Source organism: Oncorhynchus kisutch, unplaced genomic scaffold (assembly GCF_002021735.2).
Source record: "Oncorhynchus kisutch isolate 150728-3 unplaced genomic scaffold, Okis_V2 scaffold606, whole genome shotgun sequence".
NCBI lineage: Eukaryota > Metazoa > Chordata > Actinopteri > Salmoniformes > Salmonidae > Oncorhynchus > Oncorhynchus kisutch.
The window spans coordinates 48,198-120,286 of NW_022262551.1; the positions used below are offsets into that span (position 1 = coordinate 48,198).

General features: G+C 45.8%; 1 protein-coding gene across 2 annotated transcripts; it reads right to left on the minus strand.

Annotated features, from left to right (window-relative positions):
- Nucleotides 1-1,764: 1,764 nt before the first annotated feature.
- On the minus strand, nt 1,765-57,124 carry LOC109885220 (chloride intracellular channel protein 5). Of its 2 annotated transcripts, none has more exons than XM_031815767.1 (6): nt 56,449-57,124; nt 9,979-10,088; nt 6,564-6,689; nt 6,073-6,179; nt 2,667-2,848; nt 1,765-2,549 (listed from the first exon to the last, which is right to left on the minus strand). In XM_031815767.1, exons 1-6 carry the CDS (start codon nt 57,025-57,027, stop codon nt 2,385-2,387), a joined length of 1,269 nt encoding a protein of 422 aa, XP_031671627.1. In that variant the 5' UTR covers nt 57,028-57,124; the 3' UTR covers nt 1,765-2,384. The 2 variants fall into 2 exon arrangements, with proteins under 2 accessions (XP_031671627.1, XP_031671628.1); XM_031815768.1 differs by lacking the exon at nt 56,449-57,124 and adding an exon at nt 25,244-25,662.
- Nucleotides 57,125-72,089: the final 14,965 nt, after the last annotated feature.

Consider the following 72,089-nt stretch of genomic DNA (forward strand, 5'->3'; position numbering starts at 1 on the left):
CCCTATAGTCACCCTGTTCCCTATAGTAACCCTGTTCCCTATAGTCACCCTGTTCCCTATAATAACCCTGTTCCCTATATATAACCCTGTTCCCTATAGTCACCCTGTTCCCTATAATAACCCTGTTCCCTATATATAACCCTGTTCCCTATAGTCACCCTGTTCCCTATAGTAACCCTGTTCCCTATAGTCACCCTGTTCCCTATAGTCACCCTGTTCCCTATAGTAACCCTGTTCCCTATAGTCACCCTGTTCCCTATAGTAACCCTGTTCCCTATAGTCACCCTGTTCCCTATAATAACCCTGTTCCCTATAGTCACCCTGTTCCCTATAGTAACCCTGTTCCCTATAGTAACCCTGTCCCCTATAATAACCCTGTTCCCTATAGTAACCCTGTTCCCTATAGTAACCCTGTTCCCTATAGTAACCCTGTTCCCTATAGTAACCCTGTTCCCTATAATAACCCTGTTCCCTATAGTAACCCTGTTCCCTATAGTAACCCTGTTCCCTAGAGTTCCCTATAATAACCCTGTTCCCTATAGTAACCCTGTTCCCTATAGTCACCCTGTTCCCTATAGTAACCCTGTTCCCTATAATAACCCTGTTCCCTATAGTAACCCTGTTCCCTATAGTAACCCTGTTCCCTATAGTAACCCTGTTCCCTATAGTAACCCTGTTCCCTATAGTAACCCTGTTCCCTATAATAACCCTGTTCCCTATAGTAACCCTGTTCCCTATAGTAACCCTGTTCCCTAGAGTTCCCTATAATAACCCTGTTCCCTATAGTAACCCTGTTCCCTATAGTCACCCTGTTCCCTATAGTAACCCTGTTCCCTATAATAACCCTGTTCCCTATAGTAACCCTGTTCCCTATAGTAACCCTGTTCCCTATAGTAACCCTGTTCCCTATAGTAACCCTGTTCCCTATAGTAACCCTGTTCCCTAGAGTTCCCTATAATAACCCTGTTCCCTATAGTAACCCTGTTCCCTATAGTTCCCTATAGTAACCCTGTTCCCTATAATAACCCTGTTCCCTGTAGTCACCCTGTTCCCTATAATAACCCTGTTCCCTATAGTAACCCTGTTCCCTATAGTAACCCTGTTCCCTATAGTAACCCTGTTCCCTATAGTAACCCTGTTCCCTATAGTCACCCTGTTCCCTATAGTCACCCTGTTCCCTATAGAGCACCCTGTTCCCTATAGAGCACCCTGTTCCCTATAGTCACCCTGTTCCCTATAGTCACCCTGTTCCCTATAGAGCACCCTGTTCCCTATAGTCACCCTGTTCCCTATAGAGCACCCTGTTCCCTATAGTCACCCTGTTCCCTATAGTCACCCTGTTCCCTATAATAACCCTGTTCCCTATAGGCACCCTGTTCCCTATAGTCACCCTGTTCCCTATAGAGCACCCTGTTCCCTATAGAGCACCCTGTTCCCTATAGTCACCCTGTTCCCTATAGTCACCCTGTTCCCTATAGAGCACCCTGTTCCCTATAGAGCACCCTGTTCCCTATAGTCACCCTGTTCCCTATAGTCACCCTGTTCCCTATAGTCACCCTGTTCCCTATAGAGCAATAGGGCCCTGGAATACACCCATAGTAATGTTCTCTTAATACACAACGCCGTTTCTCCTTGTTTGTTCAAAAGTTTTGAAAATACATTAAAATTTGTTAACAAATTATCAAATCAACTTCTCAACATAAGATCTGTCTCAAATAGAGAGACTACAGCAAAACGATATGAAAATCAACCAAGTGAAGCTCGTGATTGTAATGGACCTTTATCAATTACAGATCAATACATCAATCAATATATTAGTATAATCAGTAGCCAGATGTTGATGGTGGAGGCAGACTACAGCAGGGGAAATTATGAATAAATACAACCAGCTGGTCACTGTGGACTGGCTTCATGGTAACTGCTGATATGGGTTGGGATTAGGAGTCAAGGGGTTAAAAATCACACTTGTAGGTTAGAGGTCAAGGGTTAGAGATCAGGGGTTAGAGATCAGGGATTAGAGGTCAGGGGTTAGAGGTCGGGGTTTAGAGGTCAGGGATTAGGTTTCAAGGGGTTAAAAATCACGCTTGTAGGTTAGAGGTCAGGGGTTAGAGGTCAGGGGTTAGAGATCAGGGGTTAGAGGTCAGGGGTTAGAGGTCAGGGGTTAGAGGTCAGGGGTTAGAGGTCAGGGGTTAGGTTTCAAGGGGTTAAAAATCAGGTTTGTAGGTTAGAGGACAGGGGTTAGAGGTCAGGGGTTAGAGGTCAGGGATTAGGTGTCAGGGGGTTATAAATCAGGCTTGTAGTTTAGAGGACAGGGGTTAGAGGTCAGGGGTTAGAGGCCAGGGGTTAAAAATCATGGTTGTAGGTTAGAGGTTAGGGGTTAAATGTCACTTCTCCAGTCTCTTGGCCACATCCAGGTAAGCCATCTCTATCTCGTTGTCGGCAGCGCAGGTGTTGGTGAACTCGTCTCGTGTGTAGGCATTCTTCAGATAGCGCCACACCCCACCCAGCTCAGACGGAATCTCATAGTTACGATACTTCTTAGCAACCACCTGGTAACAAAACACAGAGAGAACACACCTCACACTCAGGTAATAGAACGTCTGTGAGCCTGTGTCTGTGTGTGTGTGTGTGTGTGTGTGTGTCTGCCTGTGTGTGTGTGTGTGTACCTTGACTATATGTAGTTTGGGCAGTAGGTTGCAGTCAGCCAGGGTGAGGTCATCTCCATCCAGGAAGCGTCTGGTGGACCCCCTCTCCTCCTCCATGCTGTCTGCATCGATCTCCTCTGGGAGGGGACCAGCCAGGTAGTCATCTAACTTCTTCAGTGCCTTCAGCAGACCCTTCTCCAGGACTAGAAGGGAGGGGGAGAGAGAGATTTTAGTCCATTGTCATATAAAGAGAAATCAGGAAAAGGGAGCACATCTCCATCATATCCACCAGGTGGCAGTACAGGACAGTACAGTCATCTCCATCATCTCCACCAGGTGGCAGTACAGGACAGTACAGTCATATCCACCAGGTGGCAGTACAGGACAGTACAGTCATCTCCATCATATCCACCAGGTGGCAGTACGGGACAGTACAGTCATCTCCATCATATCCACCAGGTGGCAGTACAGGACAGTACAGTCATCTCCATCATATCCACCAGGTGGCAGTACAGGACAGTACAGTCATCTCCATCATATCCACCAGGTGGCAGTACAGGACAGTACAGTCATCTCCATCATATCCACCAAGTGGCAGTACAGGACAGTACAGTCATCTCCATCATATCCACCAGGTGGCAGTACAGGACAGTACAGTCATCTCCATCATATTCACCAGGTGGCAGTACAGGACAGTACACAGCCACAGCAGGCCAAAGCCAGGTTCCTTCTGTGCAGCAGATTGATTCTGCTACCATTTAGTGGCAGCTAACAGTTGGACATGTCTGATATTGCTTCTGATATTCACACTAGTTTAAAAAGTAAATCTCAATGAGACTAAACCTGCAAAATGTAAGTATGAGACACAATAATAACGTATAGCAACCTACGGCCCTTCCACAAAGTTCAATGATATAGTGACAGAGGTTTTTTTATTTCACCTTTATTTAACCAGGTAGGCTAGTTGAGAACACCTTTATTTAACCAGGTAGGCTAGTTGAGAACACCTTTATTTAACCAGGTAGGCTAGTTGAGAACACCTTTATTTAACCAGGTAGGCTAGTTGAGAACACCTTTATTTAACCAGGTAGGCTTGTTGAGAACACCTTTATTTAACCAGGTAGGCCAGTTGAGAACACCTTTATTTAACCAGGTAGGCTAGTTGAGAACACCTTTATTTAACCAGGTAGGCTAGTTGAGAACACCTTTATTTAACCAGGTAGGCTAGTTGAGAACAGCTTTATTTAACCAGGTAGGCTAGTTGAGAACACCTTTATTTAACCAGGTAGGCTTGTTGAGAACACCTTTATTTAACCAGGTAGGCCAGTTGAGAACACCTTTATTTAACCAGGTAGGCTAGTTGAGAACACCTTTATTTAACCAGGTAGGCTAGTTGAGAACACCTTTATTTAACCAGGTAGGCTAGTTGAGAACACCTTTATTTAACCAGGTAGGCTAGTTGAGAACACCTTTATTTAACCAGGTAGGCTAGTTGAGAACACCTTTATTTAACCAGGTAGGCTAGTTGAGAACACCTTTATTTAACCAGGTAGGCTAGTTGAGAACACCTTTATTTAACCAGGTAGGCTAGTTGAGAACACCTTTATTTAACCAGGTAGGCTAGTTGAGAACACCTTTATTTAACCAGGTAGGCTAGTTGAGAACACCTTTATATAACCAGGTAGGCTAGTTGAGAACACCTTTATTTAACCAGGTAGGCTAGTTGAGAACACCTTTATTTAACCAGGTAGGCTAGTTGAGAACACCTTTATTTAACCAGGTAGGCTAGTTGAGAACACCTTTATTTAACCAGGTAGACTAGTTGAGAACACCTTTATTTAACCAGGTAGGCTAGTTGAGAACACCTTTATTTAACCAGGTAGGCTAGTTGAGAACACCTTTATTTAACCAGGTAGGCTAGTTGAGAACACCTTTATTTAACCAGGTAGGCTAGTTGAGAACACCTTTATTTAACCAGGTAGGCTAGTTGAGAACACCTTTATTTAACCAGGTAGGCTAGTTGAGAACACCTTTATTTAACCAGGTAGGCTAGTTGAGAACACCTTTATTTAACCAGGTAGGCTAGTTGAGAACACCTTTATTTAACCAGGTAGGCTAGTTGAGAACACCTTTATTTAACCAGGTAGGCTAGTTGAGAACACCTTTATATAACCAGGTAGGCTAGTTGAGAACACCTTTATTTAACCAGGTAGGCTAGTTGAGAACACCTTTATTTAACCAGGTAGGCTAGTTGAGAACACCTTTATTTAACCAGGTAGGCTAGTTGAGAACACCTTTATTTAACCAGGTAGGCTAGTTGAGAACACCTTTATTTAACCAGGTAGGCTAGTTGAGAACACCTTTATTTAACCAGGTAGGCTAGTTGAGAACACCTTTATTTAACCAGGTAGGCTAGTTGAGAACACCTTTATTTAACCAGGTAGGCTAGTTGAGAACACCTTTATTTAACCAGGTAGGCTAGTTGAGAACACCTTTATTTAACCAGGTAGGCTAGTTGAGAACACCTTTATTTAACCAGGTAGGCTAGTTGAGAACACCTTTATTTAACCAGGTAGGCTAGTTGAGAACACCTTTATTTAACCAGGTAGGCTAGTTGAGAACAAGTTCTCATTTGCAACTGCGACCTGGCCAAGATAAAGCATAGCAGTGTGAACAGACAACACAGAGTTACACATGGAGTAAACAATTAACAAGTCAATAACACAGTAGAAAAAAAAGGGGCAGTCTATATACATTGTGTGCAAAAGGCATGAGGAGGTAGGCGAGTAATTACAATTTTGCAGATTAACACTGGAGTGATAAATGATCAGATGGTCATGTACAGGTAGAGATATTGGTGTGCAAAAGAGCAGAAAAGTAAATAAATAAAAACAGTATGGGGATGAGGTAGGTGAAAATGGGTGGGCTATTTACCAATAGACTATGTACAGCTGCAGCGATTGGTTAGCTGCTCACATAGCTGATGTTTGAAGTTGGTGCAGAGGGATAGAGGTTAGGCCATAGGAATCAGAATACTAGAATGGACATGAACCTTCTTATGATGGGATAAAGGTCAGCCATGATGGTCAGGGAGTTGGTCAACCATGGTTTGCCAGTGCTGTGATAAGATAGTGTAAAATAATTAATTTGAAGAATGTATCTGTACTGTGTGTTTGTTAGCTAGCTAGCTAGACAGTTTTAGACTTCCTCACTACTTGTTATTTGTGAGAAGTTGATATGTTGAAAGCACGGAGCTATCTGTTTAAACTACAGCTCAGACACCCATGCATACTCCACAAGACATGTTCTAGGGGTTAGGGTTAAGGGTAGGGGTCAGGGGTTAGGCTATGTGTCCTACCTCCATTAGCTTGGTGTTCTAAGTGTTAGGGTTAAGGGTAGGGGTCAAGGGTTAGACTATGTGTCCTACCTCCATTAGCTTCAGGCTTGGTGTTCTTGATGTACGCTGAGAACTTGGCAAAGATGTTGTTTCCAGCTGTGTTGGACTCTCTCTGCTTGGCTGCCAACTTAGGGTACCTGCAAGAGGAAGACACAGAGATACAGTCAGATACAGGAATATAGATACAGTCAGATACAGAGATACAGTCAGATACAGGAATACTGAGATAATAAGACACAGTCAGACACAGAGACAGTGGAAAACATCTGGGTCACAGTATCATCTATTGAGCTGTATTCAGTGTATATAATCGAGCGAGCTGGATCAGGACTTGCACGGACACTACTTTGGGTGATGGCATATGAAGCCGAACGGTACAGAGGATTTCTGTGTGATACACATTATGGTTGGAGAGCTGCCTGTGTACAAGTTGACAGTGTTATCTGTAGAGAGGACGTACTCCTAGGAAGATGTGTGACGTTGTGGTGTTGTATTCATACAGTGTGTTACTGTATCCTTACTTGGGTGGAGCCAGTACATCCTCCAGGAACTCTTCTATCTTGTTGATGTCTGTCTTCACCTCTCCATTAAATGTCAGGAAGGGAGGATGGGTCCCTGGGGCTAGGTTATGGAGGTCAGCAGGCTTCCTATTGGACAACAGATAGATAGAGTTACTTCTAATTGGAGCAGAGAGGGTAAGGGTTTCTTCCTATTAAAGCAGAGAGAGACAGGGTTACTTCCTATTAAAGCAGAGAGAGACAGGGTTACTTCCTATTAAAGCAGGGAGAGACAGGGTTACTTCCTATTAAAGCAGAGAGAGACAGGGTTACTTCCTTTTAAAGCAGAGAGAGACAGGGTTACTTCCTTTTAAAGCAGAGAGAGACAGGGTTACTTCCTTTTAAAGCAGAGAGAGACAGGGTTACTTCCTATTCAAGCAGAGAGAGACAGGGTTACTTCCCATTAAAGCACAGAGAGACAGGGTTACTTCCTATTAAAGCAGAGAGAGACAGGGTTACTTCCTTTTAAAGCAGAGAGAGACAGGGTTACTTCCTATTAAAGCAGAGAGAGACAGGGTTACTTCCTATTAAACAGAGAGACAGGGTTTCTTCCTATTCAAGCAGAGAGAGACAGGGTTGCTTCCTTTTAAAGCAGAGAGAGACAGGGTTACTTCCTATTAAAGCAGAGAGAGACAGGGTTACTTCCTATTAAACAGAGAGAGACAGGGTTACTTCCCATTAAAGCAGAGAGAGACAGGGTTACTTCCTATTAAAGCAGAGAGGGGCCGGGTTACTTCCCATTAAAGCAGAGAGAGACAGGGTTACTTCCTATTAAAGCAGAGAGAGACAGGGTTACTTCCTATTAAACAGAGAGAGACAGGGTTACTTCCCATTAAAGCAGAGAGAGACAGGGTTACTTCCTATTAAAGCAGAGAGGGACAGGGTTACTTCCCATTAAAGCAGAGAGAGACAGGGTTACTTCCTATTAAAGCAGAGAGAGACAGGGTTACTTCCTATTAAAGCAGAGAGAGACAGGGTTATTTCCTATTAAAGCAGAGAGAGACAGGGTTTCTTCCTATTAAAGCAGAGAGAGACATGGTTTATTCCTATTAAAGCAGAGAGACAGAGTTACTTCCTATTAAAGCAGAGAGAGACAGGGTTTCTTCCTATTAAAGCAGAGAGAGACAGGGTTACTTCCCATTAAAGCAGAGAGAGACAGGGTTACTTCCTATTAAAGCAGAGAGGGACAGGGTTACTTCCTATTAAAGCAGAGAGACAGGGTTACTTCCTATTAAAGCAGAGAGAGTAGAGTTACTTCCTATTAAAGCAGAGAGAGACAGGGTTACTTCCTATTAAAGTAGAGAGACAGGGTTACTTCCTATTAAAGCAGAGAGAGACAGGGTTTCTTCCTGTTAAAGCAGAGAGAGACATGGTTTATTCCTATTAAAGCAGAGAGACAGAGTTACTTCCTATTAAAGCAGAGAGAGACAGGGTTACTTCCTATTAAAGCAGAGAGAGACAGGGTTTCTTCCTATTAAAGCAGAGAGAGACAGGGTTACTTCCCATTAAAGCAGAGAGAGACAGGGTTACTTCCTATTAAAGCAGAGAGGGACAGGGTTACTTCCTATTAAAGCAGAGAGACAGGGTTACTTCCTATTAAAGCAGAGAGAGTAGAGTTACTTCCTATTAAAGCAGAGAGAGACAGGGTTACTTCCTATTAAAGCAGAGAGACAGGGTTACTTCTTATTAAAGCAGAGAGAGACAGGGTTTCTTCCTATTAAAGCAGAGAGAGACAGGGTTACTTCCGATTAAACAGAGAGACGGGGTTATTTCCTATTAAAGCAGAGAGACAGGGTTACTTCCTATTAAAGCAGAGAGAGACAGGGTTACTTCCTATTAAAGCAGAGAGACAGGGTTACTTCCTATTAAAGCAGAGAGAGACAGGGTTATTTCCTATTAAAGCAGAGAGAGACAGGGTTATTTCCTATTAAAGCAGAGAGAGACAGGGTTTCTTCCTATTAAAGCAGAGAGAGACAGGGTTTATTCCTATTAAAGCAGAGAGACAGAGTTACTTCCTATTAAAGCAGAGAGAGACAGGGTTTCTTCCTATTAAAGCAGAGAGAGACAGGGTTACTTCCTATTAAAGCAGAGAGAGACAGGGTTACTTCCTATTAAAGCATAGAGACAGGGTTACTTCCTATTAAAGCAGAGAGAGACAGGGTTACTTCCTATTAAAGCAGAGAGAGACAGGGTTACTTCCTATTAAAGCAGAGAGAGACAGGTGAGTGTTTGTAAACTTCTAACATCATCAAGAGTCTAAATGGAAAATCCCAACTTGTGACATAAATCTGAGCTGATGTAGCATGACCTCTACTACTGAGTCACCTGGTTGTCATGTCTGACCATTTCCTCAGTGGATCAGACACCTGGGAGTGTTACCAAGGTGATACTGACCCTTTCCTCAGTGGATCAGACACCTGGGAGTGTTACCAAGGTGATACTGTCCCTTTCCTCAGTGGATCAGACACCTGGGAGTGTTACCAAGGTGATACTGTCCCTTTCCTCAGTGGATCAGACACCTGTGAGTGTTACCAAGGTGATACTGTCCCTTTCCTCTGTGGTGTGTCCTCTGTCCCTTTCCTCAGTGGTGTGTCCTCTGTGGTGTGTCCTCTGTCCCTGTCCTCTGTGGTGTGTCCTCTGTCCCTGTCCTCTGTGGTGTGTCCTCTGTCCCACATACCTCTTTAGCCCCTGTCCCTTAACCCCTAACCCCTGGCATACCTCTTTAGCCCCTGTCCCTTAACCCCTAACCCCTGGCATACCTCTTTAGGCCCTGTCCCTTAACCACTAACCCCAAGGCGTACCTCTTTAGCCCCTGTCCCTTAACCCCTAATCCCTGGCATACCTCTTTAGCCCCTGTCCCTTAACCCCTGGCACACCTCTTTAGCCCCTGTCCCTTAACCCCTAACCCCGAGGCGTACCTCTTTAGCCCCTGTCCCTTAACCCCTAACCCAAAGGCATACCTCTTTAGCCCCTGTCCCTTAACCCCTAACCCCAAGGCGTACCTCTTTAGCCCCTGTCCCTTAACCCCTAATCCCTGGCATACCTCTTTAGCCCCTGTCCCTTAACCCCTGGCACACCTCTTTAGCCCCTGTCCCTTAACCCCTAACCCCGAGGCGTACCTCTTTAGCCCCTGTCGCTTAACCCCTAACCCCTGGCATACCTCTTTAGCCCCTGTCCCCTGGCGTACCTCTTTAGCCCCTGTCCCTTAACCCCTAACCCCTGGCATACCTCTTTAGCCCCTGTCCCTTAACCCCTAACCCCTGGCATACCTCTTTAGCCCCTGTCCCTTAACCCCTGGCATACCTCTTTAGCCCTTGTCCCTTAACCCCAAGACATACCTCTTTAGCCCCTGTCCCTTAACCCCTAACCCTTGGCGTACCTCTTGAGGTCGACGGTGGTGACATTGAAGACCACTCCCTTTAGCCACAGGATCATGAAGAGACGCTGGGAGAACGGACAGTTCCCGATACTCTCTCCATCGCTACCCGCCTAGAGAGAGAGAGCATTATCATTAGCAGCTGACTCGTACATTTCCTCAGTGAAAACAATGTACTGAGCAAATGTCAAATAGGCTTTTTTACCAAATTACCGTACGACAGACCACGTATTCACCCAGCACACCCTAATTGACAAACAAACCAAAACAAGGGAAATTTGCCTCGAAGGTCTGCTATATAAATTGATGGAAAGTGTTGTTGGGGGAAAACGTATGACATTATAAAATCCATGTACGCAAACAACCAGTGTGTGGTTAAAATTGGCAAATAATACACACATTTCTTTCCACAGGGCCGTGGGGTGAGACAGGGATGCAGCTTAAGCCCCACCCTCTTCAACATATATTTTAACAAATTGGCGCGGGCACTAGAACAGTCTGCAGCACCCGGCCTCACCCTACTAGAATCTGAAGTCAAATGTCTACTGTTTGCTGATGATCTGGTGTTTCTGTCCCGAACCAATGAGGGCCTACAGCAGCACCTAGATCTTCTGCACAGATTCTGTCAGACCTGGGCACTGACAGTAAATCTAATTAAGACCAAAATAATGGTGTTCCAAAAAAGGTCCAGTCGCCAGGACCACAAATACAAATTCCATCTAGACACTGATGCCCCAGAGCACACAAAAAACTATACATACCTTGGCATAAACATCAGGGCCATAGGTAACTTCCACAAAGCTGTGAACAATCTGAGAGACAAGGCAAGAAGGGCCTTCTTTGTCATCAAAAGGAACATCAAATCAACATACCAATTAGGATCTGGCTAAAAATACTTGAATCAGTTATAGATCCCATTGCCCTTCATGGTTGTGAGGTCTGGGGCCCGTTCACCAACCAAGAATTCACTAAATGGGACAAACACCAAATTGAGTCTCTGCATATAGAATTCTGCCAAAATATTTTCTGTATACAACATAAAACACCAAATAATGCAGAGCAGAATTAGGCCGATACCCACTAATGATCAAAATCCAGAATAGAGACATTCAATACTACAACCACCTAAAAGGAAGTGATTCCCAAACCTTCCATAACAAAGCCATCACCTACAAAGAGATGAACCTGGAGAAGAGTCCCCTAAGCAATCTGGTCCTGGGGCTCTGTTCACAAACACAAACACACCCTACAGAGCCTCAGGACAGCAGCACAATTAGACCCAACCAAATGAAGAGAAAACAAAAAGGTAATTACTTGACACATTGGAAAGAATTTACCAAAAACTAAACTAGAAAGCTATTTGTCCCTAAACAGAGAGTACATAGTGCCAGAATACCCGACCACTGTGACTGACCCAAACTTAAGGAAAGCTTTGACTATGTACAGACTTAGTGAGCATAGATGTGCTATTGAAAAAGGCTGCCGTAGGCAGACCTGGCTCTCAAGAGAAGACAGGCTATGTGCTCACTGCCCACAAAATGAGGTGGAAACTGAGCTGCACTTCCTAACATCCTGCCAAATGTATGACCATATTAGAGACACATATTTCCCTCAGATTACGCAGACCCACAAAGAATTCAAAAACAAATACAATTTTGATTAAGTCCCATATCTACTGGGTGAAATACCACAGTGTTCCATCACAGCAGCAAGGTTTGTGACCTGTTGAAAAGAAAAGGTCAACTAGTGAAAAAAAAACACCATTGTAAATACAACCCATATTTATGCTTATTTATTTTCCCTTTTGTACTTTAACTATTTGCACATCATTACAACACTGTATATAGACATAATATGACATTTGAAATATCTTTATTCTCCCGAGCGGCGCAGAGGTCTAAGGCACTGCATCTCAGTGCTATAAGCGTCATTACAGACCCTGGGTCGATATCAGGCTGTATCACAACCGGCTGTGATTGGGAGTCCCATAGGGAGGTGCATAATTGGCCCAGCGTCGCCCAGGCTTAGCCGGGGCAGGCCGTCATTGTAAATAATAATTTGTTCTTAACTGACTTGCCTAGTTAAATAAAACACTTTTGTGAGTGTAATGTTTACTCTTCATTTTGTTTGTTTATTTAAATTGGATTTATTATTACTTTCACTTGCTTTGGCAATGTAAACATATGTTTCCCATGCCAATAAAGCCCTTAAATTGAAATGGAAATGAATTGAGAGAGAGAGAGATAGGGGGTGAAGGGGGGAGAGAGAGAAAGAGGGGAAGGGAGAGAGAGAGATAGGGGAGAGAGCAAAAAGGAGGGGGGAGCGAGAGAGAACAGGGGAGAGAGAGAAGGGGGGGAGAGAGAGAAGGGGGGGAGAGAAGGAGGGGGAGAGAGAGAAGGGGGGAGAGATCAGGTATCTAACTCTATGTGTGTGTGTGTGTGTGTGTGTGTGTGTGTGTGTGTAGTTTCCATAGCGGTGGAAACTAACCCAGTCACCTGACACCATGGACTGGACTGAATTATGAATACTGATTCCATTACCTGCTTCATCGACGACAGAGATACCTTTACATAGCAATGGGCTGGGTATGGAGCTAGGGGTCCACAGGGCTGGGTATGGAGCTAGGGGTCTACAGGGCTGGGTATGGAGCTAGGGGTCTACAGGGCTGGGTATGGAGCTAGGGGTCTACAGGGCTGGGTGTGGAGCTAGGATCTACAGGGCTGGGTATGGAGCTAGGGGTCCACAGGGCTGGGTATGGAGCTAGGAGTCTACAGGGCTGGGTATGGAGCTAGGGGTCCACAGGGCTGGGTATGGAGCTAGGGGTCTACAGGGCTGGGTATGGAGCTAGGATCTACAGGGCTGGGTATGGAGCTAGGGGTCCACAGGGCTGGGTATGGAGCTAGGAGTCTACAGGCCTGGGTATGGAGCTAGGGGTCCACAGGGCTGGGTATGGAGCTAGGGGTCTACAGGGCTGGGTATGGAGCTAGGGGTCTACAGGGCTGGGTGTGGAGCTAGGATCTACAGGGCTGGGTATGGAGCTAGGGGTCCACAGGGCTGGGTATGGAGCTAGGAGTCTACAGGGCTGGGTATGGAGCTAGGGGTCCACAGGGCTGGGTATGGAGCTAGGGGTCTACAGGGCTGGGTATGGAGCTAGGGGTCTACAGGGCTGGGTATGGAGCTAGGATCCACAGGGCTGGGTGTGGATCCTAGCTCCATGACACTTGTGGGTATTGTAGAGCAGTGACAGTTGTGAGGGTCTGGGTATGGAAGGGAGAGAGAGAGATAGGGGAGAGAGCGAAAAGGAGGGGGGAGCGAGAGAGAACAGGGGAGAGAGAGAGAGAGGAGGGGGGAGAGAGAGAAGGAGGGGGAGAGAGAGAAGGGGGGAGAGATCAGGTATCTCACTCTATGTGTGTGTGTGCGTGTGTGTGTGTGTGTAGTTTCCATAGCGGTGGAAACTTCACCACCGCTAACTAGCTAGCCATTTCACATCGGTTACACATGATCCACATATATATATACCATGGTGAAAATTATGCCATATCATGGTAATATTTAATGGCAGTACCATCATACTTCAAGGCTAAACCATGGTACATTTCTATGATTGAGACTATACCATGGTATAAGTGAAAGTACCATATTAGTACCATAGTATAAGTGAAGTACCATATTAGTACCATGGTATGAATGAAAGTACCATATTAGTACCATGGTATGAATGAAAGTACCATATTAGTACCATGGTATGAATGAAAGTACCATATTAGTACCATGGTATGAATGAAAGTACCATAGTAGTACCATGGTATAAGTGAAAGTACCATATTAGTACCATGGTATGAATGAAAGTACCATATTAGTACCATGGTATAAGTGAAAGTACCAAATTAGTACCATGGTATGAATGAAAGTACCATATTAGTACCATGGTATAAGTTAAATGTACCAAATTAGTACCATGGTATGAATGAAAGTACCATATTAGTACCATGGTATGAATTAAAGTACCGTATTAGTACCATGGTATGAATGAAAGTACCATATTAGTACCATGGTATGAATGAAAGTACCATATTAGTACCATGGTATGAATGAAAGTACCATATTAGTACCATGGTATGAATGAAAGTACCATGGTAGAACCACGGTTAATTGCTGTAAGGGTAGCTAGTATAGTATGGGGTGAGGCTAGCTAGCCTGTGTAATATGGGGTGTGGAGGTCAGGCTAGCTAGCATGTGTAATATGAGGTGTGGAGGTCAGGCTAGCTAGCGTGTGTAATATGGGGTGTGGAGGTCTGGCTAGCTAGCGTGTGTAATATGGGGTGTGGAGGTCAGGCTAGCTAGCATGTGTAATATGGGGTGTGGAGGTCTGGCTAGCTAGCGTGTGTAATATGGGGTGTGGAGGTCAGGCTAGCTAGCATGTGTAATATGGGGTGTGGAGGTCAGGCTAGCTAGCATGTGTAATATGGGTGTGGAGGTCAGGCTAGCTAGCGTGTGTAATATGGGGCAGGGAGGTCAGGATACCTAGTGTAGTATGATGGACCACTGTATCTGATGAGCCACTGTCTCTCTGTACCATGCTGACTAGACTGTATGCCAATGTCCCCCCCTGTAGTGAAGCTTCGGTCTGTGTGTGTGTGTGTGTGTGTGTGTGTGTGTGTGTGTGTGTGTGTGTGTGTGTGTGTGTGTGTGTGTGTGTGTGTGTGTGTGTGTGTGTGTGTGTGTGTGTGTGCGCGCGCGTGCGTGTGTGCGTGCGTGTGTGCGTGTGTGTGTTTGTGTGTGCGCGTGCGTGCGTGTGTTGAAGCTTCTACAAGTGTATTGTTGTTGCTGAGCTGAGTTCTATGGGTTCTGTGGTAACACAATACACTGCTGATCATAATAGATAGTCAACATCTAGAACACTGAGGACAATAGAACACGCTATAGAGGGACAGCAGGGCAGAGGACTGACCCTAATACACTGACCTGTACTATGCAAACACTTAATTTGCTCACTGCGTCAATTTTTTAACATTTAGTGTACTTGAGGTTTAAAAGGCTTCCATAGTTTGTAATTTCCACTTTTAAATTTCAGACTTTATTTTTCTTTTACTAAAAATGTATCCACCGCTACAAATGTATAATCCAAATGAATTATTCACGTTTCCTGTTGCTGCAGGATTATTTTCCTGCTGTAGGAGACTAGCTCAGATTAAGATCCTACATCTGTAGGGCGTTCCTTGACTAAACTGACCAATACAAAAGCAGGATCAAGGAGTTAGGAGCTAACTTGTCTAAATATTCAGAAAAACTTTTTTTTTAAATCAACCAAAAACACAAATGAAAAGTGAGCCTTCTTATGAACCAGAAAAGGAGTTTTGAGTTATTGATCCTATTCTGTATATGGAACAAAAATATAAACGCAACACGCAACAATTTCAAAGATTTTACTGAGTTACAGTTCATATGAGGAAATCAGTCCATTGAAAGTTATTCATTAGACCCTAATCTATGGGTTTAACTGGGGATACAGATGGATATACAGTGTACTTGGAAAGTATTCAGACCCCTTGACATTTTCTACATTTTGTTACATTACAGCCTTGATTTTTCCCCCCTCCTCATCCATGAGAATGAAAAGCAAAAACAGGTTTTTAGACATTTTTGCAAATGTATTTCAATAAAAAAACAAGAAATACCTTATTAGTTTCTATGAGACTCGGAATGGAGCTCAGGTGCATCCTGTTTCCATTGATGTTTCTACAGCTTGATTTTCTACAACTTGATTGGAGTCCACCTGTGGTATATTCAATTGATTGAACATGATTTGGAAAGGCACACACCTGTCTATATAAGGTCCCACAGTTGAGAGTGAATGTCAGACCAAAAACCAAGCCAAGGAATTGTCTGTAGAGCAGAGACAGGATTGTGTTGAGGCACAGATCTGGGGAAGGGTACCAAAACATTTCTGCAGCATTGAAGGTCCCCAAGAACACAGTGGTCTCTATCATTCTTAAATGGAAGAAGTTTAGAACCACTAAGACTCTTCCTAGAGCTGGCCGAACGGCCAAACTGAGCAAACGTGGGAAAAGAGCCTTGGTCAGGGAGGTGACAAAGAACCAGACGGTCACTCTGACAGAGCTCCAGAGTTCCTCTGTGGAGAAGGGAGAACCTTCCAGAAGGACAACCATCCCTGCAGCACTCAACCAATCAGGCCTTATGGTAGAGTGGCCAGACGGAAGCCACTCATCAGTGAAGGGCACATGACAACCCTCTTGGAGTTTGCCAAAAGGCACCTAAAGGACTCAGACTTCATCTCCGGTCTGATGAAACCAAGATTGAACTCTTTGTGTGTCACGTGTCACGCCTGGAGGAAACCTGGCACTATCCCTACTGTCAAGCATGATGGTGGCAGCATAATGCCGTGGGGATGTTTTTCAGCGGCAGGGACTGGGAGACTAGTCAGGATCGAGGGAAAGATGAAGTGGAGCAAAGTACAGAGATCCTTGATGAAAACCTGCTCCAGAGCGCTCAGGACCTCAGACTGGGGCGAAGGTTCACCTTCCAACAGAACAACAACTCTAAGCACACAGCCAAGACAATGCAGGAGGCTCTGAATGTCCTTTAGTGGCCCATCCAGAGCCCAGACTTGAACCCGATCGAACATCTCTGGCGGGACCTGAAGATAGCTGTGCAGCGACTCTCTTCATCCAACCTGACAGGGCTTGAAAGGATATGCCGAGAAGAATGGGAGAAACTCCCCAAATGTAGGTGTGCCAAGCTTGTAGCATCATATCCAAGAAGACTGGAGGCTGTAATCACTGCCAAAGGTGCTTCAACAAAATACTGAGTAAAGGGTCTGAATACTTATGGAAATGTGATATTTACTTTGTCATTATGGGGTATTGTGATGTCATTATGGGGTATTGTGATGTCATTATGGGGTATTGTGATGTCATTATGGGGTATTGTGTAGATATATATATGGGGGGGGGGAACATTTAATCAATTTTTTAAATAAGGCTGTAACGTAACAAAATGTGGAAAAAGTCAAGGGGTCTGAGTACTTTCTGAATGCACTGTATGTTGGCCACAAACACCTTTAATAACAATTGACCTCACAATGGGTCTCAGAAGCATTTTGCTACACTCCAAATAAAATGTGATAGCCATGTGTATGTGACCAATAACATTTGATTTGATCAAGGTATTTCTGTGCATTCAAATTGCAATCAATAAAATGCTATTGTGTTCACTGTCTGTAGTTTATGCCTGCCAATACCATAATCCCACCGCCACCATGGGGCACTCAGTTCACAACATTGACATCAACAAACTGCTCGTCTACATGACGCCATACATGTGGTCTACAGTTGTGAGGCCAGTTGGACAAATTCTCTAAAATGGCATTGGATGCGGTTTACGGTAGAGAAATTAATGTTCTCTGGCAACAACTCTGGTGGATGGTCCTGCAGTCAGCATGCCAAATGCACACTCCCTCAACTTGAGACTGTGGCATTGTGTTGTGTGACAAAACTGTATATTTTAGATTGGCCTTTTATTGTCCTCAGAACAAGGTGCACCTGTGTAATGATCATGCTGTATAATCAGCTTCTGTTTATGCCACACCTGTCATTTGGATGGATTATATTGACAAAGGATCAAATGCTCACTAACAGGGATGTAAACAAATTTAAGATAAATTATATTTTTGTGCGTATGGAACATTTCTGGGAACTTTTATTTCAGCTCATGGTTTTGTTGTTCAGTATAGACAGAAAGACTGACCTGAGGAAGGCTGAAGACAGACTGACCTGAGGAAGGACTGACCAGATGAAGGGCTGACGACAGACTGACCTGAGGAAGGACTGACCTGAGGAAGGGCTGACAACAGACTGACCTGAGGAAGGACTGACAACAGACTGACCTGAGGAAGGACTGACAACAGACTGACCTGAGGAAGGACTGACCTGAGGAAGGACTGACAACAGACTGACCTGAGGAAGGACTGACCAGATGAAGGGCTGACAACAGACTTACCTGAGGAAGGACTGACGACAGACTGACCTGAGGAAGGGCTGACCTGAGGAGGGACTGACCTGAGGAAGGGCTGACCTGAGGAAGGACTGACCAGAGGAAGGGCTGACCTGAGGAAGGACTGACCAGAGGAAGGACTGACCAGATGAAGGGCTGACAACAGACTGACCTGAGGAAGGACTGACGACAGACTGACCTGAGGAAGGACTGACGACAGACTGACCTGAGGAAGGACTGACAACAGACTGACCTGAGGAAGGACTGACAACAGACTGACCTGAGGAAGGACTGACAACAGACTGACCTGAGGAAGGACTGACAACAGACTGACCTGAGGAAGGACTGACAACAGACTGACCAGAGGAAGGACTGACCAGATGAAGGGCTGACAACAGACTGACCTGAGGAAGGACTGACGACAGACTGACCTGAGGAAGGGCTGACCTGAGGAAGGACTGACCTGAGGAAGGACTGACCTGAGGAAGGGCTGACCTGAGGAAGGACTGACCTGAGGAAGGGCTGACCTGAGGAAGGACTGACCTGAGGAAGGGCTGACCTGAGGAAGGACTGACCTAACAGACTGACCTGAGGAAGGGCTGACCTGAGGAAGGGCTGACCTGAGGAAGGACTGACCTGAGGAAGGACTGACCAGATGAAGAGCTGACCTGAGGAAGGACTGACCTGAGGAAGGACTGACCTAATGGACTGACCTGAGGGGCTGACAAGACTGACCTAACAGACTGACCCGAGGAGGGGCTGACGACGGACTGACCTGAGGATGGACTGACCTAACGGACTGACCTGAGGAAGGGCTGACGACAGACTGACCTGAGGAAGGACTGACAACAGACTGACCCGAGGAAGGACTGACAACAGACTGACCTGAGGAAGGACTGACGACAGACTGACCTGAGGAAGGACTGACAACAGACTGACCTGAGGAAGGACTGACAACAGACTGACCTGAGGAAGGACTGACAACAGACTGACCTGAGGAAGGACTGACAACAGACTGACCTGAGGAAGGACTGGCAACAGACTGACCTGAGGAAGGACTGACCTGAGGAAGGACTGACCAGAGGAAGGACTGATTAGATGAAGGGCTGACAACAGACTGACCTGAGGAAGGACTGACGACAGTCTGACCTGAGGAAGGGCTGACCTGAGGAAGGACTGACCTGAGGAAGAACTGACCTGAGGAAGGGCTGACCTGAGGAAGGGCTGACCTGAGGAAGGACTGACCTGAGGAAGGGCTGACCTGAGGAAGGACTGACCTGAGGAAGGACTGACCTGAGGAAGGGCTGACCTGAGGAAGGACTGACCTAACAGACTGACCTGAGGAAGGGCTGACCTGAGGAAGGACTGACCTGAGGAAGGACTGACCAGAGGAAGGACTGACCTAACAGACTGACCTGAGGAAGGACTGACCTGAGGAAGGGCTGACCTGAGGAAGGACTGACCTGAGGAAGGGCTGACCTGAGGAAGGACTGACCTGAGGAAGGGCTGACCTGAGGAAGGACTGACCTAACAGACTGACCTGAGGAAGGGCTGACCTGAGGAAGGACTGACCTGAGGAAGGACTGACCTGAGGAAGGGCTGACCTGAGGAAGGACTGACCAGAGGAAGGGCTGACCTAACAGACTGACCTGAGGAAGGACTGACCTGAGGAAGGGCTGACCTGAGGAAGGACTGACCTGAGGAAGGACTGACCAGATGAAGAGCTGACCTGAGGAAGGACTGACCTGAGGAAGGACTGACCTAATGGACTGACCTGAGGGGCTGACAAGACTGACCTAACAGACTGACCCGAGGAGGGGCTGACGACGGACTGACCTGAGGATGGACTGACCTAACGGACTGACCTGAGGAAGGACTGACAACAGACTGACCCGAGGAAGGACTGACAACAGACTGACCTGAGGAAGGACTGACGACAGACTGACCTGAGGAAGGACTGACAACAGACTGACCTGAGGAAGGACTGACAACAGACTGACCTGAGGAAGGACTGACAACAGACTGACCTGAGGAAGGACTGACAACAGACTGACCTGAGGAAGGACTGACCTGAGGAAGGACTGACCAGAGGAAGGACTGATTAGATGAAGGGCTGACAACAGACTGACCTGAGGAAGGACTGACGACAGTCTGACCTGAGGAAGGGCTGACCTGAGGAAGGACTGACCTGAGGAAGAACTGACCTGAGGAAGGGCTGACCTGAGGAAGGGCTGACCTGAGGAAGGACTGTCCTGAGGAAGGGCTGACCTGAGGAAGGACTGACCTGAGGAAGGACTGACCTGAGGAAGGGCTGACCTGAGGAAGGACTGACCTAACAGACTGACCTGAGGAAGGGCTGACCTGAGGAAGGACTGACCTGAGGAAGGACTGACCAGAGGAAGGACTGACCTAACAGACTGACCTGAGGAAGGACTGACCTGAGGAAGGACTGACCTAACAGACTGACCTGAGGAAGGGCTGACCTGAGGAAGGACTGACCTGAGGAAGGACTGACCAGAGGAAGGACTGACCTAACAGACTGACCTGAGGAAGGACTGACCTGAGGAAGGACTGACCTAACAGACTGACCTGAGGAAGGACTGACCTGAGGAAGGACTGACCAGATGAAGGGCTGACCTGAGGAAGGACTGACCTGAGGAAGGACTGACCAGATGAAGGACTGACCTAACGGACTGACCTGAGGGGCTGACAAGACTGACCTAACAGACTGACCTGAGGGGCTGACAAGACTGACCTAACAGACTGACCCGAGGAGGGGCTGACGACGGACTGACCTGAGGATGGACTGACCTAACGGACTGACCTGAGGATGGACTGACCTAACGGACTGACCTGAGGAAGGACTGACCAGAGGGGCTGACCTAACGGACTGACCTGAGGGGCTGACAAGACTGACCTAACAGACTGACCCGAGGAGGGGCTGATAAGACTGACCTGAGGAGGGGCTGATAAGACTGACCTGAGGATGGACTGACCTAACGGACTGACCTGAGGAAGGACTGACCAGAGGGGCTGACCTAACGGACTGACCTGAGGGGCTGACGACGGACTGACCTGAGGAGGGGCTGATAAGACTGACCTGAGGATGGGTTGACAAGACTGAGGATGATGGACTGACAACAGACAAACAGGGTGCAAAGCACAGGATTAAACTCAACTGGAATGACCTGAGGAAGGGCTGACCTGAGGAAGGGCTGACCTGAGGAAGGGCTGACCTGAGGAAGGGCTGACCTGAGGAAGGAATGACCTGAGGAAGGAATGACCTGAGGAAGGGCTGACCTGAGGAAGGAATGACCTGAGGTTCATTGGAGAGATGACAGTTTGTTCAAATCCAAAACATTTACAATCAAATAAGAGGAAGTTGCCCAGGTTTGTTATGGTGCGTGTCCACTACCCATAGTCCCTTGGGGTGAATAAACTCCAGGCTAGTCATGGATTCTCAGAGCAGTGGTTCAGCAGATCTGATAGACTGACCTGCACCAACCTGATATTAGGGCACTGGACTGAACTGACCTGCTACACGGACCTGATACATTGACCTGATGAACCTACTACAACTCTCATCTCCTCTTACCAAAGACACCAGGATGTTTACCATGAGGGTGCCATGGTTTGTTTTGATAGTACCCACTGTCCACAGTACGCTGGGGTGATTAAATTCCAGGTCAATCCCCTTGTCTCAGAAGAGAGATTTAGTTGAGTCTAAAGCACTGTGAGCTGTCTAATGTTAAGTAGTATCAGAATCTCTTCAAATCAATAGTCCTCTTCCTGACCTTAATGTGTGAGCCTCCTCTTCCTGACCTTAATGTGTGAACCTCCTCTTCCTGACCTTAATGTGTGAACCTCCTCTTCCTGACCTTAATGTGTGAGCCTCCTCTTCCTGACCTTAATGTGTGAACCTCCTCTTCCTGACCTTAATGTGTGAACCTCCTCTTCCAGACCTTAATGTGTGAGCCTCCTCTTCCTGACCTTAATATGTGAACCCCCTCTTCCTGATCTTAATATGTGGGTCCTTTAACATGTGTGATGTGAGTTCGCTTGGATCCTATGAGATGCAGCGCTGGTCCATGTGATGTCTGTCACTCCCTCTATATAGGGCAGGTCCCCCAGGGCAGCATGGGGAACAGATGCAACATGTCTGGTTCTCAGCCTTGGACTCTCTGTTTTTTACCTTCAGGTCCTAGTTCTTAAAACAAGGATCGTGTACAGTGGAGAATAGTCAGTGATGTGTCTGTTGTCCCCTGAGACCACGTCAGCTGTGTCAGTGATGTGTCTGTTGTCCCCTGAGACCACGTCAGCTGTGTCAGTGATGTGTCGGTTGTCCCCTGAGACCATGTCAGCTGATTTTCGGGCTACATGGCTGGCTGCACACTGATTCTTAACCTTTGTCTAGTCCTCCAGGTACCCACACCTGCTTCTCTCTGTCTCCCCTTTGCTCTAGTCCTCCAGGTACCCACACCTGCTTCTCTCTGTCTCCCCTTTGCTCTAGTCCTCCAGGTACCCACACCTGCTTCTCTCTGTCTCCCTTTTGCTCTAGTCCTCCAGGTACCCACACCTGCTTCTCTCTGCCTCCCCTTTGCTCTGGTCCTTCAGGTACCCACACCTGCTTCTCTCTGTCTCCCCTTTGCTCTAGTCCTCCAGGTACCCACACCTGCTTCTCTCTGCCTCCCCTTTGCTCTAGTCCTCCAGGTACCCACCCCTGCTGTAACCCTCGGGGGGGGGAGGGGGCTGTGGAGAACTCAACAGCAGATATCATGTAGCTGATATCAGGACCTGTATTCACTTAGTATCTCAGTTACTGATCCAGGATCAGCCCCCCTCCCCTCTTAATCATTATGATTTAAAAGCCAAACTGATCCTGGATACTTTGTGCATACGGTCCAGAACCAGGAAGGATACAGTTGGACGTCAGTGTGTACCGAGGATATACAGTAGATAAGGTAGGATAGTGTGTATGAGGATAGACAGTAGATAAGGTAGGATAGTGTGTATGAGGATAGACAGTAGATAAGGTAGGATAGTGTGTATGAGGATATACAGTAGATAAGGTGGGGTAGTGTGTATTAGTGTGTACCGCTATAGCCATAGGGCAGGTCGGAGAAGGCTGTGTTACTCTAGAGTATTGGTGTCTCCTGGGTCGACCTCAGCAGAACCTGTCGCTACTGTAACTCTAACCCTACTATTACAACACACACTGTCCACTACAGAACACACACACACACACACTGTCCACTACTACACTACAGAACACACACACACACACTGTCCACTACTACACTACAGAACACACACACACTGTCCACTACTACGATACAGAACACACACACACTGTCCACTACTACACTACAGAACACACACACTGTCCACTACTACACTACAGAACACACACACACACTCTCCACTACTACACTACAGAACACACACACACTGTCCACTACTACGATACAGAACACACACACACTGTCCACTACTACGATACAGAACACACACACACTGTCCACTACTACACTACAGAACACACACACACACACTGTCCACTACTACACTACAGAACACACACACACTGTCCACTATTACACTACAGAACACACACACACACACTGTCCACTACTACACTACAGAACACACACACACTGTCCACTACTACACTACAGAACACACACACACACTGTCCACTACTACACTACAGAACACACACACACTGTCCACTACTACGATACAGAACACACACACACTGTCCACTACTACAATACAGAACACACACACACTGTCCACTACTACACTACAGAACACACACACACTGTCCACTACTACGATACAGAACACACACACACTGTCCACTACTATGATACAGAACACACACACACTGTCCACTACTACACTACAGAACACACACACACACTCTCCACTACTATGATACAGAACACACACACACTGTCCACTACTACACTACAGAACACACACACACACACTCTCCACTACTACACTACAGAACACACACACACACTCTCCACTACTACACTACAGAACACACACACACTGTCCACTACTACGATACAGAACACACACACACTGTCCACTACTACACTACAGAACACACACACACACTGTCCACTACTCCACTACAGAACACACACACACTGTCCACTATTACACTACAGAACACACACACACACACTGTCCACTACTACGATACAGAACACACACACACTGTCCACTACTACGATACAGAACACACACACACTGTCCACTACTACACTACAGAACACACACTGTCCACTACTATGATACAGAACACACACTGTCCACTACTATGATACAGAACACACACTGTCCACTACTACACTACAGAACACACACTGTCCACTACTATGATACAGAACACACACTGTCCACTACTATGATACAGAACACACACTGTCCACTACTACACTACAGAACACACACTGTCCACTACTATGATACAGAACACACACTGTCCACTACTACGATACAGAACACACACTGTCCACTACTATGATACAGAACACACACTGTCCACTACTATGATACAGAACACACACTGTCCACTACTACACTACAGAACACACACTGTCCACTACTATGATACAGAACACACACTGTCCACTACTATGATACAGAACACACACTGTCCACTACTACACTACAGAACACACACTGTCCACTACTATGATACAGAACACACACTGTCCACTACTATGATACAGAACACACACTGTCCACTACTACACTACAGAACACACACTGTCCACTACTATGATACAGAACACACACTGTCCACTACTACGATACAGAACACACACTGTCCACTACTATGATACAGAACACACATGTAACATTTACTTTCCACTAAACAACACTGACGGTGCAAAACAACTCTGACCCTAAATCAGAAATCTTACATTTGCTAAAAATAATTGATATATATATAGTTTAAAAAACTTATATCATGTTGTCTCTAAAACTGAATCGTGTGCGTGAAACATGGACCAAACACACACACCTGTCACACACTGTCCACTACTACACACACACACCTGTCACACACTGCCCACTACTACACACACACACCTGTCACACACTGTCCACTACTACACACACACACCTGTCACACACTGTCCACTACTACACACACCTGTCACACACTGTCCACTGCTACACACACCTGTCACACACTGTCCACTACTACACACACCTGTCACACACATCTTACCTTGACAAAAAGCTCTATCTCAGGGTCTCTGTCTTCTCCGTTTGGTGAGGTCATGTCTGTCTTTCTGACAGGCTGTCTGTCCGTCCTTCGAGTTTACTGTCCCCTTACGTTGCAGTAAGAGCCAAATCTGCAAAATCAAGTCCCATCCACAGTCCTGAAGCCTACATCCTCCTGTCTGTTCTGATGACAGAGCTCATTGTGACTACTCTCCTGGTCCTGGCTCAGTCCTTAGGCTGCTTTGTTCTGTACTGCTCCGCAGCTCTCCTTTCCTCCTGTTTCCTCCAGGCTCCAACAATGTTGTCAGGAAGGATGTGAAACAGGTAACAGGTAGTAACAGCTGTAGACCAGGTGTGACTCTGATTTGGCCCTAGCTACAGCTGAGTGATGAGAAGCAGATAGCTCTGACTGACACACACAGAGAGAGAGGGAGGGGAACAGAACAGGTGGCAGACTATAGCAAGGGGGCGGAGCTCTGTACCCCTCACTCAGTCCATCTCTCTCTCTCTCTCTCTCTCTCTCCATCTCACTTCACCAACTCTCTCCCTCACCTCTTGCACCCTCCTCTCTTTCTCTCCCCCTCCCTCCCCCTCTCCCCTCTCGTCTCCCTTCCTCCATCTCTCTCTCTCCCCCTCAGCATCACTGAAAACTCACTACTTTCGTCAGTGAAATCAGGTCAGGTACAGCGCCTCCTCTCTGAAGGCTGTGGTCACTTGTTCAATGATTTTTGCATGACATTCTAGTCACAAACATAAACAGGTGTTAGATACGGAAATAAGCTGCATCTCTTGCTCTTTTGATTGAGTCCGTACTATAGAAGTATTAAATCTGCTCGGACTTCTATAAATCTGAAATCATAAACTTCAACCTAGTCGGAAATCACACCCTTCAACCTAGTCTGAAATCATACCCTTCAACCTAGTCTGAAATCACACCCTTCAACCTAGTCTGAAATCACACCCTTCAACCTAGTCTGAAATCATACCCTTCAACCTAGTCTGAAATCACACCCTTCAACCTAGTCTGAAATCATACCCTTCAACCTAGTCTGAAATCACACCCTTCAACCTAGTCTGAAATCACACCCTTCAACCTAGTCTGAAATCATACCCTTCAACCTAGTCTGAAATCACACCCTTCAACCTAGTCTGAAATCACACCCTTCAACCTAGTCTGAAATCACACCCTTCAACCTAGTCTGAAATCACACCCTTCAACCTAGTCTGAAATCACACCCTTCAACCTAGTCTGAAATCATACCCTTCAACCTAGTCTGAAATCATACCCTTCAACCTAGTCTGAAATCACACCCTTAAACCTAGTCTGAAATCATACCCTTCAACTTTGTCTGAAATCATACCCTTCAACCTAGTCGGAAATCACACCCTTCAACCTAGTCTGAAATCATACCCTTCAACCTAGTCTGAAATCACACCCTTCAACCTCCAAATCCTAGAATTCTAAATAAATTAACCCCTTAGAGTAACTATAATCTTGTAGATACAGGTGAACACTTCCCCCAGCAGCAGAGAGAGAGAGAGAGAGAGAGAGAGAGAGAGAGAGGGAGAGAGAGAGAGAATCATGTATATTTAATGTGTGTTCACAGTTCTGCCTGGCAGGCTAACTAGCACAGCTTATATCTGATCTGACAGAGAGAGGAATCCTGTTACATTATTCATGCTTGGATTTGGTTTTATCTGCTGGGGACTCTAACCCAGGGGCCTCGGTTTCTGCTGCATGGGGACTCTAACCCAGGGGCCTCGGTTTCTGCTGCATGGGGTCTCTATCCCAGGGGCCTCAATATTTTTACTGCATGGGGACTCTAACCCAGGGGCCTCGGTTTCTACTGCATGGGGACTCTAACCCTGGGGCCTCAAGGTGTCTGCTGGTGAGGACTCTAACCCTGGGGCCTCAAGGTGTCTGCTGGTGAGGACTCTAACCCTGGGGCCTCAAGGTGTCTGCTGGTGAGGACTCTAACCCTGGGGCCTCAAGGTGTCTGCTGGTGAGGACTCTAACCCTGGGGCCTCAAGGTGTCTGCTGGTGAGGACTCTAACCCTGGGGCCTCAAGGTGTCTGCTGGTGAGGACTCTAACCCTGGGGCCTCAAGGTGTCTGCTGGTGAGGACTCTAACCCTGGGGCCTCAAGGTTTCTGCTGCATGGGGACTAACCCTGGGGCCTCAAGGTGTCTGCTGGTGAGGACTCTAACCCTGGGGCCTCAAGGTTTCTGCTGGTGAGGACTCTAACCCTGGGGCCTCAAGGTGTCTGCTGCATGGGTACTAACCCTGGGGCCTCAAGGTGTCTGCTGGTGAGGACTCTAACCCTTGGGCCTCAAGGTGTCTGCTGGTGAGGACTCTAACCCTGGGGCCTCAAGGTGTCTGCTGGTGAGGACTCTAACCCTGGGGCCTCAAGGTGTCTGCTGGTGAGGACTCGAACCCTGGGGCCTCAAGGTTTCTGCTGCATGGGGACTAACCCTGGGGCCTCAAGGTGTCTGCTGCATGGGGACTAACCCTGGGGCCTCAAGGTGTCTGCTGGTGAGGACTCTAACCCTGGGGCCTCAAGTTGTCTGCTGCATAGGGACTAACCCTGGGGCCTCAAGGTGTCTGCTGGTGAGGATTCTAACCCTGGGGCCTCAATTTGTCTGCTGGTGAGGACTCTAACCCTGGGGCCTCAAGGTGTCTGCTGGTGAGGACTCTAACCCTGGGGCCTCAAGGTGTCTGCTGGTGAGGACTCTAACCCTGGGGCCTCAAGGTTTCTGCTGCATGGGGACTAACCCTGGGGCCTCAAGGTGTCTGCTGGTGAGGACTCTATTCCTGGGGCCTCAAGGTTTCTGCTGCATAGGTACTAACCCTGGGGCCTCAAGGTGTCTGCTGGTGAGGACTCTATCCCTGGGGCCTCAAGGTTTCTGCTGCATGGGGACTAACCCTGGGGCCTCAAGGTGTCTGCTGGTGAGGACTCTAACCCTGGGGCCTCAAGGTGTCTGCTGCATGGGGACTAAACCTGGGGCCTTAAGGTGTCTGCTGGTGAGGACTCTATCCCTGGGGCCTCAAGGTTTCTGCTGCATAGGGACTAACCCTGGGGCCTCAAGGTGTCTGCTGCATAGGGACTAACCCTGGGGCCTCAAGGTTTCTGTAAATGACCAATATAGGTAGAAAGATCTAGAGTATATGAACAACAACAACTGCTCTGAGTGTAAGGGATGATAATGTCCTCTACATAAGTACCTCCCACCCTATTACCGCTTCATCCCTGAATATATGAAATATTTATTCACAGGTATAATTACTACCTTTCATCACACAGGTCTCTATACTGATGGAAGGCTCGGTTGGATTAACCCTGGAGAGAGAGACAACACCCCCCTCTAGTGGTCGACTGACACACTGCTCTTCAGAGTGAACAAGGGCACATGCCTCAGAGTGAGATTGTCGCTACATTGCATAGCAGCGGTTTTATGAGCTCCTGATTAATTATGCATTTTTTAAATATCAGAACTTTTTTCTACATAGAGCTTTTCTTTGGAGAAGGAAGTCTGCCCCACCGTTTCTACCTAACCAGATCAACCCAATTCTACCTACCTAGCCAGATCAACCCCATTCTACCTACCTAGCCAGATCAACCCAATTCTACCTACCTAGCCAGATCAACCCAATTCTACCTACCTAGCCAGATCAACCCAATTCTACCTACCTAGCCAGATCAACCCAATTCTACCTACCTAGCCAGATCAACCCAATTCTACCTACCTAGCCAGATCAACCCAATTCTACCAAGCTAGTCAGATCAGCCCAATTCTACCAAGCTAGTCAGATCAGCTGTATTCTACCTACCTAGTCAGATCAACCCAATTCTACCTACCTAGCCAGATCAACCCAATTCTACCTACCTAGCCAGATCAACCCCATTCTACCTACCTAGCCAGATCAACCCAATTCTACCTACCTAGCCAGATCAACCCAATTCCACCTACCTAGTCAGATCAACCAAATTCCACCTACCTAGCCAGATCAACCCAATTCCACCTACCTAGTCAGATCAACCCAATTCTACCTACCTAGCCAGATCAACCCAATTCTACCTACCTAGTCAGATCAGCTGTATTCTACCTACCTAGCCAGATCAGCCCAATTCTACCAAGCTAGTCAGATCAGCTGTATTCTACCTACCTAGTCAGATCAACCCCATTCTACCTACCTAGCCAGATCAACCCCATTCTACCTACCTAGTCAGATCAACTGTATTCTACCTACCTAGTCAGATCAACCCAATTCTACCTACCTAGCCAGATCAACTGTATTCTACCTACCTAGTCAGATCAACCCAATTCTACCTACCTAGTCAGATCAACCCAATTCTACCTACCTAGTCAGATCAGCTGTATTCTACCTACCTAGTCAGATCAACCCAATTCTACCTACCTAGCCAGATCAACCCCATTCTACCAAGCTTGTCAGATCAGCTGTATTCTACCAAGCTAGCCAGATCTCTCTCTCACACACACACACACACACACCCCTAACCCCAACTCCCTACCTCCCAGTCAGAGTGAAACCATGGTGAGAAGGTGTGGCAGATTTCACAACAGCTTTTATGAAGGTCCTAGCTGGTCCTAGCTGTGTCATAAAACAGACAGGAACAGTAATCACGTTGAAGTCTAGAGACTGCCGAAGGTGTGTCCCAAATAGCACCCTATTCCCAAGAGTCTCTATTGTAAAGCAGTGCACTATTTAGGGAATAGGGACCCATTTGGGACATAGCTAGACGGAATGGGCTTTCAGAATAGATCACCACTGGGAGACAAAGAGGCTAGGATACACTGGGAGACAGGGGGCTAGGATACACTGAGAGACAGGGGGCTAGGATACACTGAGAGACAGGGAGCTAGGATACACTGGGAGACGGGGGGCTAGGATACACTGTAACACTGAGAGACAGGGGGCTAGGATACACTGAGAGACAGGGGGCTAGGATACACTGAGAGACAGGGGCTAGGATACACTGGGAGACAGGGGGCTAGGATACACTGGGAGACAGGGGGCTAGGATACACTGGGAGACAGGGGGCTAGGATACACTGGGAGACAGGGGGCTACGATACACTGGGAGACAGGGGGCTAGGATACACTGGGAGACAGGGGGCTAGGATACACAGGGAGACAGGGGGCTAGGATACACTGGGAGACAGGGGGCTAGGATACACTGAGAGAGGGGGCTAGGATACACTGAGAGACAGGGGGCTAGGATACACTGAGAGACAGGGGGCTAGGATACACTGGGAGACAGGGGGCTAGGATACACTGGGAGACAGGGGGCTAGGATACACTGGGAGACAGGGGGCTAGGATACACTGGGAGACAGGGGGCTAGGATACACTGAGAGACAGGGGGCCAGCATACACTGGGAGACAGGGGGCTAGGATACACTGGGAGACAGGGGGCTAGGATACACTGTAACACTGAGAGACAGGGAGCTAGGATACACTGAGAGACAGGGGGCTAGGATACACTGGGAGACAGGGGGCTAGGATACACTGAGAGAGGGGGCTAGGATACACTGAGAGACAGGGGGCTAGGATACACTGGGAGACAGGGGGCTAGGATACACTGAGAGACAGGGGGCTAGGATACACTGGGAGACAGGGGGCTAGGATACACTGAGACACAGGGGACTAGGATACACTGTAACACTGAGAGACAGGGAGCTAGGATACACTGAGAGACAGGGGGCTAGGATACACTGAGAGACAGGGGGCTAGGATACACTGTAACACTGAGATACAGGGGGCTAGGATGCACTGTAACACCGAGAGACAGGGGGGTAGGATACACTGGGAGACAGGGGGCTAGGATATACTGAGAGACAGGGGGCTAGGATACACTGTAACACTGGGAGACAGGGAGCTAGGATACACTGGGAGACAGGGGGATAGGATACACTGGGATACAGGGGGCTAGGATACACTGTAACACTGGGAGACAGGGAGCTAGGATACACTGGGAGACAGGGGGCTAGGATACACTGGGAGACAGGGGGCTATGATACACTGGGTGACAGGGGGCTAGGATACACTGGGAGACAGGGGGCTAGGATACACTGGGAGACAGGGGGCTAGGATACACTGGGAGACAGGGGGCTAGGATACACTGAGAGACAGGGGGCCAGCATACACTGGGAGACAGGGGGCTAGGATACACTGGGAGACAAGGGGCTAGGATACACTGGGAGACAGGGGGCTAGGATACACTGTAACACTGAGAGACAGGGAGCTAGGATACACTGAGAGACAGGGGGCTAGGATACACTGGGAGACAGGGGGCTAGGATACACTGAGAGACAGGGGGCTAGGATACACTGAGAGACAGGGGGCTAGGATTCACTGGGAGACAGGGGGCTAGGATACACTGGGAGACAGGGGGCTAGGATACATTGGGAGACAGGGGGCTAGGATACACTGAGAGACGGCGGGCTAGGATACACTGGGAGACAGGGGGCTAGGATACACTGGGAGACAGGGGGCTAGGATACACTGAGAGACAGGGGGCTAGGATACACTGGGAGACAGGGGGCTAGGATACACTAACACTGAGAGACAGTTAGCTAGGATACACTGGGAGACAGGGGGCTAGGATACACTGAGACACAGGGGGCTAGGATACACTGTAACACTGAGAGACAGGGAGCTAGGATACACTGAGAGACAGGGGGCTAGGATACACTGAGAGACAGGGGGCTAGGATAAACTGTAACACTGAGAGACAGGGGGCTATGATACACTGTAACACTGAGAGACAGGGGGCTAGGAAACACTGGGAGACAGGGGGCTAGGATATACTGAGAGACAGGGGGCTAGGATACACTGTAACACTGGGAGACAGGGAGCTAGGATACACTGGGAGACAGGGGGCTAGGAAACACTGGGAGACAGGGGGCTATGATACACTGGGAGACAGGGGGCTAGGATACACTGGGAGACAGGGGGCTAGGATACACTGGGAGACAGGGGGCTAGGATACACTGGGAGACAGGGGGCTAGGATACACTGAGAGACAGGGGGCTAGGATACACTGAGAGACAGGGGGCTAGGATACACTGGGAGACAGGGGGCTAGGATACACTGGGAGACAGGGGGCTAGGATACATTGGGAGACAGGGGGCTAGGATACACTGAGAGACAGGGGGCCAGCATACACTGGGAGACAGGGGGCTAGGATACACTGGGAGGCGGCGGGCTAGGATACACTGGGAGACAGGGGGCTAGGATACACTGGGAGACAGGGGGCTAGGATACACTGTAACACTGAGAGACAGGGGGCTAGGATACACTGGGAGACAGGGGGCTAGGATACACTGAGAGACAGGGGGCTAGGATACACTGGGAGACAGGGGGCTAGGATACACTAACACTGAGAGACAGTTAGCTAGGATACACTGGGAGACAGGGGGCTAGGATACACTGAGACACAGGGGACTAGGATACACTGTAACACTGAGAGACAGGGAGCTAGGATACACTGAGAGACAGGGGGCTAGGATACACTGAGAGACAGGGGGCTAGGATACACTGTAACACTGAGAGACAGGGGGCTAGGATACACTGTAACACTGAGAGACAGGGGGCTAGGATACACTGGGAGACAGGGGGCTAGGATATACTGAGAGACAGGGGGCTAGGATACACTGTAACACTGGGAGACAGGGAGCTAGGATACACTGGGAGACAGGGGGCTAGGATACACTGGGAGACAGGGGGCTATGATACACTGGGAGACAGGGGGCTAGGATACACTGGGAGACAGGGGGCTAGGATACACTGGGAGACAGGGGGCTAGGATACACTGGGAGACAGGGGGCTAGGATACACTGAGAGACAGGGGGCCAGCATACACTGGGAGACAGGGGGCTAGGATACACTGGGAGACAGGGGGCTAGGATACACTGGGAGACAGGGGGCTAGGATACACTGGGAGACAGGGGGCTAGGATACACTGGGAGACAGGGGGCTAGGATACACTGTAACACTGAGAGACAGGGAGCTAGGATACACTGAGAGACAGGGGGCTAGGATACACTGGGAGACAGGGGGCTAGGATACACTGAGAGACAGGGGGCTAGGATACACTGAGAGACAGGGGGCTAGGATACACTGGGAGACAGGGGGCTAGGATACACTGGGAGACAGGGGGCTAGGATACATTGGGAGACAGGGGGCTAGGATACACTGAGAGACAGGGGGCCAGCATACACTGGGAGACAGGGGGCTAGGATACACTGGGAGGCGGCGGGCTAGGATACACTGGGAGACAGGGGGCTAGGATACACTGGGAGACAGGGGGCTAGGATACACTGAGAGACAGGGGGCTAGGATACACTGAGAGACAGGGGGCTAGGATACACTGGGAGACAGGGGGCTAGGATACACTGGGAGACAGGGGGCTAGGATACATTGGGAGACAGGGGGCTAGGATACACTGAGAGACAGGGGGCCAGCATACACTGGGAGACAGGGGGCTAGGATACACTGGGAGGCGGCGGGCTAGGATACACTGGGAGACAGGGGGCTAGGATACACTGGGAGACAGGGGGCTAGGATACACTGTAACACTGAGAGACAGGGGGCTAGGATACACTGGGAGACAGGGGGCTAGGATACACTGAGAGACAGGGGGCTAGGATACACTGGGAGACAGGGGGCTAGGATACACTAACACTGAGAGACAGTTAGCTAGGATACACTGGGAGACAGGGGGCTAGGATACACTGAGACACAGGGGACTAGGATACACTGTAACACTGAGAGACAGGGAGCTAGGATACACTGAGAGACAGGGGGCTAGGATACACTGAGAGACAGGGGGCTAGGATACACTGTAACACTGAGAGACAGGGGGCTAGGATACACTGTAACACTGAGAGACAGGGGGCTAGGATACACTGGGAGACAGGGGGCTAGGATATACTGAGAGACAGGGGGCTAGGATACACTGTAACACTGGGAGACAGGGAGCTAGGATACACTGGGAGACAGGGGGCTAGGATACACTGGGAGACAGGGGGCTATGATACACTGGGAGACAGGGGGCTAGGATACACTGGGAGACAGGGGGCTAGGATACACTGGGAGACAGGGGGCTAGGATACACTGGGAGACAGGGGGCTAGGATACACTGAGAGACAGGGGGCCAGCATACACTGGGAGACAGGGGGCTAGGATACACTGGGAGACAGGGGGCTAGGATACACTGGGAGACAGGGGGCTAGGATACACTGGGAGACAGGGGGCTAGGATACACTGGGAGACAGGGGGCTAGGATACACTGTAACACTGAGAGACAGGGAGCTAGGATACACTGAGAGACAGGGGGCTAGGATACACTGGGAGACAGGGGGCTAGGATACACTGAGAGACAGGGGGCTAGGATACACTGAGAGACAGGGGGCTAGGATACACTGGGAGACAGGGGGCTAGGATACACTGGGAGACAGGGGGCTAGGATACATTGGGAGACAGGGGGCTAGGATACACTGAGAGACAGGGGGCCAGCATACACTGGGAGACAGGGGGCTAGGATACACTGGGAGACGGCGGCCTAGGATACACTGGGAGACAGGGGGCTAGGATACACTGGGAGACAGGGGGCTAGGATACACTGTAACACTGAGAGACAGGGGGCTAGGATACACTGGGAGACAGGGGGCTAGGATACACTGAGAGACAGGGGGCTAGGATACACTGGGAGACAGGGGGCTAGGATACACTAACACTGAGAGACAGTTAGCTAGGATACACTGGGAGACAGGGGGCTAGGATACACTGAGACACAGGGGACTAGGATACACTGTAACACTGAGAGACAGGGAGCTAGGATACACTGAGAGACAGGGGGCTAGGATACACTGAGAGACAGGGGGCTAGGATACACTGTAACACTGAGAGACAGGGGGCTAGGATACACTGTAACACTGAGAGACAGGGGGCTAGGATACACTGGGAGACAGGGGGCTAGGATATACTGAGAGACAGGGGGCTAGGATACACTGTAACACTGGGAGACAGGGAGCTAGGATACACTGGGAGACAGGGGGCTAGGATACACTGGGAGACAGGGGGCTATGATACACTGGGAGACAGGGGGCTAGGATACACTGGGAGACAGGGGGCTAGGATACACTGGGAGACAGGGGGCTAGGATACACTGGGAGACAGGGGGCTAGGATACACTGAGAGACAGGGGGCCAGCATACACTGGGAGACAGGGGGCTAGGATACACTGGGAGACAGGGGGCTAGGATACACTGGGAGACAGGGGGCTAGGATACACTGGGAGACAGGGGGCTAGGATACACTGGGAGACAGGGGGCTACGATACACTGTAACACTGAGAGACAGGGAGCTAGGATACACTGAGAGACAGGGGGCTAGGATACACTGAGAGACAGGGGGCTAGGATACACTGGGAGACAGGGGGCTAGGATACACTGGGAGATAGGGGGCTAGGATACACTGGGAGACAGGGGGCTAGGATACACTGAGAGTCAGGGGGCTAGGATACACTGAGAGACAGGGGGCTAGGATACACTGGGAGAGAGGGGGCTAGGATACACTAACACTGAGAGACAGGGGGCTAGGATACACTGAGAGACAGGGGGCTAGGATACACTGAGACACAGGGGGCTAGGATACACTGTAACACTGAGAGACAGTGAGCTAGGATACACTGAGAGACAGGGGGCTAGGATACACTGAGAGACAGGGTGCTAGGATACACTGTAACACTGAGAGACAGGGGGCTAGGATACACTGTAACACTGAGAGACAGGGGGCTAGGATACACTGGGAGACAGTGGGCTAGGATACACTGGGAGACAGGGGGCTAGGCTACACTGGGAGACAGGGGGCTAGGATACACTGTAACACTGAGAGACAGGGAGCTAGGATACACTGAGAGACAGGGGGCTAGGATACACTGGGAGACAGGGGGCTAGGATTCACTGAGAGAGGGGGCTAGGATACACTGGGAGACAGGGGGCTAGGATACACTGGGAGACAGGGGGCTAGGATACACTGGTAGACAGGGGGCTAGGATACACTGGGAGACAGGGGGCTAGGATACACTGGGAGACAGGGGGCTAGGATACACTGAGAGACAGGGGGCTAGGATACACTGAGAGACAGGGGGCTAGGATACACTGGGATACAGGGGGCTAGGATACACTAACACTGAGAGACAGGGGGCTAGGATACACTGGGAGACAGGGGGCTAGGATACACTGAGACACAGGGGGCTAGGATACACTGTAACACTGAGAGACAGGGAGCTAGGATACACTGAGAGACAGGGGGCTAGGATACACTGAGAGACAGGGGGCTAGGATACACTGTAACACTGAGAGACAGGGGGCTAGGATACACTGTAACACTGAGAGACAGGGGGCTAGGATACACTGGGAGACAGGGGGCTAGGATATACTGAGAGACAGGGGGCTAGGATACACTGTAACACTGGGAGACAGGGAGCTAGGATACACTGGGAGACAGGGGGCTAGGATACACTGGGATACAGGGGGCTAGGATACACTGTAACACTGGGAGACAGGGAGCTAGGATACACTGGGAGACAGGGGGCTAGGATACACTGGGAGACAGGGGGCTATGATACACTGAGAGACAGGGGGCTAGGATACACTGGGAGACAGGGGGCTAGGATACACTGGGAGACAGGGGGCTAGGATACACTGAGAGACAGGGGGCTAGGATACACTGTAACACTGAGAGACAGGGAGCTAGGATACACTGAGAGACAGGGGGCTAGGATACACTGGGAGACAGGGGGCTAGGATACACTGGGAGACAGGGGGCTAGGATACACTGGGAGACAGGGGGCTAGGATACACTGGGAGACAGGGGGCTAGGATACACTGAGAGACAGGGGGCTAGGATACACTGGGAGACAGGGGGCTAGGATATACTGGGAGACAGGGGTTAGGATACACTGGGAGACAGGGGGCTAGGATACACTGTGAGACAGGGGGCTAGTATACACTGAGAGACAGGGGGCTAGTATACACTGAGAGACAGGGGGCTAGGATACACTGAGAGACAGGGGGCTAGGATACACTGGGATACAGGGGGCTAGGATACACTAACACTGAGAGACAGGGGGCTAGGATACACTGGGAGACAGGGGGCTAGGATACACTGAGACACAGGGGGCTAGGATACACTGTAACACTGAGAGACAGGGAGCTAGGATACACTGAGAGACAGGGGGCTAGGATACACTGAGAGACAGGGGGCTAGGATACACTGTAACACTGAGAGACAGGGGGCTAGGATACACTGTAACACTGAGAGACAGGGGGCTAGGATACACTGGGAGACAGGGGGCTAGGATATACTGAGAGACAGGGGGCTAGGATACACTGTAACACTGGGAGACAGGGAGCTAGGATACACTGGGAGACAGGGGGCTAGGATACACTGGGATACAGGGGGCTAGGATACACTGTAACACTGGGAGACAGGGAGCTAGGATACACTGGGAGACAGGGGGCTAGGATACACTGGGAGACAGGGGGCTATGATACACTGAGAGACAGGGGGCTAGGATACACTGGGAGACAGGGGGCTAGGATACACTGGGAGACAGGGGGCTAGGATACACTGAGAGACAGGGGGCTAGGATACACTGTAACACTGAGAGACAGGGAGCTAGGATACACTGAGAGACAGGGGGCTAGGATACACTGGGAGACAGGGGGCTAGGATACACTGGGAGACAGGGGGCTAGGATACACTGGGAGACAGGGGGCTAGGATACACTGGGAGACAGGGGGCTAGGATACACTGAGAGACAGGGGGCTAGGATACACTGGGAGACAGGGGGCTAGGATATACTGGGAGACAGGGGTTAGGATACACTGGGAGACAGGGGGCTAGGATACACTGTGAGACAGGGGGCTAGTATACACTGAGAGACAGGGGGCTAGTATACACTGAGAGACAGGGGGCTAGGATACACTGAGAGACAGGGGGCTAGGATACACTGGGAGACAGGGGGCTAGGATACACTGGGAGACAGGGGGCTAGGATACACTGGGAGACAGGGAGCTAGGATACACTGTAACACTGAGAGACAGGGGGATAGGATACACTGTAACTCCATCCATTCCCAATCAGTCATATACTGAATGTATAGTGTGTTCTCTGCAGCGTGCACATTGAATGGGGACATGACAGTAATTTCCAAAGCTCAACTAACTCCAGAAATACTATGATAATATATACATGTTTAATAAACCAGGTAAACTCTCTATACATATAAACTGTTTATATATTTTTTTTATTCCTGAAAAACTTCTCTCTGTCCTGGTGATGGGATCTGTCTGAAACTGTAACTAGCCATCAAATCCTTGATTCCTTAAATCCTCCCCTCACCTCTCAAAACCCATTGGAGAAAAATGGCGAGGAGATAGGAGGAGAAGAGACAGGAAGTGAGGAATCGTAGAAAGATGAGTTTAGATAGCGCCCTGCCCGCAAGGAAGTTTCAGGGGGAAAGTTTTGGTGTGTCATAAGAGTTCCAATGAAACTAAATTAGATAATAATGAATGACACATCTATAGATTTTATGAGAGCACGGAGGCGTTTGGTGATGACAGACTGGAACCCTGGAACTGACCCTGTATATAGCTACTGACCCTGTATATAGCTACTGACCCTGTATATAGCTACTGACCCTGTATATAGGTACTGTCCCTGTATATAGGTACTGTCCCTGTATATAGCTACTGACCCTGTATATAGGTACTGTCCCTGTATATAACTACTGACCCTGTATATAGCTACTGACCCTGTATATAGCTACTGACCCTGGAATTGTCCCTGTATATAGCTACTGTCCCTGTATATAACTACTGACCCTGGAACTGTCCCTGTATATAGCTACTGACCCTGGAACTGTCCCTGTATATAGCTACTGACCCTGTATATAACTACTGACCCTGTATATAGCTACTGTCCCTGTATATAACTACTGACCCTGTATATAGCTACTGACCCTGTATATAACTACTGACCCTGTATATAACTACTGTCCCTGTATATATCTCCTGACCCTGGATATAACTACTGACCCTGTATATAGCTACTGACCCTGTATATAACTACTGACCCTGTATATAGCTACTGTCCCTGTATATAACTACTGACCCTGTATATAGCTACTGACCCTGTATATAACTACTGACCCTGTATATAACTACTGACTACTGACCCTGTATATAACTACTGACCCTGTATATAACTACTGACTACTGACCCTGTATATAGCTACTGACCCTGTATATAGCTACTGACCCTGTATATAACTACTGACCCTGTATATAGCTACTGACCCTGTATATAGCTACTGACTACTGACCCTGTATATAACTACTGACCCTGTATATAGCTACTGACCCTGTATATAGCTACTGACCCTGTATATAACTACTGACCCTGTATATAACTACTGACCCTGTATATAGCTACTGTCCCTGTATATAGCTACTGACCCTGTATATAGCTACTGACCCTGTATATACAGTGGGGCAAAAAAGTATTTAGTCAGCCACCAATTGTGCAAGTTCTCCCACTTAAAAAGATGAGAGAGGCCTGTAATTTTCATCTTCAGTACACTTCAACTATGACAGACAAAATTAGAAAAAAAATCCAGAAAATCACATTGTAGGATTTTTAATGAATTTATTTGCTAATTATGGTGGAAAATAAGTATTGGGTCACCTACAAACAAGCAAGATTTCTGGCTCTCACAGACCTGTAACTTCTTCTTTAAGAGGCTCCTCTGTCCTCCACTCATTACCTGTATTAATGGCACCTGTTTGAACTTGTTATCAGTATAAAAGACACCTGTCCACAACCTCAAACAAACAGTCACACTCCAAACTCCACTATGGCCAAGACCAAAGAGCTGTCAAAGGACACCAGAAACAAAATTGTAGACCTGCACCAGGCTGGGAAGACTGAATCTGCAATAGGTGAGCAGCTTGGTTTGAATAAATCAACTGTGGGAGCAATTATTAGGAAATGGAAGACATACAAGACCACTGATAATCTCTCTCGATCTGGGGCTCAACGCAAGATCTCACCCCGTGGGGTCAAAATGATCACAAGAACAGTGAGCAAAAATCCCAGAACCACACGGAGGGACCTAGTGAATGACCTGCAGAAAGCTGGGACCAAAGTAACAAAGTCTACCATCAGTAACACACTACGCCGCCAGGGATTCAAATCCTGCAGTGCCAGACGTGTCCCCCTGCTTAAGCCAGTACATGTCCAGGCCCGTCTGAAGTTTGCTAGAGAGCATTTGGATGACCCAGAAGAAGTTTGGGAGAATGTCATATGGTCAGATGAAACCAAAATAGAACTTTTTGGTAAAAACTCAACTCGTCGTGTTTGGAGGACAAAGAATGCTCAGTTGCATCCAAAGAACACCATACCTACTGTGAAGCATGGGGGTGGAAACATCATGCTTTTGGGCTGTTTTTCTGCAAAGGGACCAGGACGACTGATCCGTGTAAAGGAAAGAATGAATGGGGCTATGTATCGTGGGATTTTGAGTGAAAACCTCCTTCCATCAGCAAGGGCATTGAAGATGAAACGTGGCTGGGTCTTTCAGCATGACAATGATCCCAAACACACCGCCCGGGCAATGAAGGAGTGGCTTGGTAAGAAGCATTTCAAGGTCCTGGAGTGGCCTAGCCAGTCTCCAGATCTCAACCCCATAGAAAATCTTTGGAGTGAGTTGAAAGTCCGTGTTGCCCAGCAACAGCCCCAAAACATCACTGCTCTAGAGGAGATCTGCATGGAGGAATGTGCCAAAATACCAGCAACAGTGTGTGAAAAACTTGTGAAGACTTACAGAAAATGTTTGACCTCTGTCATTGCCAACAAAGGGTATATACAAAGTATTGAGATATTGACCAAATACTTATTTTCTACCATAATTTTCAAATAAATTCATTAAAAATCCTACAATGTGATTTTCTGTTTTTTTTTCTAAATTTGTCTGTCATAGTTGAAGTGTACCTATGATGAAAATTACAGGCCTCTCTCGTCTTTTTAAGTGGGAGAACTTGCACAATTGGTGGCTGACTAAATACTTTTTTGCCCCACTGTAACTACTGACCCTGTATATAACTACTGACCCTGTATATAACTACTGACCCTGTATATAGCTACTGACCCTGTATATAGCTACTGACTACTGACCCTGTATATAGCTACTGACCCTGTATATAGCTACTGACCCTGTATATATCTCCTGACCCTGGATATAACTACCTACCCTGGATATAGCTACTGACCCTGTATATAAATACTGACCCTCGATATAACTACCTACCCTGGATATAGCTATTGACCCTGTATATAGCTATTGACCCTGTATATAACTACTGACCCTGTATATAGCTATTGTCCCTGTATATAACTACTGACCCTGTATATATATATTGTCCCTGTATATAGCTACTGTCCCTGTATATAGCTACTGTCGTGTCTTTTGCATCATTAAAGTGAAGACTGTTATTTTATCAAATCAATTCCCTGTAATTAATATTACATGATTAAACTATTCATGTAAACGTAATTAACTAGGAAGTCGGGGCACCAAGGAAAATCTGCAGCTTACAAAGTTACAATATTTTAATATCTGATCAATTAGTCTTCTAATTAATGAATTATTCTTTATCTCACGTTAGTCTCATTCCAAATGTCGTAAATTGTTGGTTATCTGCACGAACCCAGCCTTCACTATGAATCATCCATACACCAATTGTCTTAATCATTGATTTACTAACTAACAAAATAATCACAGAAATGCACCAACAAACAAACAGTAGATGGTTACAAGGAAATTATAGGGAATATTCCCTAGTGGGTTAAACCGATATGAGGGCTTGGTTGGCTAAGGGAAGTGGGTGTGGACTGAGAAGGCTGGGAAAGACCAGAGTCACTACACAGTTGATATTTATTATAATTGAAATGCTATTTCTTTGCACATGAACGCTCAATCATTCGGGAACAATTGCAATCAATATATATATTTACGCTCAGTGTGTCGTCGGGATCTCTGTTGGAATCATCCGTCTTTCTGTTGGAAAGTTCAAAGTCTCTCTCTCTCATGAAGTCTTCCATTGTTTGAATGGATAATTCAGAGTCCCATTCAGAAATGTTCTTATAGAATAGATGTTTCACCTGTATATAGCTACTGACCCTGGAACTGTCCCTGTATGTAACTACTGAACCTGTATATATCCACTGACCCTGTATATAACTACTGACCCTGGAACGGTCCCTGTATATAACTACTGACCCTGTATATAGCTACTGACCCTGGAACTGTCCCTGTATATAACTGTATATATAATAATAACAACAATTACAACACTGGAGAGCAACATCTGTCTGGTGAAGTCCACTAAGCATGTGTGTGTGTGTGTGTGTGTGTGTGTGTGTGTGTGTGTGTGTGTGTGTGTGTGTGTGTGTGTGTGTGTGTGTGTGTGTGTGTGTGTGTATGCGTGCGTGCGTGTGTGTGTGTATGCGTGCGTGTAAGTAGAAAAACTGTGTTGGACACACGAATCTCAAAGTCACTTTAAAAACAAAATAAACAAAAAGTAATTTAACAAATCAAATGTAGGGTTGTTGGGCGAAAGTCATTTACATGAAAAGAGTCTTGAGTATATTTAAGTATATTGTTTGTGGTGATCTAGAGGATCTCAACAATAATATTTTCTGGGATTTATCTGCGAAATGGAAACTGGTGAGGAATACATAGTGGTACATATACAGGTGAAGTTGGAAGTTTACATAAACTTAGGTTGGAGTTATTAAAACTCGTTGTTTCAACCACTCCACACATTTCTTGTTAACAAACTATAGTTTTGACAAGTCGGTTAGGATGTCTACTTTGTTGCATGACACAAGTCATTTTTTCCAACAATTGTTCAGACAGATTATTTCACTTGTAATAGTTACGTTCTGACCTTAGTTCTTTTGTAATGTCTTTGTTTTAGTATGGTCAGGGCGTGAGTTGGGTGTCTATGTTAGTTTTTTCTATGATTTGGGATTTCTGTGTTTGGCCTGGTATGGTTCTCAATCAGAGACAGCTGTCAATCGTTGTCCCTGATTGAGAACCATACGTAGGCAGCCTGTTTTCACCCTTGAGTTGTGGGTGAATATTTTCTGTTTCGTATCTGTACCAGACAGAACTGTTTCGGTTTCATTTCGTTCTCTTGTTGGTTTTGTATTTTAGTGTTCTGAGTTCTATTAAAGAATATGAATACTTACCACGCTGCGCGTTGGTCCTCACCTTCTTCACCACAGTAATTCACTGTATCCAGTGGGTCAGAAGTTTACATACACTAAGTTGACTGTGCCTTTAAACAGCTTGGAAAATTCCAGAAAAATGTAATGGCTTTAGAAGCTTCTGAAAGGCTAATTGACATCATTTGAGTCAATTGGAGGTGTACCTGTGGATGTATTTCAAGGTCTACCTTCAAACTCAGTGCCTCTTTGTTAGACATCATGGAAAAATCAAAATAAATGAGCCAAGACCTCAGAAAAATAATTGTAGACCTCCACAAGTCTGGTTCATCCTTGGGAGACATTTCCAAATGCCTGAAGGTACCATGTTCATCTGTACAAACAATAGTACGCAAGTATAAACACCATGGGACCACGCAGCTGTCGTACCGCTCAGGAAGGAGATGCGTTCTGTCTCCTAGAGATGAATGTACTTTGGAGCGAAAAGTGCAAATCATTCCCAGACAACAGCAAAATTCCTTGTGGAGATGTTGGAGGAAACAGGTACATCTGTATCTATATCCACAGTAAAACGAGTCCTATATCGACATAACCTGAATGGCCGCTCAGCAAGGAAGAAGCCACTTCCAAATGGACAATGACCCCAAGCATACTTCCAAAGTTGTGGCAAAATGGCTTATGGACAGCAAAGTCAAGGTATTGGAGTGGCCATCACAAAGCCCTGACCTCAATCCTATGGAACATTTGTGGGCAGAACTGAAAAAGCATGTGCGAGCAAGGAGGCCTACAAACCTGACTCAGTTACACCAGCTCTGTCAGGAGGAATGGGCCAAAATTCGCCCAACTTATTGTGGAAAGCTTGTGGAAGGCTACCCGAAACGTTTGACCCAAGTTAAACAATTTAAAGGCAATGCTACCAAATACTAGTTGAGTGCATGTAAACTCCTGACCCACTGGGAATGTGATGAAATAAATAAAAGCTGAAATAAATCATTCTCTCTACTATTATTCTGACATTTCACATCCTTAAGATAAAGTGGTGATCCTAACTGACCTAAGACAGGGAATTTTTGTAGGATTAAATGTCAGTTTAACTTTTTATGGCTGCAATCCCGATATCGGGATAAGTGTCATCAACAACCGCTGAATAGCATAGCGCTACATACAATAAATATTACTATAAATATTTATATTCATGAAATCACAAGTGCAATATAGGAAAACACAGTTTAGCCTTTTGTTAATCCACCTGTTGTGTCAGATTTTGAAATGATGCTTTACAGCGAAAGCAATCCAAGCGTTTGTGTAAGTTTATCGATAGCACGACAAACATTAAGTACACTTGGCATCAGGTAGCTCGATTAAGAAAATCAGAAAAGCAATCAAATGAATCGTTTACCTTTGATGATCTTCGGATGTTTTCACTCACGAGACTCCCAGTTACACAACAAATGTTCTGTTTTTTTCAAAAAGATGATTTTTATATCCAAAATACCTCCGTTTGTTTGTCGCGTTATGTTCAGAAATCCACAGGAAAGAGCGGTCACGACAACGCAGACGAAATTTCCAAATAGTTTCCATAATGTCCACAGAAACATGTCAAACGTTTTTTTACAATCAATCCTCAGGTTGTTTTTAAAATATATAAATCGATTATATATCAACCGCAAATGTCTTTCACAGTAGGAGAGGGAAAAGCAATAGCTGTCCAAACTCTGTTGCGCAAGCAAAACTCATGTGACCACTTGATGTGATGTTATCTGTCTGGCTCATTTTTCAAAATAAAAGCCTGAAACTATGTCTGAAGACTGTTGACACCTTGAGGAAGCGATAGGAAAGGGAATCTGGTTCATATCCCTTTAAATCCAGCAAAGAGAGGCTATGGAACATGGAGTTTTCAAAATAGAAGCCACTTCCTGTTTTGATTTTCCTCAGGGTTTCGCCTGCAATATCAATTCTGTTATACTCACAGACAATATTTTTGACAGTTTTGGAAACTTTAGAGTGTTTTCTATCCAATACTAATAATAATATGCATATATTAGCAACTGAGACTGAGGAGCTGGCCGTTTACAATGGGCACCTTTTCATCCAAGCTACTCAATACTGCCCCTGCAGCCATAAAAAGTTAAATGTATTTTGCTGAGGTGTATGTAAACTTCCGACTTCAACTGGAACAGCAGAGCATGTCAGCTGTTAGACAGCTCTCCCTTGTCCTGCGTTCAGGGTTAAGGTGTCGTCTAATGGGGATCCCAGTAAGACTAGCTGTCGCCATTGGTGTCTGCTAATGGGGATCCTAATAAATAAAATCAGTCAGCAAGTCAGACAGCCAGCCAGTCAGCCAGCAAGTCAGACAGCAGGCAAGTCAGCTAGCCAGTCAGCCAGCAAGTCAGCCAGCCAGTCAGACAGCTAGCAAGTCAGCTAGCCTGTCAGACAGTCAGCCAGCATGTCAGCCAGCCAGTCAGCTAGCCAGTCAGCTACCCAGTCAGACAGCCAACAAGTCAGCTAGCCAGTCAGCTACCCAGTCAGACAGCCAACAAGTCAGCTAGCCAGTCAGCTACCCAGTCAGACAGCCAACAAGTCAGCTAGCCAGTCAGCTACCCAGTCAGACAGCCAACAAGTCAGCTAGCCAGTCAGCTACCCAGTCAGACAGCCAACAAGTCACCTAGCCAGTCAGACAGCCAACAAGTCAGCTACCCAGTCAGACAGCCAGTCAGTCAGTCCGTCAGTGGCGTTATTATTCTATTGTAGTAACTACAGGGTTCAAAGGCCTCTCTGTACAGAGCAGCTTATGACACAGTGCAACACACACACAGCCCATCTGTCAATGATTTAGTGCTGAGGTGAATGATTAGTGAAACAGGACAGTGATCTCAGAGCTGATCTCCTTTTGTTCTTTGACTAGTCAAACATCACTGTCTCTTCCTCTCAATACCCAGTGGTATATTAAAGCGCTTCACATATAATACCTGTTGAATGTATTGTCTCTAAAGACTGTGAACCACTCATATCAGGAATGTTTCACATCCCAGCAAACCAAGAACATAACCAAACGATTCCTATTAAGTTCTAGTTAGGAGGATAACATCCCCAAAACATTCAAAGAACGTTTTTGATAACAAAATATTTATATGTTTTAAATGAATTATCCTTGGAATGTTCTCCTAACATTCACCTTAAATGTTGTGCAACATCTGTACCAACTACAACAGAACGTTCCCCAAACGTTCTCATTAGGTTTCCAGGGAATGTAATAACACAATGTAACAGTAATGTTTTCCCAGCAAACCAAAATTGTGTCTCTGAAAGAACATTCGTTAGGTTGCGGCAAATGTTCTCATAACACCAAAACTGTCCATTCATGATGATGATTGGACAATGTTTGTATAAAACATTCGCCTGGTATTGCAAGAACGTTCCCAGAACCCATTTAGTCTGTTCTTTAAAAGGTTCCCAATGTTTCATTAGGTTGTGGGAACATTATGGGGACATCACAAAAGACATGTTCCCAAAACACTAAGACTGTCTAGTTGAGCAGGAACAATGTGGGTACATTGCAAGAGATTACATTCTCTTAATGTTGCAAGAATATTATTGTGATATTCAAAAGGCTGCACAGAACATTCCCACAATGCTACATAATGTTCCACATTTGTTTTAGGTTTAATATAATATTCCAATATACATTTTACTTTGTTTTGGAGAACTTTACAAATAAAGAAACATTATGTAATGTAACAGCATCTTAAGATGGTCATACCATGGATCCTTTTGAATTTTAGGACTTTTAGGTATCCCCAAAATATATTTACAAATGATTGGGTTAAATATTGAATTTGGCATTTACTGCTATAGCCCTTAGAAACGCATTGAATAACACCTTCATGAATGGGGAAAACATAAATCAGAAAGAATAAGGTTTTTAAGTGTTTGTCTGAGATATAAAGACACCTCAGGATAAATATATATATTTATTTGATTTTTTTACACTTATTTAACCCCTTATTTTTGTTGGCACAAAACTACCTCAATACTTTCATTCATTTGTATGGATTACCGTCCCAAAGCTCCCAAAAGAACAAAATGGAGAAAACCCATTGTGTTTGTGAGTCTCCCTTTTCCATAGCGGGGTCATTTGTAGCTCAAACGGTTCGGACGCTAACGACAGGACTTGGCACGTCAGCGTTACCGACTTCAGGCGAGTCCCGTGATAATTGCGGGGGTCGTAGAGCCAAACGCCATCGTATCAGTGAGAATATCCCCTTTCGATAGAGTGGTCATAATAGTTTGCAGAAGCTACAGACGTTTTTGTGAAAATACCGATTGTTCGGGATGTCTCATGGTCTGACAAACACCGCTGAAGACCGTCATATTGAGATGCAGCCCATGAAAAAACTGACGGCTCTATCTTATACTGACGGCTCTAGTTGAAACTGACGGCTCTAGTTTAAACTGACGGCTCTAGTTTAAACTGACGGCTCTAGTTTAAACTGACGGCTCTATCTTAAACTGACGGCTCTAGTTGAAACTGACGGCTCTAGTTGAAACTGACGGCTCTAGTTTAAACTGACGGCTCTATCTTAAACTGACGGCTCTAGTTTAAACTGACGGCTCTAGTTTAAACTGACGGCTCTAGTTTAAACTGACGGCTCTAGTTTAAACTGACGGCTCTAGTTTAAACTGACGGCTCTAGTTTAAACTGACAGATTTTGATGGGGATGTTTATATGATGTAATCTGACTGCAGAGTTGAAGATTGTTCAATCCCACATTTTAAAACATGTTTCTTTTGTGGTGCAGAGGGTAAAAGACCGAAGATTGCAGGTTCAAACACGACCTGTCAATATATGAAGTGTAAAAAATATGGCTGTTTGTATGTTTAAATGCTGTTCAAATGTCCTACGAATAAAATTAAAATGGCATGTGTCTCTACATCACCTTCAAAAATTAATATCCGTTAAATCTGAAAGGAAACATAATGGGGATGTATTCCAATCTGAAAGGAAACATAATGGGGATGTATTCCAGTCTGAAAGGAAACATAATGGGGATGTATTCCAATCTGAAAGGAAACATAATGGGGATGTATTCCAGTCTATAGAAACATAATGGGGATGTATTCCAATCTGGAGGGAAACATAATGGGGATGTATTCCAATCTGGAGGGAAACATAATGGGGATGTATTCCAGTCTGTAGGGAAACATAATGGGGATGTATTCCAGTCTGAAAGGAAACATAATGGGGATGTATTCCAGTCTATAGAAACATAATGGGGATGTATTCCAATCTGAAAGGAAACATAATGGGGATGTATTCCAGTCTGGAGGGAAACATAATGGGGATGTATTCCAGTCTGAAAGGAAACATAATGGGGATGTATTCCAATCTGAAAGGAAACATAATGGGGATGTATTCCAATCTGAAAGGAAACATAATGGGGATGTATTCCAGTCTGGAGGGAAACATAATGGGGATGTATTCCAGTCTGAAAGGAAACATAATGGGGATGTATTCCAGTCTATAGAAACATAATGGGGATGTATTCCAATCTGAAAGGAAACATAATGGGGATGTATTCCAGTCTATAGAAACATAATGGGGATGTATTCCAATCTGAAAGGAAACATAATGGGGATGTATTCCAGTCTATAGAAACATAATGGGGATGTATTACAGTCTATAGAAACATAATGGGGATGCATTCCAGTCTGAAAGGAAACATAATGGGGATGTATTACAGTCTATAGAAACATAATGGGGATGCATTCCAGTCTGATCTCTCATGCTTTAATGAGATACAAATGCGCATGCTGGGAGTCTAGTGGTAATATTAGGTCAAACTGAAATATAAGACTTGGTAAAATGTATAATGCTTGAACATCAATGGGATATTGTGTTAAACCTAAAACAAATACCCTATAAACATCTAAACATTTCCAAAAACGTGGAATTAATAGAATTATGAGAACATTTTCTAACACAAAGCAAAAACAGGTTTTTGTATATATACATTTTTGCAAATGTATAAACATTTGAAAACAGAAATACCATAATTGCATCAGTATTCAGACCCTTTGCTATGAGACTTGAAATTGAGCTCAGGTGCATCTTGTTTCCATTGATCATCCTTGAGATGTTTCTACAACTTTGGAGTCCACCTGAGGTAAATTCAATTGATTGGATATGATTTGGAAAGGCTCACACCTGTCTATATAAAGGTCCCACAGTTGACAGTTCATGTTACAGCAAAGAACCAAGCCATGAGGTATGATAGAAATATTACGTACTTACCTGATTTGTTTGATATTAAAAGTAAATTATTATATATTTAACTAAGAGTAAGACTGGCCTGCTAAGGCTGAGTTTTATGGTGTCCACTCTGGCTTCCTGCAGCTTGCCTGGGCACTTAGGGTTTTACTAGAGAGCGATACAACTTTACAGCCACATTCCATTCTATGATCAGTGGTGAACTGAGGAAATGGGTTTTTACTAGAGAGCGATACAACTTTACAGCCACATTCCATTCTATGATCAGTGGTGAACTGAGGAAATGGGTTTTACTAGAAGGCGATAAAACTTTACAGCCACATTCCATTCTATGATCAGTGGTGAACTTAGGGAGATGTATTCCATGGACAGGTTGTGGGGTGATTGTAATCGAGAGAGTCTGGAGCAACAGAACAAAGGCCTCAATATTCCTAATTATCCTGGCATCTGGGAGACCACATCAGAGGAAGATGACCAGAGAATGAACCCAAAGTGGCTTATGGTGCCCCCCAATCTATATGGGAGGGGTGGAACCAAGAATTCTGGGTATTAGCTATATAAACTGTGCATTGTCTGTAATGGGAAGGCTCTCAGTCCAACAGTCAAGACTGTTGGGTTCACGGTTTCATTATTTCAATAATGAATCGATATTAAATAAAGATGATTGTTTGAAGAAATAACCAAAGTCTCTCAGAACTGAATTTCCACCAAAGAGGTTGAAAAAATTGTCTGTAGAACTCCGAGAGGCACAGATCTGGGGAAGGGTACCAAAAAATGTCTGCAGCATTGAAGGTCCCCAAGAACACAGCAGCCTCCATCATTCTGAAATTAAAGAAGTTTAGAACCACCAAGACTCCTCCTAGAGCTGGCCGCCCGGCCAAACTGAGCAATCGGGACAAGGGCCTTGGTCAGGGAGGTGTCCAAAGAACCAGACGGTCACTCTGACAGAACTGCAGAGTTCCTCTGTAGAGATGGGAGAACCTTCCAGAAGGACAACCATCTCTGCAGCACTCCACCAATCAGGCCTGTATGGTAGAGTGGCCAGACGGAAGCCACTCCTCAGTAAAAGGCACATGACAGCCCGCTTGGAGTTTGCCAAAAGGCACCTAAAGGACTCAGACCATGAGAAACAAGATGCTCTGATCTGATGAAAGCAAGATTGAATTGTTTGGCCTGAATGCCAAGTGTCACGTCTGGAGGAAACCTGGCACCAGCCCTACGGCGAAGCATGGTGGTGGCAGCATCATGCTGTGGGGAAGTTTTTCAGCGGCAGGGACTGGGAGACTAGTCAGGGTTGAGGAAAACATGAACGGCGCAAAGAGAGATCCTTGATGAAAACCTACACCAGAGTGCTCAGGACCTCAGACTGGCGAAAGGTTAAACCTTCCATCAGGACAACAACCCTAAGCAGAGAGTATTCATACCCCCTGACTTATTACATGTTGTTGTTGTTACAGCCGGAATTCAACATGGAATAAAACATAAAAAAATCACCCATCACACTAGAGGTGTAGAGACAAGAGGTGTGGTGACACTAGAGGTGTGGTGACACCAGAGGTGTGGTGACAGAGGTGTAGAGGTGTAGAGACACACGGTGTAGAGACAATAGAGGAGTGGTGACACTAGAGGAGTGGTGACATGAGGCGTGGTGACATGAGGTGTGGTGACACTAGAGGCGTGGTGACATGAGGTGTGGTGACACTAGAGGAGTGGTGACAATAGAGGCGTGGTGACATGAGGTGTGGTGACACTAGAGATGTGGTGACATGAGGTGTGGTGACACTAGAGGAGTAGTGACAATAGAGGTGTGGTGACACTAGAGGAGTGGTGACACTAGAGGAGTGGTGACACTAGAGGAGTGGTGACAATAGAGGTGTAGAGGCGTGGTGACACTAGAGGCATGGTGACAATAGAGGCGTGGTGACACTAGAGGACTGGACACTAGAGGAGTGGTGACACTAGAGGAGTGGTGACACTAGAGGAGTGGTGACACTAGAGGAGTGGTGACAAGAGGAGTGGTGACACTAGAGGTGTAGAGGAGTGGTGACACTAGAGGAGTGGTGACAATAGAGGAGTGGTGACAATAGAGGAGTGGTGACAATAGAGGAGTGGTGACACTAGAGGTGTAGAGGTGTGGAGACACTAGAGGCGTGGTGACAATAGAGGCGTGGTGACAATAGAGGACTGGACACTAAAGGAGTGGTGACACTAGAGGAGTGGTGACAGTAGAGGAGTGGTGACAATAGAGGAGTGGTGACACTAGAGGAGTGGTGACACTAGAGGAGTGGTGACAATAGAGGAGTGGTGACAATAGAGGAGTGGTGACAAGAGGAGTGGTGACACTAGAGGAGTAGTGACACTAGAGGAGTGGTGACAATAGAGGTGTGGTGACACTAGAGGAGTGGTGACAATAGAGGTGTGGTGACACTAGAGGAGTGGTGACACTAGAGGAGTAGTGACACTAGAGGAGTGGTGACAATAGAGGTGTAGAGGTGTGGTAACACTAGAGGAGTGGTGACAATAGAGGAGTGGTGACACTAGAGGAGTGGTGACAATAGAGGAGTGGTGACACTAGAGAAGTGGTGACACTAGAGGAGTGGTGACACTAGAGGAGTAGAGGATTGGTGACACTAGAGGAGTGGTGACAATAGAGGAGTGGTGACACTAGAGGAGTGGTGACACTAGAGGAGTAGAGGTGTGGTGACACTAGATGATTGGTGACACTAGAGGATTGGTGACACTAGAGGAGTGGTGACAATAAAGGATTGGTGACACTAGAGGAGTGGTGACACTAGAGGAGTAGAGGATTGGTGACACTAGAGGATTGGTGACACTAGAGGAGTGGTGACAATAAAGGATTGGTGACACTAGAGGAGTGGTGACACTAGAGGAGTAAAGGTGTGGTGACACTAGAGGAGTGGTGACACTAGAGGAGTAAAGGTGTGGTGACACTAGAGGAGTGGTGACACTAGAGGAGTAAAGGTGTGGTGACACTAGAGGAGTGGTGACACTAGAGGAGTAAAGGTGTGGTGACACTAGAGGAGTGGTGACACTAGAGGAGTAAAGGTGTGGTGACACTAGAGGAGTGGTGACACTAGAGGAGTAAAGGTGTGGTGACACTAGAGGAGTGGTGACACTAGAGGAGTGGTGACACTAGAGGAGTGGTGACACTAGAGGAGTAAAGGTGTGGTGACATCTCTATGCTGTAATGCATATAATCCACTGGTTTGTGTGCGAAGCAGTAATTATTTCATAACATCTCCTTCCATGTCACGTTTTTTGGTCTTTCCTAGCCACTCGGTAGCTCACCATATAAGACTCTTCTAGCCCCTTCTTATTAATGGATTCTGTTGCTTTTATACATGTCGTACTACTCAAAATATATTTTTATTCTTGCTCCAAAAATTCCCGTGGCTTATTTTTCAAATTGTCCTGTGTCATTTCTAAATGTCTGCGCAAGAATGAAGGTTTCCTGTGAGAGAGTAACGGTTAATGTGATTGGATGTTAGTTATTTGACTAGGCTTCCTGTATTTGACATTGTGTTGTTATTTCGCTGAACACTAGAAGGTTTAATGTTATTTTTGGCAGTGAAACGAGGCTACTCAGGAGAGAAAAAAAAAAGAAAAAATGTATATAGCCCCGGACGGCATTGCACGTGCCCCAGTTTGGGAATACATGGGCTAGGGCAGGAGATGGGGGATAGGGGATAAGAGCTAGGGCAGGAGATAGGGGATAGGGGCTAGGGCAGGAGATGGGGGATAGGGTCTAGGGCAGGAGATAGGGGCTAGGGCAGGAGATAGGGGATAGGGCAGGAGATAGGGGATAGGGGATAGGGCAGGAGATAGGGGATAGGGGATAAGAGCTAGGGCAGGAGATAGGGGATAAGAGCTAGGGCAGGAGATAGGGGATAGGGGCTAGGGCAGGAGATAGGGGATAAGAGCTAGGGCAGGAGATAGGGGATAGGGGCTAGGACAGGAGATATCTATGGGCTAGGGGATAGGGTCTATGGGCTAGGGGATAGGGGCTAGGGCAGGAGATATCTATGGGCTAGGGGATAGGGTCTATGGGCTAGGGTCTATGGGCTAGGGGATAGGGTCTATGGGCTAGGGTCTATTGGCTAGGGGATAGGGTCTATTGGCTAGGGGATAGGGTCTATTGGCTAGGGGATAGGGTCTATTGGCTAGGGGATCTATCCCCCATCTCCTGCCCTAGCCCATGTATTCCCAAACTGGGGAACGTGCAATGCCGTCCGGGGTACGCCGAAATTTTGGTTGGACATGTTTGGGTCTGAGAAGGTCCAGATATACGGTAGCCTCTTACCTATCCCCTATCCCATAGACCCTATCCCCTAGCCAATAGACCCTATCCCCTATCCCATAGACCCTATCCCCTAGCCAATAGACCCTATCCTGTCTATGGGCTAGGGGATAGGGTCTATTGGCTAGGGGATAGGGTCTATTGGCTAGGGGATAGGGTCTATGGGCTAGGGGATAGGGTCTATTGGCTAGGGGATAGGGTCTATGGGCTAGGGGATAGGGTCTATGGGCTAGGGGATAGGGTCTATTGGCTAGGGGATAGGGTCTATTGGCTAGGGGATAGGGTCTATGGGCTAGGGGATAGGGTCTATGGGCTAGGGGATAAGAGCTAGGGCAGGAGATATGAAGGGATAGGGTCTATTGGCTAGGGGATAGGGTCTATGGGATAGGGGATAGGGTCTATGGGCTAGGGGATAGGGTCTATGGGCTAGGGGATAGGGTCTATTGGCTAGGGGATAGGGTCTATGGGCTCGAGGATAGGGTCTATTGGCTAGGGGATAAGAGCTAGGGCATGAGATATGAAGGGATAGGGTCTATTGGCTAGGGGATAGGGTCTATGGGATAGGGGATAGGGTCTATTGGCTAGGGGATAGGGTCTATGGGATAGGGGATAGGTAAGAGGCTACCGTATATCTGGACCTTCTCAGACCCAAACATGTCCAACCACCCTCTTGTTCAAACCTCTCTCTCTCTCTGTTAATCTGTGTTGCTCAATTATCAGGGTGACCGTGCTAGAACAGAAAACACTGATTACAGCCAGTGTGTGTGTGTGGGGGGGGGGGGGTTGCCCAGCCATAGAGCTCACCTCTTGTTTCTATGGTGGTACAGTGAACTATAGTTAATGATTACAAGGCTGTCTCCAGGGCTTGTCAAAGTCAAAGACGGTGTACAGAGGATATAGACACAGTGGAATAAAACAGCAGTTCCTGCTCTACACGCAGACATGAGCTTGTTGAAAAATAAAACATTAATAGGAGGCCAAGTGCCTCTCTGAACTCTCTATAACCACTGTGTTCTGTCGCTCTGTGTTTTCAAATCTGAGAGTCGAAGACAGTTCCACCACTGATTTTCATTTTTCCCCTCTATTTCAAGAACTGATTTAAACCTGGGACACCAGGTGGATTCATTATCAGGTAGAACAGGAAACCTGCTGTCGTCTGGACCTCCAGGCTCGGATGTGAATAGCCCTGGACGAGGCCTATCCTGCTGTGAGGCCTACTATAGCAAAGTCCATGTGGAGGGGGATGACCACTCACACAGCCACACCTTAACGACCTTCAGACTACTGCAGAGTGGTGAGGTGGGTACGGGCCAATCTTAGACGGTAACTCAATGACCCTGTCTTTCCCTGGAAAACACTATCTGATGAAGATAGATCGCATACAGACCATATACAACCTTTAACACACGTTCTGGTCAATGCTTGCTTTCTTATGGCTGGTTTAAACATCACCTTAGACCCTCAGAAGACTAATGACATTTGAAAACATTTGAAACCATTTGTGACAGTTGGAGAAATACAGATTATGTTGGCCTATATATATTCCTCTTCCTCAGTTATAAACATATATATATATAGGCCAACGTAATCTGTTTCTCCAACTGTAACACAACGGGAGTTCTGTTTAATCCCATTCCTTAGGCCTACCTTCTGAGACAGTTGAAGAAACAGCTGTTTAATCCCATTCCTTAGGCCTACCTTCTGAGACAGTTGGAGAAACAGCTGTTTAATCCCATTCTTTAGGCCTACCTTCTGAGACAGTTGGAGAAACAGCTGTTTAATCCCATTCCTTAGGCCTAACTTCTGAGACAGTTGGAGAAACAGCTGTTTAATCCCATTCTTTAGGCCTACCTTCTGAGACAGTAGGAGAAACAGCTGTTTAATCCCATTCTTTAGGCCTACCTTCTGAGACAGTTGGAGAAACAGCTGTTTAATCCCATTCTTTAGGCCTACCTTCTGAGACAGTAGGAGAAACAGCTGTTTAATCCCATTCTTTAGGCCTACCTTCTGAGACAGTTGGAGAAACAGCTGTTTAATCCCATTCTTTAGGCCTACCTTCTGAGACAGTAGGAGAAACAGCTGTTTAATCCCATTCTTTAGGCCTACCTTCTGAGACAGTAGGAGAAACAGCTGTTTTATCCCATTCTTTAGGCCTACCTTCTGAGACAGTTGGAGAAACAGCTGTTTAATCCCATTCCTGTTTATCTCGGAGCCTGTATATACCTATTCCACGGTTGTTTATATGAATATCCCTTCTGAGACAGTTGGAGACAGTTTGAGAAAGTTGACAATTCCTCTTCCTTACCTTGACAAACAGGGAGATTTCGGGTGCATTGGGGTCATCAGGAGTGGCACTGTCCTCGTTCAGAGTAATGGCTTCTAGAGTCTCGATGGTCTTCAGACTGTAGTCCACCGGTTCTTCCTCCTCCTTGTCGCTCAGACTCTTCTCACTGTGGCTGTAGGCATCCACCAGCCTGTCCTGCAGGTTGCCCTCGTGCTTGGAGGAGGAAGAGGAGGATGATGATGACGATGACCGTCTCGAGCCAGCTCCATCACCGTTAACCTCGAGGACAGCCTCAACCTCTGCTGCTAATTTAATCTCCTCCACCGTGCACTTATCGTCCTCATTGTTGCCGTACGAGGAGGCTGAAGAAGAACAATCTTTCTCTGCTGCCTGTTCCGGCGCGTCTCTGGTGTCCATGTAGTCCGGCGAAGATCGCTTCCCTCTCGGGGATGAGTACACCTGCTCCTCTCTGTGCAACGCCTCTTCCACCTCACTGGGAGTTTCATAGATAACTCCTTGGTTCTCATACTTGGCCTCGGCAGGACTGTCGGGCCGCTCATACACGCTCCCCTCCGCTATGGTCTCGTACAAGTTCTCCATGCTGGCCGCTTCTCTGGCTAAATGTTCAGGGCCGACTGGGAGGAGAGTTGTCCGTTACAAGGTTTCTGCAACTAACTGACTGGTGATAGTCTGTAGGCGCGCTGGTCTCTCTCTCTCACTCTCGGTGCAATGGGCTTGCCCCCTCTCTCTCCCCCTCCCTCTGATTATGCGCATGAGTGAGCTCTAGCAATGATAACTTTGATCCTTCAGTAGCAGCCCGGTCTCAGGTGATTCAAGCCCTAGCTGGCTGCTTGTAAGGAGACCTGGTTATAAAGACTAGCCTTTAACCATGGCTGGTATTTCACACGTAACTATTTGATTGGATCCATTAGGATCCCCATTAGCCGATAATAATAATAGCATTGGAGATGTCACACAGCTTGTCTATACTTCTGTATATGAACAAGTGAAAACACTGGTACAGACGGGAACAGAGCATATAGGCTCCCAAATGCCTTATATAGTGCACTACCCCCATAGGGCTCTGGTCTAAAGTAGTGCACTATATAGGGAATAGGGTGCCATAGGGCTCTGGTCTAGAGTAGTGCACTATGTAGGGAATAGGGCTCTGGTCTAGAGTAGTGCACTATATAGGGAATAGGGTGCCATAGGGCTCTGGTCTAGAGTAGTGCACTATGTAGGGAATAGGGCTCTGGTCTAGAGTAGTGCACTATATAGGGAATAGGGTGCCATAGGGCTCTGGTCTAGAGTAGTGCACTATATAGGGAATAGGGCTCTGGTCTAAAGTAGTGCACTATATATAGGGAATAAGGTGCCATAGGGCTCTGGTCTAAAGTAGTGCACTATATAGGGAATGGGGTGCCATAGGGCTCTGGTCTAAAGTAGTGCACTATATAGGGAATAGGGTGCCATAGGGCTCTGGTCTAAAGTAGTGCATTATATAGGGAATGGGGGGCCATAGGGCTCTGGTCTAAAGTAGTGCACTACATAGGGAATAGGTTGCCATAGGGCTCTGGTCTAAAGTAGTGCACTATATAGGGAATAGGGTGCTATTTGGAATGTGACATAACACCCTGCAGGGTGGGTGCAGGTGGGCAAACCCTTCACAATTATCACCACAATAGCATATAGTCTGAAATCACTACAGAGAAACTCCTTATCAAGAGATCCATTTATACCCGCTGCTAACATGCATCCTTTGTCCTGATTTTGTCCACATTTCTGATTGTGCCCACATTTTGAGACCGGTGTAGACGATTAAAAGCTGCATTGTGAATGGATTGTGATCAGATCTCCCACCTCCGAAGGTAGACAGGGAACATTTGTATCTGGATATTTTAATCAAGTGTAAACAGATCTTTATGATCAAACCATTTCACCCGTTAGAGTCGATCCCCCCCCCCCCCCCTCTGAAATATAATAAGAATAATAAAAACATTCCCAAAATAAAGCTGTCAGTTTAAGCTAGAGATATCTGCATTGGGTGTGTCTCAATCCACTTCATCCCCCAATGTCACACTTCCGTATCTGCGGTGAGAGGTGTCAGAGCTAGAGCGGGGGGGGGATGGGTTTGTCAGACCATGAGACATCCTGAAAATCGATCTTCTCACAAAGTCGTCTGTAGCGTCCGAACAGTTTGGGCTACACACTATTAATACTACTACTACTTCTGTGAGCTGGTGTATTTTCCCTGCGTGGAAATGTTATTTATTTTAGAGTAAAGTATGTATTTTACTCAGTCCTGCGCCTGACTCCCTCCTAACCGCTGCACATTGACACATGACACTGATGTGTATAGTGTTGAGTCATCTGCATACATAGACACACTGGCCTTACTCAACGCCAGTTGCATGTCATTAGTAAATATTGAAAAAAGTAAGGGGCCTAGACAGCTGCCCTGGGGAATTCCTGATTATACCTGGATTATGTTTGAGGCTTCCATTAAAGAACACCCTCTGTGTAACGGCTTTCTCCCTGGAAAGGAGAGGCGGACCAAAACGCAGCGTGGTTATAGTTCATGTTTTTAATATAGGAAAACTCAACATGAACATAATACAAAACAATAAACATGGCAAAACTGAAACAGCCCTATCTGATGCAACAAACACAAAGACAGGAAACAACCACCCACAAAACCCCACACAAAACAGGCTACCTAAATATGGTTCCCAATCAGAGACAAATGACTAACACCTGCCTCTGATTGAGAACCATATCAGGCCCAAACACAGAAACAGACAAACTAGACATCCAACATAGAATACCCACTCAGATCACACCCTGACCAAACAAAACATAGAAACATACAAAGCAAACTATGGTCAGGGTGTGACACTCTGTGTTCTGTTAGACAGGTAAGCCTCTCACCAGGCTTGAATTTGACTCTCATGATATTACCTTACGTAGAGTATCTCAACAGCATGTGATGGTAGGTGAGAAGGACATCTCTAATAAGAATTCCTATTGTAAACTGTCTAGGGTGATGACAACAGGGTATTAACTAAAGATGACATGATTATAGGTTTATGTTATTGTATCAGGATAGGCTTTCCCATGCATTCAATTAAATTGAAACATTAAATGACTCCACCAAGGCAACATACATAAGGTTTAATATGTGAATGATTACATTTTCATAGCACAACATAATAAAAAATAATAATAATAAACCCCAATGAGTCATCCAAATTATTTAAAGCTTATTAACCCATTGGCGCGCGTTGGAGCTAAAAAAGTCCAGAAGCACCTCACGTTGTGACTACTCACTACTATTCCTTCAGCGAAGTATGGCAGTTCATTGCAGGTTTCCTCACAACATCCACAGCAAGCACCGCTGTAGACAATGTAGACAGTACTCCTTAGCCGTAACTGATATCCTATGGGAACATGAACTCGTTAAGCTTTCCCAACCAATTATCTCTCGGTGTTACACAATGCTAGACTAACCTCAAGGCTGTCAAAAACCTCCACGATGAGTCTTTACTTTTAGTCTTAACAAAATTATAACAACTCTCTTAAAATAAAATCGGTATTTCCCTTCATGTCTTAGTAGGTATGGGTTCTGTTCTAGTTTTGTCGTCGTCTTTTATAATTTTCTTCACCAACGGTCCTAATGTAAAACGTCCATCTTTTCTCAATGTCTCTTTCCCTCTCTTTTTTTCCCAACCCTCCCATTAACCAGGTCCACTCTCCCATTGGCCACAGCTTAAACAAGCGACCCTATTGGTCAAAACTTAAACTTAAAAGTAAACCAATAAATATTTATTCAAAAAGAAATGCATTAACAACATTACAATTTAGGAGCAATTCAATCACCTTTTAAATCTAATATCAATTAATTATAACAAATAAACTCAATAGTTCAAACAAGGGTATTACAAACAGGTAACTCTTTATCCACATTATAGCAGGAGGTGTAAAGCCATAACACCCTCTGTGTTCTGTTAGACAGGTAACTCTTTATCCACATTATAGTAGGGGGTGTAAAGCCATAACACCCTCTGTGTTCTGTTAGACAGGTAACTCTTTATCCACATTATAGCAGGAGGTGTAAAGCCATAACACCCTCTGTGTTCTGTTAGACAGGTAACTCTTTATCCACATTATAGCAGAGGGTGTAAAGCCATAACACCCTCTGTGTTCTGTTAGACAGGTAACTCTTTATCCACATTATAGCAGGGGGTGTAAAGCCATAACACCCTCTGTGTTCTGTTAGACAGGTAACTCTTTATCCACATTATAGCAGGGGGTGTAAAGCCATAACACCCTCTGTGTTCTGTTAGACAGGTAACTCTTTATCCACATTATAGCAGGGGGTGTAAAGCCATAACACCCTCTGTGTTCTGTTAGACAGGTAACTCTTTATCCACATCATAGCAGGGGGTGTAAAGCCATAACACCCTCTGTGTTCTGTTAGACAGGTAACTCTTTATCCACATCATAGCAGGGGGTGTAAAGCCATAACACCCTCTGTGTTCTGTTAGACAGGTAACTCTTTATCCACATTATAGCAGGGGGTGTAAAGCCATAACACCCTCTGTGTTCTGTTAGACAGGTAACTCTTTATCCACATTATAGCAGGAGGTGTAAAGCCATAACACCCTCTGTGTTCTGTTAGACAGGTAACTCTTTATCCACATTATAGCAGGGGGTGTAAAGCCATAACACCCTCTGTGTTCTGTTAGACAGGTAACTCTTTATCCACATTATAGCAGGGGGTGTAAAGCCATAACACCCTCTGTGTTCTGTTAGACAGGTAACTCTTTATCCACATTATAGCAGGAGGTGTAAAGCCATAACACCCTCTGTGTTCTGTTAGACAGGTAACTCTTTATCCACATTATAGCAGGGGGTGTAAAGCCATAACACCCTCTGTGTTCTGTTAGACAGGTAACTCTTTATCCACATTATAGCAGGGGGTGTAAAGCCATAACACCCTCTGTGTTCTGTTAGACAGGTAACTCTTTATCCACATTATAGCAGGAGGTGTAAAGCCATAACACCCTCTGTGTTCTGTTAGACAGGTAACTCTTTATCCACATTATAGCAGGGGGTGTAAAGCCATAACACCCTCTGTGTTCTGTTAGACAGGTAACTCTTTATCCACATTATAGCAGGGGGTGTAAAGCCATAACACCCTCTGTGTTCTGTTAGACAGGTAACTCTTTATCCACATTATAGCAGGGGGTGTAAAGCCATAACACCCTCTGTGTTCTGTTAGACAGGTAACTCTTTATCCACATTATAGCAGGGGGTGTAAAGCCATAACACCCTCTGTGTTCTGTTAGACAGGTAACTCTTTATCCACATTATAGCAGGGGGTGTAAAGCCATAACACCCTCTGTGTTCTGTTAGACAGGTAACTCTTTATCCACATTATAGCAGGGGGTGTAAAGCCATAACACCCTCTGTGTTCTGTTAGACAGGTAACTCTTTATCCACATTATAGCAGGGGGTGTAAAGCCATAACACCCTCTGTGTTCTGTTAGACAGGTAACTCTTTATCCACATTATAGCAGGGGGTGTAAAGCCATAACACCCTCTGTGTTCTGTTAGACAGGTAACTCTTTATCCACATTATAGCAGGGGGTGTAAAGCCATAACACCCTCTGTGTTCTGTTAGACAGGTAACTCTTTATCCACATTATAGCAGGGGGTGTAAAGCCATAACACCATCTGTGTTCTGTTAGACAGGTAACTCTTTATCCACATTATAGCAGGGGGTGTAAAGCCATAACACCCTCTGTGTTCTGTTAGACAGGTAACTCTTTATCCACATTATAGCAGGGGGTGTAAAGCCATAACACCCTCTGTGTTCTGTTAGACAGGTAACTCTTTATCCACATTATAGCAGGGGGTGTAAAGCCATAACAGATACGTTTTTCCATCAGCAGACTATGATCAATAATGTCATAAGCTGCACTGAAGTCTAACAATACAGCCACCACAATCATCTTATCATCAATTTCTCTCAGCCAATCATCAGTCATTTGTGTAAGTGCTGTGCTTGTTGAATGTCCTTCCCTATAAGTGGGGTGAAAGTCTGTTGTCAATTTGTTTGCTGTGAAATAGCATTGTATCTGGTCAAACACTTTTTCAGAAGTTTACTAAGGGTTGGTAACAGGCTTTACAGGGGCTTTACTATTGGGTAGCGGAATGACTTTAGCTTCCCTCCAGGCCTGAGGGCAACACACTTTCTAGTAGGCTTAGATTGAAGATATGGTAAATAGGAGTGGCAATATCGTCCGCTATTATCCTCAGTAATTTTCCATCCAGATTGTCAGACCCAGGTGGCTTGTCATTGTTGATAGCATTTCAGAATTTGGTCAGTTATTTTTAAAAAATTTTATATTTCTATTTCACCTTTATTTAACCAGGTAGGCTAGTTGAGAACACCTTTATTTAACCAGGTAGGCTAGTTGAGAACACCTTTATTTAACCAGGTAGGCTAGTTGAGAACACCTTTATTTAACCAGGTAGGCCAGTTGAGAACACCTTTATTTAACCAGGTAGGCTAGTTGAGAACACCTTTATTTAACCAGGTAGGTTAGTTGAGAACACCTTTATTTGACCAGGTAGGCTAGTTGAGAACACCTTTATTTAACCAGGTAGGCTAGTTGAGAACACCATTATTTAACCAGGTAGGCTAGTTGAGAACACCTTTATTTAACCAGGTAGGCTAGTTGAGAACACCTTTATTTAACCAGGTAGGCTAGTTGAGAACACCTTTATTTAACCAGGTAGGCTAGTTGAGAACACCTTTATTTAACCAGGTAGGCCAGTTGAGAACACCTTTATTTAACCAGGTAGGCTTGTTGAGAACACCTTTATTAACCAGGTAGGCTAGTTGAGAACACCTTTATTTAACCAGGTAGGCTAGTTGAGAACACCTTTATTTAACCAGGTAGGCTAGTTGAGAACACCTTTATTTAACCAGGTAGGCTAGTTGAGAACACCTTTATTTAACCAGGTAGGCTAGTTGAGAACACCTTTATTTAACCAGGTAGGCTAGTTGAGAACACCTTTATTTAACCAGGGAGGCTAGTTGAGAACACCTTTATTTAACCAGGGAGGCTAGTTGAGAACACCTTTATTTAACCAGGTAGGCTAGTTGAGAACACCTTTATTTAACCGGGTAGGCCAGTTGAGAACACCTTTATTTAACCAGGGAGGCTAGTTGAGAACACCTTTATTTAACCAGGTAGGCTAGTTGAGAACACCTTTATTTAACCAGGTAGGCTAGTTGAGAACACCTTTATTTAACCAGGTAGGCTAGTTGAGAACACCTTTATTTAACCAGGTAGGCTAGTTGAGAACACCTTTATTTAACCAGGTAGGCCAGTTGAGAACACCTTTATTTAACCAGGGAGGCTAGTTGAGAACACCTTTATTTAACCAGGTAGGCTAGTTGAGAACACCTATATTTAACCAGGTAGGCTAGTTGAGAACACCTTTATTTGACCAGGTAGGCTAGTTGAGAACACCTTTATTTAACCAGGTAGGCTAGTTGAGAACACCTTTATTTAACCAGGTAGGCTAGTTGAGAACACCTTTATTTAACCAGGTAGGCTAGTTGAGAACACCTTTATTTAACCAGGTAGGCTAGTTGAGAACACCTTTATTTAACCAGGTAGGCTAGTTGAGAACACCTTTATTTAACCAGGTAGGCTAGTTGAGAACACCTTTATTTAACCAGGTAGGCTAGTTGAGAACACCTTTATTTAACCAGGTAGGCTAGTTGAGAACACCTTTATTTAACCAGGTAGGCTAGTTGAGAACACCTTTATTTAACCAGGTAGGCTAGTTGAGAACACCTTTATTTAACCAGGTAGGCTAGTTGAGAACACCTTTATTTAACCAGGTAGGCTAGTTGAGAACACCTTTATTTAACCAGGTAGGCTAGTTGAGAACACCTTTATTTAACCAGGGAGGCTAGTTGAGAACACCTTTATTTAACCAGGGAGGCTAGTTGAGAACACCTTTATTTAACCAGGTAGGCTAGTTGAGAACACCTTTATTTAACCGGGTAGGCCAGTTGAGAACACCTTTATTTAACCAGGGAGGCTAGTTGAGAACACCTTTATTTAACCAGGTAGGCTAGTTGAGAACACCTTTATTTAACCAGGTAGGCTAGTTGAGAACACCTTTATTTAACCAGGTAGGCTAGTTGAGAACACCTTTATTTAACCAGGTAGGCCAGTTGAGAACACCTTTATTTAACCAGGTAGGTCAGTTGAGAACACCTTTATTTAACCAGGGAGGCTAGTTGAGAACACCTTTATTTAACCAGGTAGGCTAGTTGAGAACACCTTTATTTAACCAGGTAGGCTAGTTGAGAACACCTTTATTTAACCAGGGAGGCTAGTTGAGAACACCTTTATTTAACCAGGTAGGCTAGTTGAGAACACCTTTATTTAACCAGGTAGGCTAGTTGAGAACACCTTTATTTAACCAGGGAGGCTAGTTGAGAACACCTTTATTTAACCAGGGAGGCTAGTTGAGAACACCTTTATTTAACCAGGGAGGCTAGTTGAGAACACCTTTATTTAACCAGGGAGGCTAGTTGAGAACACCTTTATTTAACCAGGGAGGCTAGTTGAGAACACCTTTATTTAACCAGGGAGGCTAGTTGAGAACACCTTTATTTAACCAGGGAGGCTAGTTGAGAACACCTTTATTTAACCAGGGAGGCTAGTTGAGAACACCTTTATTTAACCAGGTAGGCCAGTTGAGAACACCTTTATTTAACCAGGGAGGCTAGTTGAGAACACCTTTATTTAACCAGGTAGGCTAGTTGAGAACACCTTTATTTAACCAGGTAGGCTAGTTGAGAACACCTTTATTTAACCAGGGAGGCTAGTTGAGAACACCTTTATTTAACCAGGTAGGCTAGTTGAGAACACCTTTATTTAACCAGGTAGGCTAGTTGAGAACACCTTTATTTAACCGGGTAGGCCAGTTGAGAACACCTTTATTTAACCAGGGAGGCTAGTTGAGAACACCTTTATTTAACCAGGTAGGCTAGTTGAGAACACCTTTATTTAACCAGGTAGGCTAGTTGAGAACACCTTTATTTAACCAGGTAGGCTAGTTGAGAACACCTTTATTTAACCAGGTAGGCTAGTTGAGAACACCTTTATTTAACCGGGTAGGCCAGTTGAGAACACCTTTATTTAACCAGGGAGGCTAGTTGAGAACACCTTTATTTAACCAGGTAGGCTAGTTGAGAACACCTTTATTTAACCAGGTAGGCTAGTTGAGAACACCTTTATTTAACCAGGTAGGCTAGTTGAGAACACCTTTATTTAACCAGGTAGGCTAGTTGAGAACACCTTTATTTAACCGGGTAGGCCAGTTGAGAACACCTTTATTTAACCAGGGAGGCTAGTTGAGAACACCTTTATTTAACCAGGTAGGCTAGTTGAGAACACCTTTATTTAACCAGGTAGGCTAGTTGAGAACACCTTTATTTAACCAGGTAGGCTAGTTGAGAACACCTTTATTTAACCAGGTAGGCCAGTTGAGAACACCTTTATTTAACCAGGGAGGCTAGTTGAGAACACCTTTATTTAACCAGGTAGGCTAGTTGAGAACACCTTTATTTAACCAGGTAGGCTAGTTGAGAACACCTTTATTTAACCAGGGAGGCTAGTTGAGAACACCTTTATTTAACCAGGTAGGCTAGTTGAGAACACCTTTATTTAACCAGGTAGGCTAGTTGAGAACACCTTTATTTAACCAGGGAGGCTAGTTGAGAACACCTTTATTTAACCAGGGAGGCTAGTTGAGAACACCTTTATTTAACCAGGGAGGCTAGTTGAGAACACCTTTATTTAACCAGGTAGGCTAGTTGAGAACACCTTTATTTAACCAGGGAGGCTAGTTGAGAACACCTTTATTTAACCAGGTAGGCTAGTTGAGAACACCTTTATTTAACCAGGGAGGCTAGTTGAGAACACCTTTATTTAACCAGGTAGGCTAGTTGAGAACACCTTTATTTAACCAGGTAGGCTAGTTGAGAACACCTTTATTTAACCAGGTAGGCTAGTTGAGAACACCTTTATTTAACCAGGTAGGCTAGTTGAGAACACCTTTATTTAACCGGGTAGGCCAGTTGAGAACACCTTTATTTAACCAGGGAGGCTAGTTGAGAACACCTTTATTTAACCAGGTAGGCTAGTTGAGAACACCTTTATTTAACCAGGTAGGCTAGTTGAGAACACCTTTATTTAACCAGGTAGGCTAGTTGAGAACACCTTTATTTAACCAGGTAGGCTAGTTGAGAACACCTTTATTTAACCAGGTAGGCCAGTTGAGAACACCTTTATTTAACCAGGGAGGCTAGTTGAGAACACCTTTATTTAACCAGGTAGGCTAGTTGAGAACACCTTTATTTAACCAGGTAGGCTAGTTGAGAACACCTTTATTTAACCAGGGAGGCTAGTTGAGAACACCTTTATTTAACCAGGTAGGCCAGTTGAGAACACCTTTATTTAACCAGGTAGGCTAGTTGAGAACACCTTTATTTAACCAGGTAGGCTAGTTGAGAACACCTTTATTTAACCAGGTAGGCTAGTTGAGAACACCTTTATTTAACCAGGTAGGCTAGTTGAGAACACCTTTATTTAACCAGGTAGGCTAGTTGAGAACACCTTTATTTAACCAGGTAGGCTAGTTGAGAACACCTTTATTTAACCAGGTAGGCTAGTTGAGAACACCTTTATTTAACCAGGGAGGCTAGTTGAGAACACCTTTATTTAACCAGGGAGGCTAGTTGAGAACACCTTTATTTAACCAGGTAGGCTAGTTGAGAACACCTTTATTTAACCGGGTAGGCCAGTTGAGAACACCTTTATTTAACCAGGGAGGCTAGTTGAGAACACCTTTATTTAACCAGGTAGGCTAGTTGAGAACACCTTTATTTAACCAGGTAGGCTAGTTGAGAACACCTTTATTTAACCAGGTAGGCTAGTTGAGAACACCTTTATTTAACCAGGTAGGCTAGTTGAGAACACCTTTATTTAACCAGGTAGGCCAGTTGAGAACACCTTTATTTAACCAGGGAGGCTAGTTGAGAACACCTTTATTTAACCAGGTAGGCTAGTTGAGAACACCTTTATTTAACCAGGTAGGCTAGTTGAGAACACCTTTATTTAACCATGGAGGCTAGTTGAGAACACCTTTATTTAACCAGGTAGGCTAGTTGAGAACACCTTTATTTAACCAGGTAGGCTAGTTGAGAACACCTTTATTTAACCAGGGAGGCTAGTTGAGAACACCTTTATTTAACCAGGTAGGCTAGTTGAGAACACCTTTATTTAACCAGGTAGGCTAGTTGAGAACACCTTTATTTAACCGGGTAGGCCAGTTGAGAACACCTTTATTTAACCAGGGAGGCTAGTTGAGAACACCTTTATTTAACCAGGTAGGCTAGTTGAGAACACCTTTATTTAACCAGGTAGGCTAGTTGAGAACACCTTTATTTAACCAGGTAGGCTAGTTGAGAACACCTTTATTTAACCAGGTAGGCTAGTTGAGAACACCTTTATTTAACCGGGTAGGCCAGTTGAGAACACCTTTATTTAACCAGGGAGGCTAGTTGAGAACACCTTTATTTAACCAGGTAGGCTAGTTGAGAACACCTTTATTTAACCAGGTAGGCTAGTTGAGAACACCTTTATTTAACCAGGTAGGCTAGTTGAGAACACCTTTATTTAACCAGGTAGGCTAGTTGAGAACACCTTTATTTAACCGGGTAGGCCAGTTGAGAACACCTTTATTTAACCAGGGAGGCTAGTTGAGAACACCTTTATTTAACCAGGTAGGCTAGTTGAGAACACCTTTATTTAACCAGGTAGGCTAGTTGAGAACACCTTTATTTAACCAGGTAGGCTAGTTGAGAACACCTTTATTTAACCAGGTAGGCCAGTTGAGAACACCTTTATTTAACCAGGGAGGCTAGTTGAGAACACCTTTATTTAACCAGGTAGGCTAGTTGAGAACACCTTTATTTAACCAGGTAGGCTAGTTGAGAACACCTTTATTTAACCAGGGAGGCTAGTTGAGAACACCTTTATTTAACCAGGTAGGCTAGTTGAGAACACCTTTATTTAACCAGGTAGGCTAGTTGAGAACACCTTTATTTAACCAGGGAGGCTAGTTGAGAACACCTTTATTTAACCAGGGAGGCTAGTTGAGAACACCTTTATTTAACCAGGGAGGCTAGTTGAGAACACCTTTATTTAACCAGGTAGGCTAGTTGAGAACACCTTTATTTAACCAGGTAGGCTAGTTGAGAACACCTTTATTTAACCGGGTAGGCTAGTTGAGAACACCTTTATTTAACCAGGGAGGCTAGTTGAGAACACCTTTATTTAACCAGGTAGGCTAGTTGAGAACACCTTTATTTAACCAGGTAGGCTAGTTGAGAACACCTTTATTTAACCAGGTAGGCTAGTTGAGAACACCTTTATTTAACCAGGTAGGCTAGTTGAGAACACCTTTATTTAACCGGGTAGGCCAGTTGAGAACACCTTTATTTAACCAGGGAGGCTAGTTGAGAACACCTTTATTTAACCAGGTAGGCTAGTTGAGAACACCTTTATTTAACCAGGTAGGCTAGTTGAGAACACCTTTATTTAACCAGGTAGGCTAGTTGAGAACACCTTTATTTAACCAGGTAGGCTAGTTGAGAACACCTTTATTTAACCAGGTAGGCCAGTTGAGAACACCTTTATTTAACCAGGGAGGCTAGTTGAGAACACCTTTATTTAACCAGGTAGGCTAGTTGAGAACACCTTTATTTAACCAGGTAGGCTAGTTGAGAACACCTTTATTTAACCAGGGAGGCTAGTTGAGAACACCTTTATTTAACCAGGTAGGCTAGTTGAGAACACCTTTATTTAACCAGGTAGGCTAGTTGAGAACACCTTTATTTAACCAGGGAGGCTAGTTGAGAACACCTTTATTTAACCAGGGAGGCTAGTTGAGAACACCTTTATTTAACCAGGGAGGCTAGTTGAGAACACCTTTATTTAACCAGGGAGGCTAGTTGAGAACACCTTTATTTAACCAGGGAGGCTAGTTGAGAACACCTTTATTTAACCAGGGAGGCTAGTTGAGAACACCTTTATTTAACCAGGGAGGCTAGTTGAGAACACCTTTATTTAACCAGGGAGGCTAGTTGAGAACACCTTTATTTAACCAGGTAGGCCAGTTGAGAACACCTTTATTTAACCAGGGAGGCTTGTTGAGAACACCTTTATTTAACCAGGTAGGCTAGTTGAGAACACCTTTATTTAACCAGGTAGGCTAGTTGAGAACACCTTTATTTAACCAGGGAGGCTAGTTGAGAACACCTTTATTTAACCAGGTAGGCTAGTTGAGAACACCTTTATTTAACCAGGTAGGCTAGTTGAGAACACCTTTATTTAACCAGGGAGGCTAGTTGAGAACACCTTTATTTAACCAGGGAGGCTAGTTGAGAACACCTTTATTTAACCAGGGAGGCTAGTTGAGAACACCTTTATTTAACCAGGGAGGCTAGTTGAGAACACCTTTATTTAACCAGGGAGGCTAGTTGAGAACACCTTTATTTAACCAGGGAGGCTAGTTGAGAACACCTTTATTTAACCAGGGAGGCTAGTTGAGAACACCTTTATTTAACCAGGGAGGCTAGTTGAGAACACCTTTATTTAACCAGGTAGGCTAGTTGAGAACACCTTTATTTAACCAGGTAGGCTAGTTGAGAACACCTTTATTTAACCAGGTAGGCTAGTTGAGAACACCTTTATTTAACCAGGTAGGCTAGTTGAGAACACCTTTATTTAACCAGGTAGGCTAGTTGAGAACACCTTTATTTAACCAGGTAGGCTAGTTGAGAACACCTTTATTTAACCAGGTAGGCTAGTTGAGAACAAGTTCTCATTTGCAACTGCGACCTGGCCAAGATAAAGCATAGCAGTGTGAGCATACAACAAAGAGTTACACATGGAGTAAACAATTAACAAGTCAATAACACAGTAGAAAACAAAGGGGGGGTCTATATACAATGTGTGCAAAAGGCATGAGGAGGTAGGCAAATAATTACAATTTTGCAGATTAACACTGGAGTGATAAAAGCATACAAGTCGCAGTGGTGGGTGGTATAAGGTGCTTTAGTGACAAAACGGATGGCACTGTGATAGACTGCATCCAGTTTGCTGAGTAGAGTGTTGGAAGCCATTTTGTAGATGACATCGCCGAAGTCGAGGATCGGTAGGATAGTCAGTTTTACTAGGGTAAGCTTGGCGGCTTGAGTGAAGGAGGCTTTGTTGCGGAATAGAAAGCCGACTCTTGATTTGATTTTCGATTGGAGATGTTTGATATGAGTCTGGAAGGAGAGTTTGCAGTCTAGCCAGACACCTAGGTACTTATAGACGTCCACATATTCTAGGTCGGAACCATCCAGGGTGGTGATGCTAGTCGGGCATGCAGGTGCAGGCAGCGACCGGTTGAAAAGCATGCATTTGGTTTTACTAGCGTTTAAGAGCAGTTGGAGGCCACGGAAGGAGTGTTGTATGGCATTGAAGCTTGTTTGGAGGTTAGATAGCACAGTGTCCAAAGACGCTGAATATGTACAGTAGAGTTGGTGGTTGTAAATGAAAAAATCATTAAAGTACTGGGCAATATCAGTGGGTTTCTTCTGACTCAATGAATGATGGAGCTGAGTTTGCCTATTTTGCCCAAAATGTAATTTAAGGACCCAATGCATTTTTGTTCCTGTATAGTTTCTTCTTCTTTTTATTCAGTTTAGTGAAGGCAAAGGGTGGCTACTTTGAAGAATCGCAAATCTAAAATATATATTGATTTGTTGGTTACTACATGATTCCATATGTGTTATTTCATAGTGTTGATGTCTTCTACTACTATTCTACAATGTAGAAAATAGTAAAAATAAAGAAAAACCCTTGAATGAGTAGATGTGTCCAAACTTTTGACTGGTGCTGGTACATATTTATTTTTTCACTGATGTGTTATCATGCTCTGTGTCTGGCTGTGCTCTGTGTCTGGCTGTGCTCTGTGTCTGGCTGTGCACTGTGTCTGGCTGTGCCCTGTGTCTGGCCTTGCTCTGTGTCTGGCTGTGCTCTGTGTCTGGCTGTGCCCTGCGTCTGGCTGTGCCCTGTGTCTGGCTGTGCTCTGAGTCTGGCTGTGCTCTGTGTCTGGCTGTGCTCTGAGTCTGGCTGTGCCCTGTGTCTGGCTGTGCCCTGTGTCTGGCTGTGCTCTGTGTCTGGCTGTGCTCTGTGTCTGGCTGTGTTAATATCTACTGCAGCCCTCATCCTCCACATACAACACCCGTTCTGCCAGCCACATTCTGTTAAAGGTCCCCAAAGCACACATCCCTGGGTCGCTCCTCTTTTCAGTTTGCTGCAGCTAGCGACTGGAACGATCTGCAACAAACACTCAAACTGGACAGGTTTATCTCCATCTCTTCATTCATAGACTCAATCATGGACACTCTTACTGACAGTTGTGGCTGCTTTGCGTGATGTATTGTTGTCTCTAACTTCTTGCCCTTTATGCTGTTGTCTGTGCTGTTGTCTGTGCCCAATAATTTTCGTACC

What these genes read in the sequence shown, in the direction of transcription:
- LOC109885220 (XM_031815767.1), bottom strand. Translation starts at nt 57,027, where the DNA reads ATGGAGAACTTGTACGAGACCATAGCGGAGGGGAGCGTGTATGAGCGG. An exon ending in ACCACCGTCGACCTCAAGAG is followed by an intron (nt 6,690 to 9,978) that starts GTACGCCAAGGG and finishes GTTGTCCAATAG; the next exon opens with GAAGCCTGCTGACCTCCATA. An exon ending in GATGTACTGGCTCCACCCAA is followed by an intron (nt 6,180 to 6,563) that starts GTAAGGATACAG and finishes TTCCTCTTGCAG; the next exon opens with GTACCCTAAGTTGGCAGCCA.